The sequence below is a fragment of the Homalodisca vitripennis genome, chromosome 4, assembly GCF_021130785.1.
Source record: "Homalodisca vitripennis isolate AUS2020 chromosome 4, UT_GWSS_2.1, whole genome shotgun sequence".
Lineage (NCBI taxonomy): Eukaryota > Metazoa > Arthropoda > Insecta > Hemiptera > Cicadellidae > Homalodisca > Homalodisca vitripennis.
In genome coordinates, this window is record NC_060210.1 from 186,663,703 (window position 1) to 186,735,791 (window position 72,089).

The following is a 72,089-nucleotide window of genomic DNA, read 5'->3' on the forward strand; positions in this document are numbered from 1 at the left end:
ACCATATGGTGAACGGCCACTTTAAAACTTTAGAACATTCATAACACCCTTATTTGTGAATCTACAGATAAACGTGTACTGAATGCTGACAAAACTAGATACAAATTTTGTAAATTTCATTTTTTTTATTTTAAACTATTTTGTAAAATTGATTCGTGGAAGTCCCATGCGATTTTTTTTGTAACACCAACAGCTGATTGAAATTCTAAGAAAAATTCAAAATTTAAGTGCTAAAACAAAACTCAAACTTTGTACACAAATCAATCTTATAAATATCATGTCTAGTTAATTGACCAGTTTGGCATTTTAATGCTATTATGGCGACTGTTCAAATAAAATTAAATATTTTGAAATACAATTTTGGTTATTAAAAACGCTTTTGTATCTCGAATGGTTTTTGAGATATTCAGGGCATGAAATGACGATGCGAATAACTTAATAATATTTTGGTTGTTCCAAAATCTAACTTTTTCTTCTGACTGACATGAAACATATATATAGATTAAAAACTTTTGATAAATCACAGACATATAAGAAGATTATAAATGATTACTTAAGGTTAGTGATTAAGGTTAAATTATATAGCTCCTCACTTACCATGATGACAAGTTGTAAAGTTGGTTTGGCTCTGTTTCCTGGTGTAGATGTCTGTTTTATTTCGTCGACATTGTCTTCATCCACTGCAGCAGACACGTCTGTTGGGCTATAAGAAATTACCAACATGCCCACTACCATAGTAGAAACCCAGAATAACCGTTTAGACATTTTCTTTTTTGTAAGGCCAAGTGCAGAAGAATTCAAACACACGTCCAGAAATGTATAAAGCACACAAGACAATTAAATACTACTGTCGCTTGTCACTAGAACGTATAATACCTAATGAAAACGTATCAGACTTATCCTGTTACGTATTTTTCATTGGTGATAAATTAGTAGCCTGCTTGCACGTGTTGCGGATTCTAATATAATAATCCTTTCCTTGGCTGATAAGGGTTAAACTAGCTGGTAAGTAAATTGTAATCCTTATCAGCACAGATATTCATGTCTCATGATTACAATCTGATGAAACACATACTATGAGCTTATGGTCACACCAGGCTGTAATGGATTTTCTATGGATATGTCCTCGTGTTTTGAACCCCAGTTTGTTCACGTTCTCGGATACTTTGTTTGAAGTTATTTATTGACGATAGAAAGTTGAAAGAGATAATAGGACTACGGACATTCGCCGTACATATTTTACAACATGTGAAACGTCAACGGGGAAATGTTCGAAATCCTCTTATCCTTTCATTCTCGAATATATATTACACATTTTGTTTCTCTAATATAGACTGAGATTACATGGAATTTATTAATTTAAATCTAATTTACACTCTGAAATCCGAATTGTGTGTCACAAAACAAATTATGAAACTTAGGAGTAAAAGTGTGCAAATTGAGCTCTAGGGCAAAGCAAAATTGGCTTATTTAGCTTAAATCCAAAGAAGGAGCTGAGAAGTAGGAAGATTAATATGAAAATACAAACTATAATAGTTTAAACCAGTACATTTGAAAGGCAGATGTTTTGTATCTGACCTCATTTTTATCTACAGGCTTCAAAAAGCTGAAAATTTGTTATTTCCGCATTATTGATAGTTATTTTTCTTAAAAAGCTGCTTCTTAAAATAATCAATTGATACATAAGCTTTTTTGTAATTTTCAATGTTTCTAAAAGCTTTACATTCAGTAATGATAAAAATTAATCGTTTATGAACAATAATTTTAAGGAGTTGCAAACAAAAATATATTTAAAATTATTATTCAACCTTTTGTTTAAGGTATTTTTAAATCTTATATCTTTTTGTGACAAGAATTAACCTATATTTTTATGTTTGAAGGGTTAGTTACAAAATAAAAAAGACTTTTAGATTCGGAAAGAAAAAAATCAATTTTATTGCTCTCACAAATACGCGTACATTAGGTAAATAATAACATTTTGCTGTTTGAAAACTATTTATTTTTAAACCTCAAAACTCAAATTAGGAATACTGAAAATCCTTTAACAAATATATTTTACCCTTATGTGAAGTCCAGTAGAGCATTTGTAAAAATGATATCTTAATATTTTTTGAGATGGATTAAAACTGTATATTTTTCGTCGTTTTCCATAAATAGGATCGGAGCCCTTCGAATTTCTTGTTTCTAGAACAGTTAGATTACCCTATACTTGTCCCTGGAATCAGCATTGAGATGTACATTATAGTACAAAAACCACTTTAAAGAGTGGATGGCGATCTCTATCCTAAGAACATAATGGAAATAATGTTCTTAAAGCTGAGGACGTTCACCAGTGGCACATTACGTTCAGGTAATTGTGACGTGATCGCGTTTCAAAAATTGGTTTGAGCTTTTGCACTAAGTGAATCCCTTATAAATGTGCCTTGAAAGCAACAGAGATAATTAGTGAAATGCACGAAGAAGTTCTGTCGTTTAACAGGAGTCTTGTACTATAATTAAGTGCTTTGATGTATTTTACACTTAAATCCTTAACCATCATTTTAGCCTCCGTACAATACTAATTTATAGCGATCAAAGCTTTCCATTTTTTAATGTTCTCTAAATGGAAATAAAATCTTAATCCATTTATTTTTAGCTGTTTAAGATATTGTAGGTCCTAAATGGCACTCTTCTTTCCAGTTTGAAATATTATAATATTTCTCTGTTATTTCCAACATTTTGTGAAAGTCACATGGTGATTCACAGCCTACGATGTCGATATCTTGAGGATTCAAGTCTGGAGATTTTCCATCAATGTACAACACCTGCAACAGACAAAATATTTAAAATTTCCTAAAGAATAATCAACATAGGTTTTGGGCAATAAAATTTAAAAAATTTCGTGACTAATATGCTCCTCATTTCAAGAGAAGTGGCTAGCAATCTATAAATTATGGAGAATATTATGTACTTTTTAAGAGAATGTTGGTACAATTTTTAATGTTACATCATTTAGCTCACATGAATATGTCTAAACATATGAGTGGCATACAAGTAATAATATATTTCGGCTATTCCAACTAATTACACAATCTTAAAAATTGCTACAATTATCAAATTAAAGAAGGCAGTTTTGCCACAAATATTATCCCCAATTATGTGTTTACAGTATCTAATTCTTATCGGACGAGAAAGACCTAGTTTTTAAGCCTTATTCTGCCCTTTCTCATGGGCCACTGGCCTGTGTGAGGATCTTATTAAACGAAATAAGGGGAGTCGATACAGTACGAGGTCGATGGTACTCATAAAAAGTGCAAGGGTCAAAGATCGGATCGAACCTGCGCTAACATATAACTCTGACTCAAAGTCCAACGTCTTAGACCGCTCGGCGCTGATAAGTTAGAATAAAGCAGCCAGTAATATCGAATTACAAACTACTCTGCTTGATAAGAAAAGGAGTAGCAATTTCTTTAAATTAGTATAGAATGAGAGTCTTTCAGCCAAAATTAAATATCTTAATATATTTATGGTATCTTCAAGTAACGGCCTACTACACCGAAAATATCCGAATTTTAAACATGTAATATTTAAATATTAATATTAAATAAATTAATATCTCCAACAAATTTTAGTAAGGGAGAATGTAAATTTGTTGAAATGTAGCAAACTATTATATTATAGAAGAAAATCTTGACCTTTAGTCTGTAATCTGATTACTTTTAAGACATAACATACTGGAAAATGTCCGTTCCATATCGTAAAGTACGTCACCTGAACTGTGAATTGGCCGGTACTTGGATTTTGGTGGAGCTCGTAGATCAAAGCAGATCCTGGGTTGACGTAGGCTTCTCGTTGCGGATTCAGCATCGCCAGTAGGCCCATTATCGTGTAGTCATGGCCGGAGTAGTAGTACATGCGTCTGTCCGGGCTCAGCGTGTTGTTAGCCTTGGCCTGCATCAGGCCTACCAACTCTTGAAACAATTCACCTGGACATAACATCAATCATTGGAATGTGGTAAGTGATAAATTGATGTAACTAAATGATTAATTAAGATATCAGCCAAATTCGAAATGGTCTTCTGCATTGCTGCCCAAACATACAAAGAAGGATGTAACCCTAAATGTTACACAGAAAAAGTTATAAATACTCCGTAACTTTTACAGTTTTTAAGAAATATTTAGATATGGACTGGGGGAGTGGTTTAACATTTTACGATGTACAATGGATTCTATATAAAACTTATAAAACTATCAGTTAGAAGATTTTACCTTCTAAATACTTAATCTGGTCGGTAGAGCCTGCAACGATCGCTTTGAAGATCTTCGAAAATAGATTGTTCAAAGGCTCAGGATATATCTTAGTGGCCCAGTCGGGTAGAGGAAGTTCATTATCTGCCTATAGGGACAAAGATATTATTAGATTGACACAATTTATTTTATTAACATCTATATTGCATTTATAGTGAGCAGAAAGAACAGAATACAAGATGAAAAAAAGAACAACGACAGAAAATGAAAAGAACGTGTATAATTCTTCCAAGTTCTTTTTGTGGGCGTGGCGGATGGTTACTTGTTCCCATACAGTTCCTATAGTTTGAGATAAATTTATTTCCTCTCCTGGATTTAATTTTTATATCTCAGAAAGCACTGATTTTGATTCTAGTAAGCATGTGATGCATTAGTCACAATTCCATTTATTCACAATTGATGCATAATCACTCTGTGGCCCCAAATCTCTTACCAACTGATTTTTCTCTACGAGAAGACGGGTTTTATTACATCTACAGTATACTTACAAGACAAAGCTTGGCTTAGAGACTATTTACTATACCTTTCCAACTTTACATCACAAAATCAAATAACAAATAACACCGGAATCAGTCACCTCTTTTGCAGACCTTAGTTGGATTATATCAGCCTTGCCCAAGAAGCATTTTCTTGGACCTGAACCGCAAAGTCAACTGTCTAGGAAATAAATATTTCCTACTAAAGAGTAATTGAAATGTCTCTGGGCAATCATTTTGCCTGAAAATCTTTGACTCACTAACATATAGTTCACAAACTGACTGATGAAGATAAACGAAGGGCTTATAACACAGGTCATATCTCTTATTATTGGACACGGTCAATTTAGGGATACTTTCGAGTCACTATTGAATATCCTATGTTTATACTACTGTCGAACGATGTAAAGAATTCGTTTTGAGCTTTACGTCACCGACTGTTCTAGATCTATTCAGACGAGGCGGATGTTGATTTCAGATTCCAGGAGTCAATTTTGTCAAAGCGTTAGACTTCAAACGCTGCACTAAATGGAAGGTGAACTGGAGCTGAACGTAATGTTCGTATTGCATCAACCCATCCCATAATTGCTCTTCGTTAACTGTAGTTCGTTGTTAAGAAAATAAATATATTTGTTTCAATTTAGTTACATCTTGTATGGATGAATTTACTCTTTAATTACTATGTCAGTAATATTAGACATCCTTCAATACTTATATTTTAAATGAAAATTTCAAAAACTTTCAATGCAGTTGACACTTAAATGTATGTATGCACTAATACATTATATGAACGATACAAAAACTATTAATGCTGGTTCCGAGTTTACTTACTGTGTGGTAGAATAAAACTATTCAATAAATATATTATATGATTACTTGCATCACTTACCACATATTTTAAGGTTTCCCACACAATTGCGACAACTCGCAATTTATATAAACTGCCAATTTTCTGCATGACGTCCATGACATCGATGCCTGTGTGAGGAATGACGTAATCAACAAAGCTGGTCAGGGAAGACTGGTACAGTCTATTGATTTCCTGTAATGAGTCTTTTTGTGGTTCAGAAAATCTAGGGCAGGAGGTTTCTGCAGCGTAATCTAAAATCTGAATACCAGCATAAATAAATTAAAACACATTATTAACAGATCACCTGAATTAATAAAACAGAATTCTCACCATAAAAATGTTTTCTATGTCCAGTAATAGCTTTTATGAACTCAATTTCATGGAGTCCGAAATCCAAAAAATTGAGTTGACAGTAAATTAGGAAAAATATATTTTATAACACAACAGATTATTAGTCATATTACTTGAAATTGTATAATAGATGCTAATGGTCAATACGTATTACAATGAATCTTACTTCATAATGATCCAAGGAACTGGGATATATCGGTATAGGTTGCCAGCACATGTCCTGATTCCACACCTGGAATCCTGTGGGAGGAAACAATCCAGCCAAGAACAGTTCAGCACTTTGAAGGGTGCGTGTTGAGGGTGAACTCAATGCCTGAAAGTCTCTTGGTCTGTATGTAGAGTCCAGAAAACCATTGTACATGGAACGGACTTTCTCCCCCAACTTGTACATCTGGACACGACCGATCTATAAACAGATATACGAGTATTGTATACTTCCCGTGCAGAATAAGTCGGAGAAGGCCTAGCATGTCATGACAACTATGTCTTTATTGCTGACACTTATTCAATCAATCTCATTAGTTTTTTAAATTCATTAATTCAATTTTCCCCTTTTCAGCAATTCAATTCCCTTCCAATGAGAACTTGATAAAGAGAACCTTTAAAGATTTTACATAAAGTAAAAGTAAAGTAAAGTGATGTCCTGTATTACCAGGCGAAATTTACATAACTTAGAAAGTGGTAGAAAGGGTTGATTCAATGGGATTGTTAAGTTTAGCCCTCAGTTCACCTTCTATTTAATGAAGCGTCTAGCATCTGACGATGTCTCAGAATTGACTCGTTCGACTGAAGAGATTAAAAAAGGCTGCGACATCAATTATGTACGTGATGTAAAAAAATTAGAATACCTCTTTACCTATATCACATTACATTTTGTAGTCTAGATGTCTCTGATGTGGAAAGGAAAAAGACTTAATTTTTAACGTCTTCGTGCCGACGTTTTGTGAATCTTTCAGACGAACATGTCTCCTGATTCCAGGAGTCAAATCTGTGACAGATCAGACTACAGACGCTTCCAGTTTTATCGAAGGTAAACTGGATAAATTTAACTTTCACGTTTCATACACTGGAGGAACAATCGATCTGGGGTCGGCAGGTCGCTTGCCTCCGTGAATTTGATTTATAAATTGTTTGTACTTACTGGGATATCTTTCTTATTGCCTCTAAGCTAATGCATATTGCACAAATGCTTTTATCATCAGCAATGTAATAAGAGCACAAATTACTGTAAAGTTCCAAACCATGTGAATAAAAAGGTTTAATTTAATAGTATGACATATTAGTATAGCAGGTGAGAACCATTACTGCGTGAAAAGATGTCGAACTCTTTTCTTCTGTAGAAAAGATACGCCAGCTGTACTTACCAAAAATCTACCAATTAGTAAACCAGATGGCTTCCTTACCACGAAGCTCTCATATTGGCTGTCCTCCGGCATGAAGCCAAATAAAATTTTAAACTTTTAATAGGATCACACTTATACAAACCCTGTTATGGATTATTCATCGAGTGTTTAGAGTGAGGCACCGCCCACCACTGTTGTTACGTAGTGACTGGCTGGAACGCAAACGGAAAAAAACAACTGTCAGTGGTGTTGGAAAACACGGTCCTCATGGTCTTTCTTGGAGGTTTTCCAAGCGATCAAAACCTCAGAGGCTTGTCGTGCTGTGGGCGGAGCGTTCCTCTAAACTCTCGATGAATTGTAGTATAGAGCCCTTACCTGAGTAAGTTCGCCCACACCGTATGGCCACACACTTGTGTCATTGCTCTGGTATGGAATTGTGGTAAAGGTAGACAAAGGACCTCTGTTACCATGGCGGGCCACCTATAACATCTAAACAATTCAGTTGCCCCTCTTATAATATTGCTATATTGTTTACATCCACAAGGATATCCCAAAGTCTAATTAGCTTTTACTTGCTTTATACCTTAAATTACCTCTTCTAATTGCGTTTAATTGCACTTAGCAAACATCGTTCAAGGTTTGCGTTATATGTAGGGAAACACCTTTTTTATTGAAACATACTGTACATATATGACCATAGTTCCAATATTTGAGCAGCACAGAATTGCAGAATGTAGCACTTTAGGGTTTTTCAACCTAGGGTTCAACCCCCACGGGGGTCACGAAGGGCCACGTCAGAGTCACGGAAGAAAAAATGTTACGGTTTTGTTCCTGAAAGCTTACCGGATTAGTCTTGTGTCCATAATGTTTGGTTCCCAGATGAAGAAACATCTTCGATGGTTTCATTAATTCAGCGCACAGAACTTCACCACACATGACACTGTGGCTTATTTCCAAGGGACGTGAACCCAACCTTCAAATAAGATGCGGTGTATTTCCTGCGTTTTTGGTTTAATGGAAGTGGTCATACATTAGTGGAAGAATAAATTTTGTTTTTATCAAATATTTAATGAGGGAATACCATAAAATAAACCTCAGCAGTTTTACAGGATAGGGGCCCTTAAATTTAGTAGTGTTGAACTTCTACCCCATCCCCCCCAATTGCAATGTATAGTCAAGAATCGTCAAAATTTCAGACACAAAAAGGGGTCGTAAGTTCAAAAAGTTTTAGAACTTTAGCTCTAGGTCTTTTTATTAGCAGAATACTGTTTTTTATTTGGTGATTTAGGATTAATATTAGTAATATGTATTAATAGTACTCCAACGCTGACCTGGTTGGAGCAAAAATGCACTTTATTAGTATATATACTCTTATCGGGTCTCAGGCTTCTTTTTGGCCATGCAACAGAATCAGTTATTCGGTACTGAATTCAATTCATTACTTTTTTGGTTTCAAAATATACAATGTTTTAGAAGTTTTGAATTTTCTTAAAAAATATTTAGGAACTAAACCTATAAATTCATATTTTCAATATTTTGTTTTATTTAGGAAAAAGTTTGCTCATACTTCAAAACAAATATCATTTGCGTATATATAAATTCCTTTCTTAACTACGATTTCCTCAGAAAATGAACTTATCAAAAATTTTTGAACGTAAACATGTGTGCTACTAAATTTATTATGTCAAAATGCTTTGTAACACCCTATAGTGTAAATATGATTAAAAGTGCAGTATATTTAAAAAGTTATTTTGAAAAATTACAACGTCATGTCAATATAATAATAAAACTAATTGAAGGTTAAACTTTATCTAAGTAGGACAGCCCTGGTCCATTAGGTTAAAGGTTCTTTTAGAAGCATATCGAATATACCATTAAAACATGTAGAAGAAACATCCAAAGTTAAAACATGTAACATATTAAAAGTTTAAATGTATTATTTAAAAATAAATTAAAAAATACGTAGTAATAAAACGTAGAATATCCAAGAAAAACTTTTACAGGGACAGCAATTCTTGAAGGTAATTTTATAAAACTAAATTTCTACAATTGTTATATAGATTGAATTTATTAAACCCTATATCTAATCCTCTTTTAAACTTAACAATTTTAATTGGTATTCTATCTAGTTGGGAATATAAAAATAACAGAAGAAAATGCGTGACGGTTTTCACTTAATAGCTAGATTTTTTAAAATTATTTTTGCCAATTAATCAATAAGCACCGAACTAAAGACAATTCAAGTTAGTATCTAAGACCGTCACCAGATTTCGCTAATGCTCTTGAAACCAGTAAATGCAGCATGGGAACTAGCCAATATAAAGCTCTTAAATATTACATCAGTGTGATTCCACTATTTTCTCTTTTCCTTACCTAGTACATTTCCTACAACGAACCCTACTTCTATTAGACGTCCAAAAATAAAGACACACCTACCACAATGACAAACTGTAGCGTAGATACTGATCTGGTCCCTCTTGTGTTTGCGTCAACACACTCACGTCTACCATCAGTAGATCCTTTGGATTGGCAGTACACAAGTGTTAACACCACCACCACCACTATCACAATTGAAGAGAGAAGCAAGCGTTTTGTCATATGTTTGCCAAGTGATGTAGAATTTTCGCACACATCCCAACAATGATAAAAGTTCACAAGGAAATTTAGTGCCATGGTTGGCTAAATTTAAAGCCAAATAGTTTATCAACACCTTAGATAGCAGTAACTACCTATCAAAGTTTGGTGATGGTAATAAAAATGCCTCTTAAGGTAACTCACTCTATAGTCAAAATACAGTTACGCCTCTGAAGAGCGTTTACAACTATCATCTCATTGGTTTGCCTCATTAAATAGTAGATTAAAAAGGCCACTGACCTGATCTCCGAGGGTCAAAAGTTTAACTCTGTGCATTGTATCTCGATCAGCATCCAGTAGTATAGTGTATCGCAAGTAATTAAAAAATACACATTCCATTTGCAATGGCGCAGTGTAGCGGGCACAATAGTGATCGCTATACAACCGAATCAAGTAACGTCGAGCGTCGAGTGTGGCTGCTGTGGCTGAATTTTTATAAATACAAAGAGAATAACCCATTTATAGAAGAACAAAACATAAGACAAGACCAACTTTTTGACGCAATAAAAGTTAAAAATCTAATTTCCCCCCCTAATACCAAAAGAAAAGAAGAAGCCAGAAATTGAAATTATGAACCCCCCTCACCTGCATATCAAAAGAGAAAGTGGCTTACTCTGGAGATCGACCCGACAAAAGCAAAAAATAGCAATTCTCAGCATTATGCAACTCGGGAATGGATGTAACCAGAAGTCATAAAATTGCTCAAAAAGTTCATAGGCCGACTTGATAAGCCATTTTGTTACCATATGGTGAACGGCCACTTTAAAACTTTAGAACATTCATAACACCGTTATTTGTGAATCTACAGATAAACGTGTACTGAATGCTGACAAAACTAGATACAAATTTTGTAAATTTTATTTTTTTTTTGTATTTTAAACTATTTTGTAAAATTAATTCGTGGAAGTCCCATGCGATTTTTTTGTAACACCAACTGCTGATTGAAATTCTAAGAAAAATTCAAAATTTAAATGCTAAAACAAACTCAAACTTTGTACACAAACCAATCTTATAAATATCTTGTCTAGTTAATTGACCAGTTTGGAATTTTAATGCTATTATGGCGACTGTTCAAATAAAATTAAATGTTTTGAAATGCTATAAAAATTAATACAATTTTGGTTATTAAAAACGCTTTTGTATCTCGAATGGTTTTCGAGATATTCAGTGCATGAAATGACGATGCGAATAACTTAATAATATTTTGGTTGTTCCAAAATCTAACTTCTTCTTCTGACTGACATGAAACATATATATAGATTAAAAACTTTTGATAAATCACAGACATATAAGAAGATTATAAATGATTACTTAAGGTTAGTGATTGAGGTTAAATTATATAGCTCCTCACTTACCATGATGACAAGTTGTAAAGTTGGTTTGGCTCTGTTACCTGGTGTGTATGTCTGTTTTATTTCGTCGACATTGTCTTCATCCACTGCAGCAGACACGTCTGTTTGGCTATAAGAAATTACCAACATGACCACTACCGTAGTAGAAACCCAAAATAACCGTTTAGACATTTTCTTTTTTGTAAGGCCAAGTGCAGAAGAATTCAAACACACGTCCAGAAATGTATAAAGCACACAAGACAATTAAATCTACTGTCGCTTGTCACTAGAACGTATAATACCTAATGAAAACATATCAGACTTATCCTGTTACGTATTTTTCATTGGTGATAAATTAGTAGCCTGCTTGCACGTGTTGCGGATTCTAATCTAATAATCCTTTCCTTGGCTGATAAGGGTTAAACTAGCTGGTATGTAAATTGTAATCCTTATCAGCACAGGCATTCAAGGCAAATGATTATAATCTGTTGAAACATATACTATTGTGCGCTTATGGTCACACCAGGCTGTAATGGATTTTCTATGGATACGTCCTCGTGTTTTGAACCCCAGTTTGTTCACGTTCTCGGATACTTTGTTTGAAGTTCTTTATTGACGACAGAAAGTTTGAAGGGATAATATGACTTCAGACATTCGCCATCGTGGTACATATTTTACAACATACAACGTTGGGAAATGTTCGAAATCCTCTTATCTTTTATTCTCGAATATATATTACACATTTTGTTTCTCTAATATAGACTGAGATTACATGGAATTTAGTCATTTAAATCTAATTTACACTCTGAAATCCGAATTGTGCGTCACAAAACAAATTATAAAAATTAGGAGTAAAAATGTGCAAATTGAGCTTTAGAGCAAAACGAAATTGGCTGATTTAAATTAAATCCAAAGAATGGCTTAGTAGTAGGAATATTAATATGAAAATACAAACTATAATAGTTTAAACCAGTACATTATTTTGAAAGGCAGATGTTTTGTATCTGACCTCATTTTAATCTACAGGCTTAAAAAATCTGAAAATTTGTTATTTCCGCATTATTGATAGTTCTTTTTCTTAAAAAGCTGCAACTTAAAATAATCAATTGATACAGAAGCTTTTTTGTAATTTTCAATGTTTCTAAAAGCTTTACATACAGTAATGATAAAAATTAATCGTTTATGAACAATAATTTTAAGGAGTTGCAAACAAAAATGTATTTAAAATTATTATTCATCTTTTTTGAAAAGAATTAACCTATATTTTTATGTTTAAGGGTTAGTTACAAAATAAAAAAGACTTTTAGATTCGGAAAGAAAAAAATCAATTTTATTGCTCTCACAAATACGCGTACATTAGGTAAATAATAACATTTTGATGTTTGAAAACTATTTATTTTTAAACCTCAAAACTCAAATTAGGAATACTGATAATCCTTTAACAAATATATTTTACCCTTATGTGAAGTCCAGTAGAGCATTTGTAAAAATGATATCTTAATACTTTTTGGATGGATTAAAACTGTATATTTTTCGTCGTTTTCCATAAATAGGATCTATATTTGTACCTGAATCAGCATTGAGAGGTACATTATAGTACAAAAACCACTTTAAAGAGTGGTTGGCGATCTCTATCCTAAGAACATAATGGAAATAATGTTCTTAAAGCTGAGGACGTTCACCAGTGGCACATTACGTTCAGGTAATTGTGACGTGATCGCGTTTCAAAAATTGGTTTGAGCTTTTGCACTAAGTGGATCCCTTACAAATGTGCCGTGAAAGGCAACAGAGATAATTAGTGAAATGCACGAAGAAGTTCTGTCGTTTAACAGGAGTCTTGTACTATAATTAAGTGCTTTGATGTATTTTACACTTAAATCCTTAACCATCATTTTAGCCTCCGTACAATACTAATTTATAGCGATCAAAGCTTTCCATTTTTAATGTTCTCTAAATGGAAATAAAATCTTAATCCATTTATTTTTAGCTGTTTAAGATATTGTAGGTCCTAAATGGCACTCTTCTTTCCAGTTTGAAATATTATAATATTTCTCTGTTATTTTCAACATTTTGTGAAAGTCACATGGTGATTCACAGCCTACGATGTCGATATCTTGAGGATTCAAGTCTGGAGATTTTCCATCAATGTACAACACCTGCAACAGACAAAATATTTAAAATTTCCTAAATAATAATCTACATAGGTTTTGGGCAATAAATTTTAAAAAATTTCGTGACTAATATGCTCCTCATTTCAAGAGAAGTGGCTAGCAATCTATAAATTATGGAGAATATTATGTACTTTTTAAGAGAATGTTGGTACAATTTTTAATGTTACATCATTTAGCTCACATGAATATGTCTAAACATATGAGTGGCATACAAGTAATAATATATTTCGCCTATTCCAACTAATTACACAATCTTAAAAATTGCTACAATTATCAAATTAAAGAAGGCAGTTTCGCCTCAAATATTATCCCCAATTATGTGTTTACAGTATCTAATTCTTATCGGACAAGAAAGACCTAGTTTTTAAGCCTTATTCTGCCCTTTCTCATGGGCCACTGGCCTGTGTGAGGATCTTATTAAACAGAATAAGGGGAGTCGATACAGTACGAGGTCGATGGTACTCATAAAAAGTGCAAAGGTCAAAGACCGGATCGAACCTGCGCTATCTATAACTCAGACTCAAAGTCCAACGTCTTAGACCGCTCGGCGCTAAGTTAGAATAAAGCAGCCGGTAATATCGAATTAAAAACTACTCTGCTTGATAAGAAAAGGAGTAGGAATTTCTTTAAATTAGTATAGAATAAGAGTCTTTAGCCAAAATCAAATATCTTAATATATTTATGGTATCTTCAAGTAACGGCCTACTACACCGAAAATATCCGAATTTTAAACATGTAATATTAGTAAAGGAGAATGTAAATTCGCTAAAAGGTAGCAGACTATTATATTACAGAAGAAAATCTTGACCTTTAGTTTGCAATATTATTACTTTTAAGACATAACATACTGGAAAATGTCCGTTCCATATCGTAAAGTACGTCACCTGAACTGTGAATTGGCCGGTACTTGGATTTTGGTGGAGCTCGTAGATCAAAGCAGATCCTGGGTTGACGTAGGCTTCTCGTTGCGGATTCAGCATCGCCAGTAGGCCCATTATCGTGTAGTCATGGCCGGAGTAGTAGTACATGCGTCTGTCCGGGCTCAGCGTGTTGTTAGCCTTGGCCTGCATCAGGCCTACCAACTCTTGAAACAATTCACCTGGACATAACATCAATCATTGGAATGTGGTAAGTGATAAATTGATGTAACTAAATGATTAATTAAGATATCAGCCAAATTCGAAATGGTCTTCTGCATTGCTGCCCAAACATACAAAGAAGGATGTAACCCTAAATGTTACACAGAAAAAGTTATAAATACTCCGTAACTTTTACAGTTTTTAAGAAATATTTAGATATGGACTGGGGGAGTGGTTTAACATTTTACGATGTACAATGGATTCTATATAAAACTTATAAAACTATCAGTTAGAAGATTTTACCTTCTAAATACTTAATCTGGTCGGTAGAGCCTGCAACGATCGCTTTGAAGATCTTCGAAAATAGATTGTTCAAAGGCTCAGGATATATCTTAGTGGCCCAGTCGGGTAGAGGAAGTTCATTATCTGCCTATAGGGACAAAGATATTATTAGATTGACACAATTTATTTTATTAACATCTATATTGCATTTATAGTGAGCAGAAAGAACAGAATACAAGATGAAAAAAAGAACAACGACAGAAAATGAAAAGAACGTGTATAATTCTTCCAAGTTCTTTTTGTGGGCGTGGCGGATGGTTACTTGTTCCCATACAGTTCCTATAGTTTGAGATAAATTTATTTCCTCTCCTGGATTTAATTTTTATATCTCAGAAAGCACTGATTGTGATTCTAGTAAGCATGTGATGCATTAGTCACAATTCCATTTATTCACAATTGATGCATAATCACTCTGTGGCGCCAAATCTCTTACCAACTGATTTTTCTCTACGAGAAGACGGGTTTTATTACATCTACAGTGTACTTACAAGACAAAGCTTGGCTTAGAGACTATTTACTATACCTTTCCAACTTTACATCACAAAATCAAATAACAAAAAACACCGGAATCAGTCACCTCTTTTGCAGACCTTAGTTGGATTATATCAGCCTTGCCCAAGAAGCATTTTCTTGGACCTGAACCGGAAAGTCAACTGTCTAGGAAATAAATATTTCCTACTAAAGAGTAATTGAAATGTCTCTGGGCAATCATTTTGCCTGAAAATCTTTGACTCACTAACATATAGTTCACAAACTGACTGATGAAGATAAACGAAGGGCTTATAACACAGGTCATATCTCTTATTATTGGACACGGTCAATTTAGGGATACTTTCGAGTCACTATTGAATATCCTATGTTTATACTACTGTCGAACGATGTAAAGAATTCGTTTTGAGCTTTACGTCACCGACTGTTCTAGATCTATTCAGACGAGGCGGATGTTGATTTCAGATTCCAGGAGTCAATTTTGTCAAAGCTTTAGACTTCAGACGCTGCACTAAATGGAAGGTGAACTGGAGCTGAACTTAATGTTCGTATTGCATCAACCCATCCCATAATTGCTCTTCGTTAACAGTAGTTCGTTGTTAAGAAAAGAAATATATTTTTTTCAATTTAGTTCCATCTTGTATGGATGAATTTACTCTTTAATTACTATGTCAGTAATATTAGACATCCTTCAATACTTATATTTTAAATGAAAATTTCAAGAACTTTCAATGCAGTTGACACTTAAATATATGTATGCACTAATACATTATATGAACGATACAAAAACTATTAATGCTGGTTCCGAGTTTACTTACTGTGTGGTAGAATAAAACTATTCAATAAATATATTATATGATTACTTGCATCACTTACCACATATTTTAAGGTTTCCCACACAATTGCAACAACTCGCAATTTATATAAACTGCCAATTTTCTGCATGACGTCCATGACATCGATGCCTGTGTGAGGAATGACATAATCAACAAAGCTGGTCAGGGAAGACTGGTACAGTCTATTGATTTCCTGTAATGAGTCTTTTTGTGGTTCAGAAAATCTAGGGCAGGAGGTTTCTGCAGCGTAATCTAAAATCTGAATACCAACATAAATAAATTAAAACAATTTATTAACAGATCACCTGAATTAATAAAACAGAATTCTCACCATAAAAATGTGTTCTATGTCCAGTAATAGCTTTTATGAACTCAATTTCATGGAGTCCGAAATCCAAAAAATTGAGTTGACAGTAAATTAGGAAAAATATATTTTATAACACAAAAGATTATTAGTCATATTACTTGAAATTGTATAATAGATGCTAATGGTCAATACGTATTACAATGAATCTTACTTCATAATGATCCAAGGAACTGGGATATATCGGTATAGGTTGCCAGCATATGTCCTGATTCCACACCTGGAATCCTGTGGGAGGAAACAATCCAGCCAAGAACAGTTCAGCACTTTGAAGGGTGCGTGTTGAGGGTGAACTCAAGGCCTGAAAGTCTCTTGGTCTGTATGTAGAGTCCAGAAAACCATTGTACATGGAACGGACTTTCTCCCCCAACTTGTACATCTGGACACGACCGATCTATAAACAGATATACGAGTATTGTATACTTCCCGTGCAGAATAAGTCGGAGAAGGCCTAGCATGTCATGACAACTATGTCTTTATTGCTGACACTTATTCAATCAATCTCATTAGTTTTTTAAATTCATTAATTCAATTTTCCCCTTTTCAGCAATTCAATTCCCTTCCAATGAGAACTTGATGAAGAGAACCTTTAAAGATTTTACATAAAGTAAAAGTAAAGTAAAGTGATGTCCTGTATTACCAGGCGAAATTTACATAACTTAGAAAGTTGTAGAAAGGTCTGATTCAATGTGGTTGTTAAGATTAGCCTCAGTTCACCTTCTATTTAGTGAAGCGTCTAGCATCTGACGATGTCTCAGGCTTGAATCGTTCGTCTGAAGAGATTAAAAAAGGCTGCGACATCAATTATGTACCTGATGTAAAAATAAGAACCTCTTTACCTATATCACATTACATTTTGTAGTCTAGATGTCTCTGATGTGGAAAGGAAAAAAGACTTCATTTTTAACGTCTTCGTGCCGACGTTTTGTGAATCTTTCAGACGAACATGTCTCCAGATTCCAGGAGTCAAATCTGTGACAGATCAGACTACAGACGCTTCCAGTTTTATCGAAGGTAAACTGGATAAATTTAACTTTCACGTTTCATACACTGGAGGAACAATCGATCTGGGGTCGGCAGGTCGCTTGCCTCCGTGAATTTGATTTATAAATTGTTTGTACTTACTGGGATATCTTTCTTATTGCCTCTAAGCTAATGCATATTGCACAAATGCTTTTATCATCAGCAATGTAAAGATGTAAGATGTAAGATTTGTTGCACAAATTACTGTAAAGTTCCAAACCATGTGAATAAAAAAGGTTTAATTTAATAGTATGACATATTAGTATAGCAGGTGAGAACCATTACTGCGTGAAAAGATGTCGAACTCTTTTCTTCTGTAGAAAAGATACGCCAGCTGTACTTACCAAAAATCTACCAATTAGTAAACCAGATGGCTTCCTTACCACGAAGCTCTCATATTGGCTGTCCTCCGGCATGAAGCCAAATAAAATTTTAAACTTTTAATAGGATCACACTTATACAAACCCTGTTATGGATTATTCATCGAGTGTTTAGAGTGAGGCACCGCCCACCACTGTTGTTACGTAGTGACTGGCTGGAACGCAAACGGAAAAACAACTGTCAGTGGTGTTGGAAAACACGGTCCTCATGGTCTTTCTTGGAGGTTTTCCAAGCGATCAAAACCTCAGAGGCTTGTCGTGCTGTGGGCGGAGCGTCCCTCTAAACTCTCGATGAATTGTAGTATAGAGCCCTTACCTGAGTAAGTTCGCCCACACCGTATGGCCACACACTTGTGTCATTGCTCTGGTATGGAATTGTGGTAAAGGTAGACAAAGGACCTCTGTTACCATGGCGGGCCACCTATAACATCTAAACAATTCAGTTGCCCCTCTTATAATATTGCTATATTGTTTACATCCACAAGGATATCCCAAAGTCTAATTAGCTTTTACTTGCTTTATACCTTAAATTACCTCTTCTAATTGCGTTTAATTGCACTTAGCAAACATCGTTCAAGGTTTGCGTTATATGTAGGGAAACACGTTTTTTATTGAAACATACTGTACATATATGACCATAGTTCCAATATTTGAGCAGCACAGAATTGCAGAATGTAGCACTTTAGGGTTTTTCAACCTAGGGTTCAACCCCCACGGGGGTCACGAAGGGCCACGTCAGAGTCACGGAAGAAAAAATGTTACGGTTTTGTTCCTGAAAGCTTACCGGATTAGTCTTGTGTCCATAATGTTTGGTTCCCAGATGAAGAAACATCTTCGATGGTTTCATTAATTCAGCGCACAGTACTTCACCACACATGACACTGCGGCTTATTTCCAAGGGACGTGAACCCAACCTTCAAATAAGATGCGGTGTATTTCCTGCGTTTTTGGTTTAATGGAAGTGGTCATACATTAGTGGAAGAATAAATTTTGTTTTTATCAAATATTTAATGAGGGAATACCATAAAATAAACCTCGGCAGTTTTACAGGATAGGGGCCCTTAAATTTAGTAGTGTTGAACTTCTACACCATCCCCCCCAATTGCAATGTATAGTCAAGAATCGTCAAAATTTCAGACACAAAAAGGGGTCGTAAGTTCAAAAAGTTTTAGAACCATTGCTCTAGGTCTTTATATTAGTAAGCAGAATACTGTTTTTTATTTGGTGATTTAGGATTAATATTAGTAATATGTATTAATAGTACTCCAACGCTGACCTGGTTGGAGCAAAAATGCACTTTATTAGTATATATACTCTTATCGGGTCTCAGGCTTCTTTTTGGCCATGCAACAGAATCAGTTATTCGCTACTGAATTCTGAATGGTTTGCGTTAGTAAATTTTAATCAAAAAGCTCATCAGTGTATTTTTTACATTAACCTAAGTTGCAAACTCAAGCCATCTTTGAGCAGCTGTCATTTTTGACCCGGTTGTCCGTTTGAGGTCGGGTTTGCGGCTCTGTACTCTACTTATAAAGAACTTTTATTTGATATGCATATCAACCTATGCTTACATTTAAGATTTTCTTCTGACTCCTAGCGGGCCACCTCCCTGAGGAAGTAGCGGATCACTGAATATTTGATAAAATAGATTTTTATGTCCAGTAACTTTGTGAAAGGTTTTTTAGCTCTATTTTAAATATTTAACAAAATATTTAACCGACCCGGGACTTTTTGGACACCCTGTATAAGAAATAACATATAAGAAAGCGAGAAACATTTTTTAACGTAAAAATGTATGCTACAAAATTTAATTTATGTCAAAATGCTTTGTAACATGCCCTATAGTGTAAATATGATTAAAAGTTACAGTATATTTATAAACGTTATTTTGAAAAATTAACAACGTCATGTCAATATAATAATAAAAGTAATTGAAGGTTAAACTTTATCTAAGTAGGACAGCCCGGTCCATTAGGTTAAAGGTTCTTTTAGAAGCATATCGAATATACCATTAAAACATGTAGAAGAAACATCCAAAGTTAAAACATGTAACATATTAAAAGTTTAAATGTATTATTTAAAAAATTAAAAAAATACGTAGTAATAAAACGTAGAATATCCAAGAAAAACTTTTACAGGGACAGCAATTCTTGAAGGTAATTTTATAAAACTAAATTTCTACAATTGTTATATAGATTGAATTTATTAAACCCTATATCTAATCCTCTTTTAAACTTAACAATTTTAATTGGTATTCTATCTAGTTGGGAATATAAAAATAACAGAAGAAAAAGCGTGACGGTTTTCACTTAATAGCTAGATTTTTTAAAATTATTTTTGCCAATTAATCAATAAGCACCGAAACTAAAGACAATTCAAGTTAGTATCTAAGACCGTCACCAGATTTCGCTAATGCTCTTGAAACCAGTAAATGCAGCATGGGAACTAGCCAATATAAAGCTCTTAAATATTGCGTCAGTGTGATTCCACTATTTTCTCTTTTCCTTACCTAGTACATTTCCTACAACGAACCCTACTTCTATTAGACGTCCAAAAATAAAGACACACCTACCACAATGACAAACTGTAGCGTAGATACTGATCTGGTCCCTCTTGTGTTTGTGTCAACACACTCACGTCCAGTAGATCCTTTGGATTGGCAGTACACAAGTGTTAACACCACCACCACCACTATCACAATCGAAGAGAGAAGCAAGCGTTTTGTCATATGTTTGCCAAGTGATGTAGAATTTTCGCACACATCCCAACAATGATAAAAGTTCACAAGGAAATTTAGTGCCATGGTTGGCTAAATTTAAAGCCAGACGGTTTATCAACACCTTAGATAAGTAACTACCTATCAAATAATGGTGACTAACTCACTCGATAGTCAAAATACTGTTACGCCTTTAACGAGCATTTGTAACTATCGTCTCTTTGGTTTGCCTTATTAAATAGTAGATTAAAAAGGCCACTGACCTGATCTCTCGAGGGTCAAAAGTTTAACTGTGCATTATATCTCGATCAGCATCCAGTAGTATAGTGTATCGCAAGTAATTAAAAAATACACATTCCATTTGCAATGGCGCAGTGTAGCGGGCACAATAGTGATCGCTATACAACCGAATCAAGTAACGTCGAGCGTCGAGTGTGGCCGCTGTTTTGATTGGTGACCGCTGAGCAAATTATCCTTGCAAGATGCCTCGCCTGCCCGACCGTTAGTGGTGGTGGTTCGCAAGTCACCTTTAAGCCGTTGTTTCCCAACTAATCCTAATTGCCCGACTATTCGAGAATTTGTTTCGCATGCTCTAAAAAGAAAATAACAGGCTTAACGTTACGAAATATGCTGAAGGAAATAAATATGACAACTAACTTCATAATTTGTTTTTCTAAAAGTTCTTGTAAACTAGTGTTCTTGAAATTCAGTAGAAACACAAGTTACATCTAAACATGTATATATCTATAGCCTCTTAGAACAGTTTCAAAAGAAAACTACAATTTTTGAATGTACAATATTTCGTTATAATTAACAACTTTGTCAAGTACACTTTTAAAATATACACAGAATAAAATAAACAAACAAAAGAAGAAACACCGTCCTGATAATAAACATTCTAAATGTAAATACAATTTTGAAATGTAAACAAGATTTGATTAGTTGTTAATTTAACAATAATAACATAATATAATATAATTTTGAATGTAGGTACATTTGTATATCAGATTGTAATTATTCAAGTGAAAAACAATAATTTTGCGAATGATAAGTCCATTTGGTTGTTTCGATTTTATTATAAGTTGGTGTGCCAATATATATATAATTTACATGTGAAAAGTCTTCGGAAATAACAACTGCCACTTCCGTGATTATCATTGGAAACAAAAAAAGAGCGAATGTGCTTACCAAAATAACAAATTGTAACGTGGTCAATGCTCTAGTTCCTGTTGTGTTGGTAGCATTGATCTCTGTCAGACTGAGACTATCATTGAATGCGCCAGTTGGCCCGTAAGTTTGACCTTGAACAATGACCAAAATTTCGACAACAATAAAGCACAAGAACAAGACACGTGGCATCTTAAACTTTAACTAAAGTTAGTTGAAATATTGAAATATTTTATGACACCTGAGACCCTCCAACACCACAGTAAAATATTTAGAACTAATTTAGAACTACTAAACGACCGACCTAATTTAGTCGTGTAAAAACAAAACTAGGATAAGATAATCCAAACCGTGATACGTGATAGGAAGTACGCAACAAACTAACAAAGAAGCTATTGTTTTTCCTCTAACGATAACTGAAATATAACTGATACTTGTTTTAATTAATTGTCTTAAAAGGAAGCAATAACTTCAGATTTCAAAAATTAAATAAGATTATAAGCACAACTTACGTCGTTCTGCTGATTAGATGTTTGAACTTCTAGTTAATAATAAGGGAAATGCCACAATACAACTGCACATGCTCTAGGTTTTAGTATCACGTCAAATAGCAGTATTTGCTCTTACATAGATGCTGATATCGTATATGCAGTAAATATTTCATTCCATTACCATTGGCGCAGTGTAGTGGGTACGGTGGTTATCGCTATACAACCGCATCAAACAATGTCGAGCGTCGAGTGTGGCTGCTGTTTTGATGGGTGACCGCTGAGCAAATTATCCTTGCAAGCTGCCCGCCTGCCCGACCGTTAGTGGTGGTGGTTCGCAAGTCACTTTTAAGCCGTTGATTCCCAGTTTAAGTGTTAGAAAGACCGCTTTTTCTACCTAACTTTCCCTGATAAAATCAGATTTTCTGTAATGTTTACATTTTATATTTTCATTTCGGTGCAAGTATGTTTTTAACCCGCATCTGGCTGATTAAAGTGCTCGCTTACAAAAACAAAAAATATTCCATTTGTGCATAGTTAAGCTTATTAATATACATGTCTTACCCCTAGATTGCAATAAATGCTGATTATTAAATAGGATTTTACATAACTTTAGTCAGCAATCCAAAAACAATATTACGCTTTCGCGTTTAGATGTTTCAACATAATTGTCAAAGCAGTACTAAAACTGATTAAATTTTTCGGCACTGGGCGTCATTATACATCAAAAACTGTAACACGGACACGGAATAAAAACATTCGATAACGTTTGGTAGGCCTAGCGGTAGAGCTAGACAGTGGCCAGGTACTGAACAGCAACAGAAGAACATAATGGCCGATATTATCACTGTCGTTATCAGCTGGGCAAGGAAAATTCCCTGCTACTAAAGCGTTTTACGTGGAGTGTGACTTGAAGCTCAACTTTCACACTCACCGAAGCACATCACTTGAGGGACTGGACAACCAACGTTCATTCCTGCCTGGCTGTTTGCATGATATAGTAAGAACACCCTATAAACTTGAAACTTTGCATGAAGCTTCATTTGCATGTAGGTGATATCGAGTTCGATTGTTGATACATGTAGCCATACTTGAAATTTTGCATGCAACCCCAGAGAATCTTGTTACACGTCGCGTGGTATGGTGTACTCCGACATTGCTTTTATTAAATAACAATAGTAGAAGAGTAATTTTATCTAGCGTTATTAAGCTTCATGTTACACATGTTAACTCATGTTACACATGGGATATGTTAACTCAATTCAGATCACAAAAAGAATTATTTAAAACTGTACTTTTATAAATTACTTTTTAATAATTTCAATTAACAAATTAGGTAACGTAGGATGAAAAAAGTAAAAATGATGTGTTGACTCTGAAAAATATTGTTTAAAAGTGGCTGATGAAAAATGGGCACTGAAATAAGCAGAGCCAAACAGAAATTAACATTTATTTAATGGTTGCAAACTGGCTCTAAAATACTTTAAAATGAAAAAAATGTTTATACTCTTATTTAGTATGGAAATAACATAAAAGGTATACATGTGAGCCAAATTTCATAGAAATTCACACAGAAAGATGTAGTCTTTAGGTTCAATTGGACAAATGCTGATAGATCTTTTTTTTTAAATAAAAATGCTTAACACAATTTATTGTTATAAAATTCGCAATATCTTTGTGTCTATCACACATGGGAAACAAATTTAAAAAGTACTAACATTTATTACCTAATCGTTCCGGAAACAGGACACGATTAGAAACACAGATGATCACTTCTTGGACTTGGCCGTGCTCACGCGTGTACTCAACAATTTTCTGTCATATGAACAACATGACGTTGTAAACACGCGATGTATGCAAGGTCATCATTTTCCCAAACGTAACTAGGACGCAGGGTCGACAATTGTCCCCGCACTGTCATTAACAGTGATGACTGATGACGCATTAGAGTGATATCGTATATTTGATCATTCGAAATCTTTGAATTTTGTACAGTTTAGAAGTACTCTGTTTAGAAGTATTGATTGTGTGTGTTAAAATTCGTTCAAACACCAAACACATTATAAGAATAAGGAAAGAATTGCCAACACAATTAGTACTAGGGACAGATTGATGAAGGGACTCGTGTCTCCCCCTCCCCCCCCCCACCGGTGTAATTGTGGTTTTATAATGCATCATGTGCTATTACATCTCGAGAAAGATTTCATCTGTACACGCGAAGTTTTGCACAAAACTTCATTTCTAAATATACAAGAATGCATAATGGTGTATGTTCAACAATGGAATTTAGCTGAGCGTTCTAATTTGTTTGCCGGGGGATGTTAAATTTTCTTTCCCATATTTTGTCCTACCATCTATCAGTAAAAGCCATGAAATCTCAACCAAGCCTGTTACGTGGCAAGTGGTGTGGCACATATCTACCATGATAATATTATTATGGTTATTAATTAATGCTAACTAATAGTTATGAACCAGTTGACCTTAGGAATTACATGAGCTACACTTGATTCTTCACTCTGACAAAAATCTTTTTCAATCCTATTTATCTCAAAATGCGTACGTTAAAATTATAAGTTAGTAAATGATAGTTACTAGTAATTATGACTATGGAGATGGTTATTTATCATCCTTTGAATAAGATATACCGGTAAATGGAGTAGTAAATGGCCTGACAGAAAGGAACAAAAGAGTCATCACACAAAAGGACTGCACTTAGACCTTTTGACCTAAAAGTCAATAAGGTTCTTCCTTGGATCAAGAGGAACATATGCACAAAGTTTCAAGTCTCTAGGTTCTTTCTTTCAAAAGTTATCGCACAAACAGACGAGGATACGATTGAAGAAGACCCTGACGGGTCGTTTATAATACTCTGTTGCCCTATTAATAGGAATGTAACACATAGTACCTGAAATTACTGGAGTATCTTACACAGTACGGTGCGCTGCTGTTGTAGTATTCTGAAATAGAAGGCGCTCCACTGATCAAAGAAATAGCCAAGATAAAGACAGATGTCTGTATCGGATTCTACTAGCCACAAGCAGATACCACGTCAATTCCTGCACACCTATTATTATAACGCAACTCATATAATATTTGTTTGGCTTTTTAACTTTTTCACTGCTTTATGTAACTTTTCCCCATTATTTCTTAATTTTAAATATAATCTTATATTGACCACTGATTACCTTGGACCTCGTGTTTATTTTAGACCAATATTTACATTTATTTCTTGTAACCACTTTTCTTGTAGTTAACTTCTTATATAATACATTTTACATATAATATAAATTTTGTGATACAAATAAGATACGGATACAAATAAAATATGCAAATAAGAATTGAAATTCTTGTTTTTTGTTACATGTCCGCAAAAAACGTATTTATAGAATTGCACAAAGAAACACATTTTAACTACATAATTACTAATTCTGAAATAACCGAAGGTAGCACCCAAACCCATTAAATTATGATACTATTGTGGCCAATCTGTTAAAAACAAAAATGTTATATAAAAGAAAATTTTTAACATTATAACCAACGTTTTATGATATTTATTATATTCCAAAAGCCAAAGTACAAAATTGAAATTAAATTTTAATTTATTTTGTGCATTTTACGACCAAGTAAAGATGAGCAGTAAACAAATTTAATGCCAAGGTTCCTGTAAATAAGTTATACACTTTTATATAATTAATTATAAAGCCTGTTTATTTAACCGGACTATTGTAAAATGTTACAAATTTAAATTAAAATTCATTTATTAATTACTAATCTTTTATTATGCTGGTAATACTCGTAAGAGCTGGCTTTAATGGTGGCTATCTTGATTTCCACCTTGTAACAACTGTGTTAAACCTCAACCACTTTCGCACGCTATTTATAGTATTTCTTATAGGCTAATAGATACTAGGAGATACTTCCCAAAAATTCTAGAAAATTCTAAAGTGTGGAAGCGTATATTTTTTAATAAGACATTTGTAATTCGATGTCTGAAAAGAAAGGCTAAAAATACAAGGTTTAACACTATGGAGTTTACAAGTTCATTCCCTTATATAGTTGACTTTTAAGATAGTGGTAGATACGACGGGGTTTGTTGTTTTTATTGGGTTGGTTACTAATAAACATATATAGAATTATACATAATACGTGTTAACTTATTTTTATAGTAAAGAATATTTTTATATTATTTTTTTATTAAATTAATTGAAATGTGATGGTTTGCTGGCAAAAAACACATTTTTTACAACTGGTACACATGTTTATAAAAAGTAAGAACTACCTACTTGAATTTACAAAAAAACAAATTTTCTGACAATTTTTGTAAAAATATTTATTGCTGAACCTAAAAGCAAATCTAAAAAACATTTTAATTGTTAAGATTTTTCATTTTGCTTGTTCTTTTAAAAAAATCAGTCTTTAAATTCAAATATGGTACAATAACTTTGTAAATATTAAGCTGTTAAATCAAGTTGACATTCCTTTTGATAATCTGTGATGTTGTAATATTTTTCAGTGATGTTCAAGAACAGGTGGAAGTCACAGGGATACTCGCACCTTGGGATGTTGACGTTTTTGGGCTCCGAATCCGGGGAGCTTCCGTCTATATGCAGCACCTGAAATATATAGACATGTTACTTGTAGACAGGATTGATTATCTGAAAAATAAGTGAGTAAAAAATATATTATTTGAAGAATTTTCGTTATATTGTTTGATGTTATAACGTATTTCCTTGGAACAAAGGATATAATCAGGACGTAAGTCAAATGTCATTTAGTCAAGATAATTTTAATTGGTTGTATATGATCTTTTTGGCTAATATGACATTAGATAAGAAGTAATGGATTTCAGTGCCTATTATGTCAATTTCTAATATGTCAAGGCCTGATAAGTCATGGTCTGGTGGTTAATCACAGTTAGTCATGCTTGGTATGTCATGCTCTGGTTTATCACAGTTAGTCATGCTTGGTATGTCAAAGATTGTTGTGTGAATGTAACGTCGGTTTGTCGAGGTTTGTTTTGTGTGAAGTTTTCGCTTGTCAATATATGGAAAATCGGATATGGTATGTCAAGGCGTTTGTTAAGATCTGGAAAGACAGATCTGGTACGTTAATAATTTATATGTGGGTTTCCCGTGTATCAACATCTGGTTTGTCAAGGTCTCTTGTGAGAAGATCAGGTATGAACGGGTTTACTGTGAGAAGTTCTCGTGTATAAAAGTCTGATTTTTCAAGGTCTGTTGTTCAAAAATTTAGTTTGACAAAATCTGGAGTGTAAATTTTTTGTATATAAAATTCTGGTATATTGAAGTTTGGCGTGTGACGTTCTCGTATGTTAACGTCTTATTTCTTGAAATGTGATAAAATCTTTAAAAAATTGTTGATCACAACACTTTTTAAATATTCGATGATGTTAGACACGGACTATTTAATAGTTAGATAACAAATATAAACTTGTCATCTTAAATTTTATTTCTTCATTGAAATGATTAGAAACTCAAAAACAAACCTATTCAATGTCGTAAATGTTTACCTGGACATAAAATTGTCCGTCAGCATCCGGATTCTGATGGAGTTCAAAGATCAAGGCGGAAGCAGGTTCCACGAGGCCCAAGGCCTCTGTGTCAAAACCCAGGATGGCCTGAAGGCCTACGATGGTATGGTCGTGGCCAGAGTAGTAAAACATCCGCTCGGATGATTCCTTTGTATTTTTCTCCTTGGCTCGCATGTGCTCTACCATTTCTTTGAACATTTCTCCTAGAAATAGTCAGTTTTAAGGATAATTGTAAAACATGGGTTGTGACATATAGCTATTCGTTTTAGATGAAAGAATGTCCGTGTACAAAACATAATATAAGTGATACTAAAGACTAAAATGATCGATGATGAATTACGTTTATATTAGCGTACGTAATTAGCGGTAATGATTCTAACAACACGTTCCAAATTTTCACGCTATATATCTGTAGCGTTAAGTGGTTTATACTTTTTGGTCAAAGCAGTATTGAACCGATTAAGCAAAAATGTGATATTTCAGGTAAATCTTATTGAATTAAATTTGTGATATACCTTTATTGTGATAATTTTTGCAACCTTAACTCGTCATATAAAAGTATTAATTGCGTTTTCAGACATACGTACCAAAAGAACTTTTTTGATGCCCTTAAACGATTCACAATATTGTTCTACCGTTTTGGAACACTCTGTATTGTAATATTTGAGAACGGAAGAGTTTTGGAAATTTCACGATGGAAATACGCAATTCGTCACTATATTACTTCCCTAGTGACCATGAAGCATGACATCATCAAATTCTTTGCTTACCGTCCATTGGTGACCAAACAAGTGATGACCAACCAGGATAGCACAATTAAATACATTTACCAGTGGATATGTGTTACAAAAACACCAAAATTACTTTCCAAGAACTTGCATCCATTCCCATCTTCAGGAATGAATCCTGAATCACAAATGAATCATGCAAGAAAGATTCAATATAACATGAAAAAAGACAAATTCAAAGTAAGCAACAAAAAAGAAAGTAAAAAAAATAGAAACGTATGCAAAGTTCTCGTATTAAAATATAGAAATTATTGGAGAAATGTGAGTTTTCTTTTATAAAATAATAGAAAATTGATATTTCCAATAAGAAGAGCTCCTCCTCCTTCATAGAAACGTATAGGCCGTTTGAACCAGCATTAAAAAAGCACAGGCGGAAACATATGAGATATACTGGTATACTGCGGAAACATGTATGTGCACGCACCACGAAATATAATTTGTGCCAGAATAGGAAAGTCCTCCTTGCTTTGGTGTTGGCCCACAAGTACACATTTGTCATTTTGACGTGCAACTATTTAGTTGACAACTTGAATTTGATTCGTTAATCACCAGTTACCAGTTTTACTGTTTACTTTTATGCACACTTGACCATATGATTTAGAATGAATACCAAAGGAGTAAGTGAGAACGGGACAGACAGGTATGGTTCTCGAAAAAGCAACTTTATGTTGGAAAAAGTTATAAAGTCCTTAGATTTAGAGTAATTTGTATTACCTTCCAAGTATCTAATCTGGAGGTCAGTACCGATCGATGTTGCCAGAAATGCCTTTTTGATCAAGAATGTGAGAGGCTCTGGAAATATCTTCTTGGACCAGTCGGGCAGGGGCAGCCCATCTCCTTGCTGCAAATTATTATACAACTTCAGTTCTGTAATGATGTATCTGCAATACAACAAATAGTGTATATGGGGCTAATAACTGCTTTATAGCTCTTACAACCAACTACGAAGAGTTTAATGGGAGTTAGATTAAAAAATATACTACATTTTTATTACAAGATTACAAAGTTGGTACCTACTATAAGTGTCTCCCGCTTTGCTTTACAACATTGCTTTTAACATTAAGGTAATATTATATTTCAAGAAGAGAAATCTTAGTACAATATTAGTATAAATTTATGATTTGAATAAAGACAGAGAACAACTTATCATAATAATTATTAAAATAATATTTTGTTCTTGATATAGGTCTATATTGTCATTTATATGTATATAAAACAATTAAAAATTTGTTTCTAAATATGATATTCAGTTTTGAAATTAAAATTAAATACGAACACAACAGGATTTTTTTAAAGAATTCCGATGAATTTCATTGTCAAATGGAACGAAATCAGTAACGCGTTTCGGCATCTTAAATCTGATTTCTTCTTCAGGTGGATAACTAACCTACATAAAATACAACGTAGATTAAATTGAACGCATAACACCAATACGTTGCAACAAGTTTAAGTTAGAAATCACAACTAAAACGTGCACACTATTATTTGTAAAACGCACTTAACAAAGTAAACTCTACTTATATAACAAGAAGTAAAGAACACGCATTAAGTATTCTCGTAGGAACCAATCCCTGACTACCAACCAGTGGCCAATAGTAACAGGATCTATGCACTAGATAGAACATGTTGACAAATCCAAAACCGATGATTACCATTTTCATTTGTTTATTCCGGTATTAGTATTTATTAATTTTTCTGTTTGTAATATTCTGTTTTCTAGTGAAATGTGTTGCTTGGAACATTAAAGCAGCCTAACTTTAGCTAACGATTGACTGAGGAGTTGGTCCGGAAATTTAATTTATTATTTAGCTCATAAAATGTATCTAATGACTAAGTAATTTTACTATCTGAAGGAAAGCAGTGACATAGATTAAAGTTATTCATACCTAAAAATTAATTTCATTAACCTACCATTCAAATATATAGCAATTTTATGACATACCGGGTATATGAAAGACTCCCAGAGTACGAACAATATGGAAACTCTTAGGAAACCTCCCATTTTTTGTGACTTTAGATCATCTGTATTATATCCCGTGTAGGGCAAAGCATACTCAACAAGCTTGTCCAGTTCAGATTTATACTCTTCTAAATACTCTTTCATAGGTTTCTTCTGAACTTCTCGATACTTGGGACAGAAGTTCGGTCCTGATGGTGGCACCATCTGAAAATTAAGAATTAAAAGTATTTTATTCAGCTTAATGAATGATTTATCTACCGTTAAATTCTACATTCTCATCTAAGTTGTTTAGACTTATCAAAGATTAGTAGAAACTGTAGTATATATCTTAATTTACTTGTTCACTACAAAAAGAATATCTTCAAACTTGAATGAATCTAGTTTGTAAAACTGTCTCGGCGGATGGTGAAAAAGTTGAATATGAATAATCTGTATGACTTACTTAGGCGTGCTTTTGTTTACCAAGAATTTGTACAAAGTAGTACAAAAGAAGGGCAGGCAGTAGTAATGCTGTAGCATAAAGAACAAAATCTGAAAATAATGGACAAACCGAGTGCGTGAATTCTACTGCCAAGATATTAGTAAAGTGTTGATATATCTCCTCTGTTTTATTTAAAAGAGAGCTCTCGCGTTTTTGCTCCAGGGGTTATCTTAAACTTTTTACTGGTTAAGAATGGCTAACGAGTTCACCCAAGCTATGTACAAATACTTCCTCTGTTTTAAATTTTGCTCTAAATCTATTAAGAACTAAGGTAGTTATCTTGTTCTTAATTATCCTCATTATATTGTATACTAATTAGATTTGTACACCCGCTATCTATCAACCATACGTTGTATAGGGACATATGTTGGAAGAAAAAACATTTTAAATTACCTAAGAATTGTAAAACTAATTTCTTTTGCGATATAATGCATAGTAACTTATATATAACCATTTATTTTCAAGTTTTGAATGACTACCACCTTCAATCCTGAATATATAACATTTATGAATGAAAGTTGATTATAGTTACATAACGTGTTAAAAATGTATTGGTTTGGGTCTAGTTGGGAATTAGTCGTTTTGCTCAAACGCGATTGGCCGCCATTTCAAAACTTTTCATTGGTAAAGCCTGAATAAACGAACTCATCCAAGCTATTTGCAAGTGCTTATCTTTTTACCAATTCTGGACATTTAACAAACTGCAACAGTTATTATGTTCAAAAGCCCGCTTCATTTTGTATAAGCCCATGCATTTTGTATAAGCAGCTTCATACATGCACATACAGGGTGTTCCGTAATACTAACTGCCCAACATTTTACCATGCTATTCAATAAACCAAAACAATATAATTTTTGTCATAGAATGTATATCCCTAGCTTGCTTAGTTGTCTGTCTGTCTGAATTTTTGGCGTTTTTATAAAATATTTTTATTTATATAACGGTTTGAGATATTAAGTAAAACAATTTGAAGTTTGTTTATCTTATCAGTGTACATCTTAAATAAATGTCCCAAATCATTGCCTTTTCATAAAACAAAATAGCAGCTACTTAAAAATTTCAGACCTAAAGAACTTTCAAAAAGGACGGGTTTAGTGAAAAATGATAAGGTACATAAAGAAAGAGCGCTTTTAATAAAAACTGTTTGGTACTTTATTCAAAGAAATCTGTTAACGCATAGACGAGCACGACCACTTTAAACATACGCTTGCCCGACCCAGGGGAAACAAAAAGAATTTAAGAAATGGAAACTATTTTTCGATATTTATAGCAATTCCAAATCTACTTTTTCAATGAAATCCGACAACTCATAAGCGAGCACGACCAAGCCTCAGGGAGCAACAAGCATGTCACAGTTGAGCATGTCAGCTGATTGTTTCCATTTTGTAAATTCTTCATAACTGATGGTAAACAGCTGACACCTTTCAACTGTCAAACTCTTGTTTCCTATCTTTATATAATATCTTTCTTCACTAATATTTTATGCTTCGATATACGTTGAACAGAAAAACTATCTAAATCAGTAAAACTAACTCGGTTGGTATGAAGCATAAAAATACAATTCAATAGTTTAAATCTATACCGTAACTACAAGAGTATAAAGTTATACAAAGACACTCACATCATTACGATCCAGGAGGTTAGGAAAGACAGGTATAGGCTGCCACTGCAGGTCTTTGTTCCACATTTGGAAAGCCTGTGGGAGGAAACAGGCCTGCCAGGAACAGTTCGGCGCTCTGCAGAGTACGTCCCATGGGAGTGCTGAGACCTTTGAACTCTCCCGGCCTGTAGATTTGTCCCAGAAATCCATTGTACAGAGAGCGGATCTTCTTTCCTAGGTTAAACATTTGCATGCGACCTTTCTGTAATAAGTAAAAGTTTAATATTAAAAATGTTTGTTTAGGACGACATTCGCAAGTATATTGTTCAATTTTGGTTACTAAATCAACTAATAAAATGTGTCTGAAGAAGATTCCTGACAATATACGAGTCATGATTGTCAGGAATCAATATCATTATATGATTATGGCACTTATTATTGAAGATTTACTTTACAAAATATATACTCCTGAATTAGGGCCTAGGATTTTTAAGAAGTTGAAATAATACATTTTTTAAGATTATTTTGTCTTAGATATTTTAAGCGATTTAAGAAACTAAGGAGATTAAAAATAAAAATCGATCATTAGTTTTTGGAAATTTACTAAATATACATTGCTATTTTTGTCTTCTGATATTTTGTAAAATCCACTTCAAATTGTAATCTCAATATTGCACCATCAAAAGTTGTTGAGGTCATTTAAATGCAGTATGGCCAGAAAAGTTATATGCTAGGCATATTAATATTTGTAATTTTCAACAGTTAGCTACACTTATTAAAAAGCATCTCAACAAAAAACGTAAAGTGATCCAAGTCGGATAAGTATATTATTTCTTCTTTAACCTTTCAGAAAACATACACTGATTTGAGAAAAATTGTTTGTTAAAACCAGTGGTAGATTGTTTTGTTGTAATCAGAATTAATAATAACCATAATCTATCTTCATTTTTCTTAAACTCATTTCAGATATCTTTCGCATTCCAGAGTCTTAGCATGAGAGGAGATGCTCGAAAGTTAAGCGCAAAGATAACTATGATAAAGGGGCATATTTTTGAGAGTATGTAGTATTAGGAGCCGATCCTTTTAAAATCCGATATAGATTATAAGAGTTTCATTGCATCGAAAATATTTTTTGGCCTGCGGCGCTGGACCTTTTATTTCAACACAGCTAATGATAAACTATTGGTTAGGTACTGACCTAAATATTCACCTTTCCTATCACACTAGACCGTCTATTTAAAATAATATTAAATTCCATCTTTATCAAATGGTGACTGAATGTACTATATGGCGGATATACAAAGCTGTATCATGACGTTTTTATCAGTTTATGGTGGAGCCCCTCTAATCATGTACAACCTAAAATTGAATTGTCCTCTTTAATCAAAACAACGTAATTAGTTGGGAGTATACATGTGTCAGTGTGAAACTGTAATTTGTTAATTTGAGCAATTGACAGCCTAAAGCAATATAGCTGTTTGTGCAAATCGGACTCGCGTGCTCTTAGCATACTCCTACATAACCAATGTGGGGAAAGTGAGAATCAATTAGCACTGTAAAAAATCAACTTTTTTGTAAAATCAACTGTTCAAAATCAAGTAGAATCAGGTTATATTTAATGAGAACATGTAAATTTTAAAACTTGTTCTCAGGTCATAGTTATTAGCTTGACAATTAAAAACAACAATAACACCTACAAATAACACTAACTTATCAGCATCGGCTAACTAGAGACTGTAGTAGGAGCCAACGTACACGTAAGCCATGAAATTGCGTGTGGAAACTTGCTCTTCCTGGACAAGTGTGACAGGGAATTTCTATGTCCCGAAATTATTTGCTTATTTAAAAGTTCTTTAAAATGTAATTGATAATAAGATTTTCAAATAAATAAAAACTTTTACCTGCGTCAGCTCTCCCACCCCAAAAGGCCATATTTTGGTATCATTGTGTCGATAAGGACTTTTGGGGTAAGTAAATGATGGCCCTCGGTTGCCATGCCGGGATACCTGAAATGTATCACAGAGCAATGTGAGTTGCAACTTCCACTGTACTTCTGTGCTCTATATTGATTGGTAATTTGCCAGCAAGCACAAATACCCTGTATATATAAGATACATAAATTATTATACACTTAATCTGATTCTTTGTTTAACGTTTGTTAATGACGATAGACGATTTGAAAGGATAATTTAATCGGACGTTGGCCATCGTTATATGTTACAAAATGTAAATGTAAATAACGTATCGAGGATTGGAGTCCATTCTCTTCGTCAGGGAAGGTTTATTTAGTTCATGAGAAAGAAAAATAAAAGAGAAAGAAAAGGAGCCAATACCTGAAAACTGCTTGGAATCCAGACAACAGAAAATGAACCCAGGCGTTGGCACCGAACAGGATGAAAGTTACGAGAAGTAGAAAGCACTAAAATAAGTCACACCAGTAAAGGCGTATTTCACATCTTTAAGTATCCCAGATTCCCCTTTTCCTTCTATTCTTTTTTTCTTATGAAGTAATTTTGTCCTTACCTGGTGAAGAGGATAGGTTCCAATCCACAAACGTTGTGTTAACCATTTTGTAACATATAACCATGACAAATGTCCATCATTCTATTATCCTTGCTATTTATCCAATATGAACATGAAAGTACAAATATTTTTCGTTTTATGTTCAAAAGGAAATATAGCCATAAAATATAAGCTATGTTTTACGTGAAATACAATGGCAGTGATAAAAATTTCAAATTTGTAATTATACTTATAGATGAAAAATGGCAATTGTTAATAATAAAAGTTGGAGCTGATCCGTCCATAAGGTTTATGACTCTTACCACAGAACAATAATGAAATTTAACTAACGTAAATACAAAATAACGAGTTTCGATGCTAGAAGATGGTTTGTAATTAGTTATTCATACTCAAGTTCGTTTGCCAGTGTGTAAATCATCCTGCCGTACTAATAAAACAAACTCTACCAGTATTATTAAGAAGTATAGCATTATTCCCCCTCAAAATTAAGTTCTAGGTACACTACTGAGTTTTCATACCATTAGAAAATTGCAGAAATGCTGTTTAAATATGAATTGTGAGTTTATTAACCCTCCAACTGTTGTTCATCAAAATTTTGATGAACAAGGTCCATTCTGGAGAACAAACATTCCTTTGCATAATCACTCATTACAGTATATTCCGGCAACGTATCGATTCGATTCATGCACCATTGGATTCGGGAAAAAAAAGCCTAAGGAATACTATAGTTTTATTCCTCTTTGTATTGTAGTTGCAACGTACCAAGTTCGTAGTTTGGAACGTAAAAGAAGATGATGCAATTCATTGTGACCGCCATGTTTTCGATGCCGTCTGATTTGTTTATGTGACGAGTCGTGTTTATTAGTAAGTTTTATTTGTGTTTTAGTGTTGTGTTTAGTGTGTGGTGAGTTGTTAGATATTGCAGTAGTGCAAATAAATATATTTTAGAATAAATAAATTTCTTTTTACTGAAATATGTTTGATGAATTATCGAATCTGTGTAGGCTATGGCAAAATGACTTGGCTAAAATTCATTTCACGTAGTTTGTTATTGTTTTTCACTCACTAAACGTTATTTTAGGCACTCTTTTAGTTCTGAAATAACAATTTTCACAACCAAATATATATTTACCGTAATTTCTTTGGTTATGTATGATAACTGTTTGGACCATTCCAGGGTCACTGTTAGTCGCGTAGGCTATATACTGTTATTTTAGTAATACATGTAGTTGTAGAATCAAAATATATGTAATATATTTAGACACAGTTTATGGTTTTCTAAAACTTCATAAAATTTCCCATCATATGTAAACCATAGATTTATAAATTTGGATATAATACAAGCTTTGAAACACATTTTATACTTTGCTGTTTGAAAATTTTTCGCAAAAGTTTTGAGTAATGACAAAATGAAACTTTTTTCGACTCTTCAAAAAAAAGTTATGGAATTTATTTTACTACTGCTGTATAGTTTACTTCATTCTGAGTAATAAAATATGCAATATAACATGTATTGAAGTAAAACTGTATTAGTAAAACTTTTATTAGCAAACTCTTACATATACACCCTATTTTCACAATTTATGCGCATCGCTGCTTTTTGTTATATAGTGTTATTATAGTTTCATAAATTTGTATAATGCTTATGTGTTTCTGAAACTAGAATAAATTTGACACAAAATGGCAATCTCACTTTTATAGTTTTCTTACTATAACTTGGTTTGCTAGGTATCATCCCCCCCAAATTAAAAAAAAATTTAAATTTTGAATTTCATGGAAAAAATTTTTAGTAAACATTTTTTAAGGCCAAATTTAAATACTAATCTTATTATATGTTTAATTCTGAACACAAAAATATATACTTCTATATATATATATATTACTTTTAATTTATATTTTTAATAAATTTTTTAAAAAACCCTTGCACGAGGCTCGAAAACATGCCGCCACTACAGGAAAAAATGACCGCCACTTGGAGGGTTAACTAAATAGTTCTCGGTGTTTCTAAGAACTGCATAATATATCAGTTTATTACAACCATACTTAATTAATTAATATTTGCATTTTTTTCGCTTAATTGTTTTTACATAAACAGTAATGTTATAATTTTACGAGTTGATAATTTATATCTACAATTACACAAATTTATTATACACACTGCCTAGGGAGAAAATGAAGATTGTTGTTCGTGAACTAACAAATAAACCTCTTTTAATTTGCTACTACCACTTCTGAGAAATGTATAAATAACATAATAATTATATAATTAAACGTATTGTGAAATTACTTACTGCAACGACAAATCTAAGTGTTGGAACAACTCTGGAGCCTGTCAATTTTTCTGCGATTAATTCACTGGGATTGGCAACACTGGGCTGATGAGCTGGTAACGACTCGTCAGTTAGATTATATACAACACCCAACACTGCCACTGTTACAGCACATAGCAGGAACAGTCCTGTTGACATTATCAAGATTAATGAGCTTCCTGGATGTTATTCCTTTTATGTGACCTAGTGAGATCTTTTGGGTTAAAGGAACAAGTTTTCAACCCAAATTAAAAAAAAAACTTATATTACCGTACATTCATTTTTACTTAAACGACATACTCGACATCCTACCTGAAAATGACTAAAATAAACTCAATGCCAACAAGTAAGATAACTTAAAGATAAGATAAGACAATCTTATCTTCGTATTATAACAAGAACAAATGCTTATTTTTTACCTAATAACGTAAATTAATGTTCCTTAGATTATCCTTTATCGGCATTCTATAAAGAAAGGTATTGCATTTTAATAATCAAAATTAGATAACTCTTAGTAAATTATAGAAAAATTATAGGAAGCATATATTATTTGTAAATTTCAAACTATTTGATCCATGTAATCTTTATGTGGAAATATTTTTTACTAAGAATTGTATGAAATCTTTAAAAAAATGTATTAAACAAATATGCCTTCCTTATGTAAATTTTAAAAATACAGGATTTTTAAAGGATAATAGGTTTTCGGACATTCACTATTGTTGTGTTAGAAAAACGAAACACTACTTTTCGAGGATTAACATATACCTTTTTCCCACCTGTTAAAAACATAATCTTATCATAACAAACTTCAAACAAATAGTAGGATGTTGATTAGATTTGATATTAATTTTCAAGATATAGGTATACAAAATATATTAATTAAACCTCCAATTAATTAATCAAAAATAATTTAAACTGCTGCTCAAATAATTTAATTGCTTCGTTTTTTTAATTGGTAAATCTAAACAATTTAGAATGCCTTTTTTATTGTAAATGGGAAGAAAACAGACTGTTCTTTCCAAACTTTTGCCATAGTTTAGTAATACAAGAATAAATAACACTACGGTTCGAGATCTGCAATTTAAAGTATTCCTCGTTTTCAAATGATCAAATCATACCTTGTTATATACGGGAAAAAATACACTAAGCACGCCTTTATTAAGATTACTTGTTAACACTTCAAACTATCCTGGTAATCACTAAATAGTCATGTAAAACATCAATAATAAGGCTAAGTAATTACCAACGAGACAATGGTGAGCCATAAGGGTCAAATGGCCAGAACCAATACCCAGTACTGAACGGGCTTATCCTAATACTCAAGTCAGCTGAAGGTTATAACTTAAATCATACATAACCTTGAGAAATAATGACTTGGAACGGAAATGAATTAAGCCAATACGACACTTATAATTTATTTTAGCATATCTACACAATAATTTATTCTAACTAACTAATTAACGTCAGTTTTGAATTCGCTTTAAAAGTATACTAAGTAACTTTCATTAATTATGGTACGTGGAGAGAGAACATATTTTAAAGAGAAAAACCTATCAGAAGTTAAGTACTTTTTTACCTCGATAGAATAAAGACTTGAAATACGAGGACCATTCAATAAGTAAGGAAACAAACTACTATTGCTCCAAAACGTTTGAATTAATCCATATGAAACTTTCAGGGCATAAATTTGGCAACATCGTGATGACATCTTATCAGCTATTCAGTCATATTTTGTAAACATAAGAGTTACTTAGTTAACAATGGCGAGTCCGATCCAGAATCGCACCGTGGAAGAGCAACATCAGATTTTTAGTCGCGAAAAGTTTTAAAATCCACGAGTGAATGTTAAAAGTGTACGGAGACAATTGCTTGAATGGACCAAGCGTTTATAAAAGAATAGAACAGTTTCAAAGTGGCCGTACAAAAGTTTCTGACAAACAACGCAGTGGACAGATCTTTTGACAACGTCATGGTTGTCAAAAACTTCGTGACCTGTCGAAGTTGGACCTCTTCACTCGAATCTCTGGTTGACGCGTATTTGGAACAATAGGCATATGAAAGTTGAACTGATAAATGTAAAAATAAACATGGGTGTTGGAACTGGCCATACATAATGAAGTGCAGTACAAGAAAACTTGTGTGATATGGGTACCCAAACAACTCACAGACGCTCATAAAGAAACCCGGCTGCAAATAAGTCAACAGTTGAAAAATCGATATGCGACTGAAGGAGAACGTTTTTTTAAAGAATTTGAATGTGTGATAAAACTTGGATTCACCACTATCAGCTACAGTCAAAACAACAGAGCCTTGAGTGGAAGCATACAACTCGAATAAAATTCAGGACCCAGCCATCTGCCGGTAAAGTAGTTCTTACTGTAATTTGGAGTGATTTGTGATTTTTTAAAAGCCAAAGAACAATTAACGACCAGTATTAAAGTGACATTCTGGAAATCAATATAAAGACTTTCATTCGAACGAAACGCCGTAGGATCTTGAGTGAGGGTGTGATTTTGCTTCATAATAACGCCCGTCCATCAAAGCTGAAGACAGAGACAGTTAAGAAACTGGGATGGAAAATCCTTCCACATCTCCCTTTCTTGACCTCGCTCCATCAGATTTTCATCTGTTAGAACCACTTAAAGAGGGGCTGAGAAGAAGATTATAAGTTATCAGAAATATGGGACAAGTGCTTAAGTGTTGCTGGGGGCTATGTTAAAGGGTAACCAAAGTTTTGTCTTGATTCAACAAACAATTTTTGAACAGTAGTAATTTGTCTCGTTACTCATTGAATGATCCTCGTATTTGAGCCTCGTGGCTAAATGCCAAAAATAACGTTTTGAGATAATTGAAGTCTTATGTTGTTATACATAGGTCTATTATAGTATAGTTATAATAATATCATTATTCATGCAAACTACAACGTATATAAGATTCTATAAAATTATACATGTATCTATATGTATTGAGCAAAACACAAACACACACACACACACACACACACACACACACACACACACACACACACACACACACACACACACACACATTTCATAGATTTCAGTAACATTTTATTTTAATATTTGCTTCTTTGCATAAAAAGGATAGTAATCAAATTGTTGTGTCACTGTTATTTTCCACATACTTTTGTCAGTCTGTAATATTTGCAGGATGTATTTGAAACCAATTTATGAGAATGGAATCATTAAAATAATTGCATGGCAACATTGTTTTCTACCTTAATGGAAAGACGGATATATACTACATTCATTATACGAGTACTTATACAGCCAGGCCAACCTGTTTGTGAGTTAACCCACACTTTTATGTTTTTATATGACGGCATCATATGTGTAGAACTCCGGAACGTTTGATTGGTCCTTGACACCTCACTTCGGGTTCACCTAAAGGCATATCGAACACTACAATTTACACATTACAGTTATTTACAAAAACACATTTTTACAGAGGAACACTTTTAGCAGACTACACATTTAATTCCTATTTAGTAATAAGAAGGTTAAAATGCGTTATTATGTACTGTGCAAAAATATATTTTCATACAGAAAGACGAAATAATACATATCATAAACACTGACCCACGCTGGAGACCTCATAACATGGGTTAGGATCTTCTAACATGTCAACACAAGTTACAGGGCAAATATAATTTATAGTACTTTTTAACACGGTAATTAATACATAAAGAGTGTAAAATAATGTCGTAATAATACTCTTAAGACAACTATACTCTCGTTGAAGAGGTTTTTATTATTTTCTCAATGGGTTGGGCTCCGCTTGGAACCACAGGACCTCCTCCCTGATAACGTGGCATTCTTCAATAATTATCATATCATTATAAAACTAATGCTATACTTTTGCAATGATTTAATCTCACTTGCAGAGTATTATAGATCCAGCTACTTAATGTGGTGCGATCAATAGAAACATATTTTTGATCTCTCCGAAATTAAAAGCATTTACAGTAGAACATTTGGAAATTTTTTATTCAGTTCCAAAAATATTGCTTAACATAACATAACCATTTAATTATATCTTCAGGATTCGACATTCTTTTACTTTTATGAATAGGAACATTTTATGAATAAAATATAATAATAAATTACATGTTTTAAATATATGTTTTCTTAATAGAAATTATTTCTTTATCAATAAAAAACATGACACTCCTTGAAACTATAACTTATGCATATACTGTATAAATTAAAATATTTTGGTCAGCCGTTTTTATTTGGGCCTGATTCAAAAGTTACCTAAATTTCAAGATTGTATATCCTTTAAATTTCACGTTTAGTGATAAAAATATCTTACTTTTCTGTATCCATTGAAGTTGTGTTAAAGAGCTCAAAGCCATATTGTGAAATAAACACTTTTTTATGCAACCTTAAGATCGATGTAGGCACTGGAATACATATATTTAAACTATTTAACGTTGCATACAATTTTTTTTTTTTTTCAGAATACTGTTTGACCTAAACTGAATTATGTGAAAGGAAGGACCATACGGCAATCAAATTCCTGGACTTTCCGTTTTCTATTGTACAGTTTGTACATAATTTATCAGATAAAGAGTGTAGATTTATTGAGGTATAAACAATTAATGTACAACTAATCAAATCATAAAAGTAAGCCATTACAATTAATACTACATACATTCTATCATCTAGGTAATATTCATTTTCATGTAGAAGAAAAATTGCCACTATTGAATCGAAAATAGTAAATTGTATGTAGTAGAGTTTCTCCATTTTTACTTAGCAAAAGTATACACTTTTGTAAATTTACTGCTTTTAAATTTTTAGTCAACGTTTTGTTTGGACGTGATAGTTTACATATTTCTTAAAAGTTTTTTAGATAGAAGTCATCATAAATGTTTGAAGCTAAATATCTCAAAACCCTTACATTTTAGTAAATATCTGTGAAAGACAAAAATGTTGAAGAATTTTGTCCAACAAATTATGGGATACAGATTTGTAAGATATGGCAACCACTAAGTGAGCAATTTAAATTGTTATAATTAAAAAATTGCTTTATTGAAAAACGATTAAAACTTTGAAAAAAACTAAAACTAAAAAAACTTCAATTTTAAAACGCCCTGGCAATAGGATAAATAATTAAGAAGTGACTTTCTTTAGATAAGTAGGTTTGGGTTTTGATTATGAATCCTTCTAAGGATCCCTTTCATTCATAATCAAGGGTTTGAGCCTGCAACAATGTGTCATAAGCAAAACTGTACAATCGGTATCACCAGCTGACTGTAATATTGACGGTCCCTTGTTGCAACACACGTTTTTATTTGTTATTGATTAAAGTTAATTACAAAACAAAAACAGTGATGTAATTATATTTTTCTGACAGTTGTTTTTCTGGTTCCTCTGGAATTTTTACAAAACTTGTTACGTGAACTAAGTCAATGTCACCTATTTATAAAAATTTCATAGATAAATGTATTGGTTTAAAAATGCTACATCGTAAAGAAAGGTGCAACGTGCAGAGACATGCCTATAAACGAAATTAACTCAAAGTTGTTTATGCCGGATGGTTCCTGTACCTCTGCAGAATTAATTTAGTTGTAAGGCTGCACTTAGGAAGTATTTTTTGAAAAAAAAAAAAAATTAATAGCCCGTATAACGTCACCTGCCAAGTCTCCTGATCTAAACCCCCTTGACATTTTTGTTTAGTTACCTTAAACCTTTGGTATACGAAACACCTGTGGAAGGTATTGAAATTTTAAGGGAAAGAATAGTGAATTTCTGTAATAATAAGATTACACAAAACTGGGAGTGTTAGAATGAATCAAATTTTCTCTGGCAAATTGATTTAAACCATGCATAGACAGTCCGTTATTTCTTCAGGCGTGAGCAACTCGATTCTGCGCACAGGCATCATAGCCCATGCAGGCTCATTTCCCGAGGACAATGTTTTATACATGATGTTATTTTTATGATGTTTATTTTATGATGATTATTTCTTATGATATTTATTCTTTGTTCTCATTTCAAACTCCGTTCGGTAATGTAATAAAAATTTTTTAGAAGTTAATTGTACAGTTTGGATTGTAATATTGTACATATATTTGGGAAATAAAATCAATTCATTCATTCATTCATTCATTCATTCATTTACATGAATGGTTGACACATTGAATCGCTAGTACATTTTTGTTCATCTAACTAAATTTTATACTTTTTACATCTTTTAGTTACAAAAGGCACTAGGCTATTCAGGTCATAGAGCGAGATAGACCAATGTTCACATGATATTTCTGGTTTGTTTTGACTTTTGGATTAACCTCCTGAAGTTTGGCTTCGTACGAACAGGAGACCCTTGGGTACATAATATGATCCCAAGGATTTGGACAAAAATCTCACAATTTTTTTAATTATAAAAATTCTATTTTGTTGTTTCAACAAATTTTAATGCTTTAAATATTATTCACTATCACTTTAAGGTTGCATTTGAGATAAAACAGTGATTTTTTCGTATATTACATTATTTTTGGGATTTTAAAATCTTAAAAACTATGATTCTAATCATGGTTATGTTTGATATTGTTTTCCTTAAAAACAAAATTAAATATTCTCTGAATATTTTTAATTTGCATTTATAATTAAAATTAAAAAACTCAAACATTTAAACACATTTTGGTCTCTCCTAGGTTTGCATTGTAACTAATATTAAATGTTATGTAATATTTGATTTAGACTCGATGTAGATATGCATTTTGAACCATTTTGTAATCAATTAGGAGGTATAAAGTATTTTAAATTAATAAACCTATATTGCTAGAACAGCTTTTTAGTATATAGTATATAGTTTGAATAAAAGTAGAAACTAACCCGGTTATATAGACTAAGCAAGACATTTGTCTTTATATTTATTTTACCAAACTTTTTAACCTGCATTTGACCTGTTATCGAACTCCAAACATAAGCACAAGTTTTTTCAGCCAATAGTTAAACGTAATTAATTATAATGGAATGAAAATGGTGATTACTTATCACTACCGATAATCTTGTCATAACTTAGCCCTTTGATTAGGTCAGGGATACAACTGAACAATGTGAGGTTTACTTACATCAAGTTGTGTAGCTGCAGACACGGTTGGGTTGGTATCAGTGGAAACAGTCAGACTGGCAACACTGCCAATCATGTGTGAGATTGCCTCCGGTTCAAAGAAGACACTGATACAGATTACGAAGTATAGTAAACATCGAGTGTCAAATATTTATCTTTCTAGATAGAGAACTAAATTTACTCGGCATAGTACACAAGATAGGTAAATTTAGATTGTTGACCATTAATTTATGTGACTAAGCTCTTTTACAATTCTGGAGGACATTGTAAAACCTTGTCCGCTCTGACAGATAACCTAATACAGTGGCGTATCTTGATTTGAAGTTTTGGGGTTAGAGTCCATCTATTTAAATTTAAGGGGGCTTTCTATTGTCATGTGTGTGTTTGTGTGTATGTTTTGCAACAATTAATTGCAACCCCAGTGAAGTCTGTTACACGACACGTGGTGTGGCATACTCCTACCTTGAAATATTCTTTTTATAACGAATTTAATTTTACTCATGAATTACTTTAAATTACTTTAAACATCTCTTTTATCTACAGCAGCTAAAAGAAGATTTCCTTCGTACATTATCTCGTCAGAGGCAAGGATGAACATGATGGTCTGGAAAATCAAACATAAGAACCAATTTTTTTTGAAAAGTTGCATCAATGATACACTTATGATATTTATTTATAGAAACAGATACGTAAAACTTATTGCAATCTCACTAAACACTTTCTGCAGCCTATTATAAATCAATATGGGCTTTTTCTAACAAAGGTTATCTCGTAAACGTTTTCGATAACCAATAAGAAATAAATAATAAAATCATTTGGAGTACCATGAGGTCTGATTTCTTAGTTATGTTTACAGAAATAAATTTCTAAATCACAATTTCAACAAGAAATACGTTTCAAATTACTTTTCTGCGTTAGAGACAATGTTTCTACATTTGTAAATTTCCACTTACTAGCCTAATTAGCCTCTAATTTCTATAATAGGACGAATTTTAAATTTCAACATGCTTAATCGTCCTTTCCTGAGGTCGGAATCCTTCCAATAAGTTAGTACGATTTGATAGGAACTAATCCCGGAGTTTCAGAAAGCTTTTAAAAGCCGAGAGTTCACAGGCTGGGAACCTAAAGTCAAAAACTTATAAGCCAAAAATCTCACAGATTGGGAGTTCCTCGACATTAGAAGGTACTTGATAGCCCTAAGGTCGTACTTCATTTCGACATACCCTTGAATGAATAGTATGATGGTGCATGTTCAGCCATGGAATTCGGATGAGCGTCGTGGAAGACTGTCACTCACAAGGAAGACGCAATTTCTAATTTGTTTACAGAGGATGTAAAACTTAATTTCCCATATTATAGTTTGTCTTTCTATCTTTCAGTAATCATACTATCTATCAACTTAAAAATTAGCAATGAACCCAGTGAGTTCTGTTACAGAAGAAGAGATGTGACGTACTCCTACCATATATATTATTATCGTTATTAATGCTAATAGTTATGAACCAGTTGATCTTAGGAAGTGCATAAGTTACAGTTTATTATTCTTTTACTTTGAAAACAATCTTTACCTATCTTATTCCTCTCAAAATATGTTCGTCAGAATTACAGTCCAATCTTGATAATCCGACATTTGCCAGTCCGACACGCTCGAAAAAGGCTATCGGCAGTCGGCGCTGGCCGCTCAGGCCACTGTAGTATTGTACAAGTGTACAGAATCTTTAAGTAAGAAGAAGCAAAAATCTGTTTTTGATTGTTTTTTTTTTTAGTGTAAAGATGGTATGTTAAGAGTTTTCACTTATGTATTATGTATGTACAATTTGTTCATTCTACTATAATTAGGTACGTACAAAAAAGTTTGTTCTTACAGTATAGTGTTTGCTTATTTTTACGCTTATAACTGATTATATGGTATTTATGCATTGTGTAAATGGCATCCTTGGTAATCCAACAGTGTGCTGGTCTATATCTGACGGATCATCAAGATTGGACTGTATAAGTTAATAGATGCTAAGTACTTGTAATTATGACTATGAAGATGATTTTTGGCTTTCTTGGGAGTAAATTAATCGATAAAGCGGAGTAATGAAGTACCTGACAGAAATAACAAAAGAGTCACCTCACCAACAGACTGCACTTTGACCTTTTAACCTAAAAGTCAATAAGGTTCTTCCTTGGACCAAGAGGTGCATATACATAAAGTTTCAAGTCTCTAGGATCTTTTTATTAAGAGTTTTCGCGCAAATAGAAGGACGAAGATGTGATTTCAAGAAGGCCCTCACGGGTCTTTTACAATATTTGGTTCCCCTTTCTGTAGGAATGTAATAAATTGTACGTGAAACTTACTGGAGTAACTTATACCTGTACAATACAGTGCGCTGCTGATGCAGTATTCTGAACTAGAAGGCGGTCAAACAACTCGATCAATTGATCAAAGAAGTAGCCTACTCTGTCTATACCGGACGCCTACTGTCAGTTCCTGCATATTTATTACAACGCAACTTATAAAATATTTATTCATGCCATTTAATCTTTTTACTGCTTTATGTAACTGTATTGCATTTATTATTTTCTGTATTTTTAAATATTTAGTTTGGAACTCATGTATTACGTAATCGCTGTTCTTGCAGTTTATATATATATATATATATATATATATATATATATATATATAATACGAGTATTTTAGATCTAATTTTGTGATGCAAATAAAACCCAATTTAAATTTTTGTTTGTGCCATAAAACAAATAAAATTAGGTTTTGGGAGGTATTTACAGCTGTACAAAGAACTAAATAATTACTAACTCTAAAATAATCGAAGGGTTCAGCCAAACCATAAAAATATGATATTATTAGCCTAATAATAATCTGTTTAAAAATTATACTTTTATATTAAATTATTTTTCTACAATGAAAATAACGTTTCGTGATGATATGTTCCAAAAGGCTAGTATCAAGATTGAAATTAAAACTTAGTTCCGTGTATTTTAGGTCCAAGTAAGGATAAATATCACACAGCTTTACTGAGGTTTCTGTAAATAAGTTATACACATTTTAATAAATAATTATAAAATATATTTATTTTTATGGACTACTATAAAATGTTATACAAATGTACAATAATTACAAATTTATCACATAAGTTGTAGGTCATGGGTCATAGTTTGATGGTATTTCAAATTAAAATTCATCTAATTATTATTAGCAATTTTTATTTTTAACTTTAATAATTACTTAAGAGCCGGCTATACTGATGGCTATCTCGATTTCCACTCAATAACAACTGTGTTAGACCTCAACCACTTTTACACTCTTGTTTTTTTCGTAGACTTAAGAGGTGTCATTTAAATGATATAATCGATACTAAATGTGGAAGCGTAATAATTACATTGTTAAAATTAGACATCTCCCATATTTCTATATAAAAAAGTAAGCCGTAAAATCGTTTAAGGTTTAACTTTTTAGGTTTTACAATGTCGTTCTTTATAGCTGACTCTTAAGGTAGTATAGCTATGATGAGGTTTGTAGATTTTATGAGATTGGTTACTAAAAAATAAGTCAAAGTGTGACATCTTCACTGAATAGCACATTGTACAATATTTAATCGTTGTGCTTATAATAAAAAAATATTTTCTTATGTATTACTTTGCTTTTTAAATTATAATTAATGAAATCCGATTACTTACTAAGCTATAAACATTGTTTACAAGTAGTAAATTTTTTAATATAAAAACCGTAAAAACTATTATAATGAAGAACAAGTAACATCTTTTTGTATAACTTTTAAAAATACTTAGTGTTGTACCTAAATATTCATTTAAGGAAATATTTTATTTACTAACATTTTTCACATTGTTTTGTGCTTAAAAAATCAGTCTTTTTAAGTCAGATACGTTACAATCGTTTTGTAAAAATTAAGCTATTAAATCAAGTTGACATTCCTTTTTGTAATCTGTGATGTTATAGTATTTTTCAGTGATGTTCAAAAACAGTTGGAAGTCACAGGGAGACTCGCACCTTGGGATGTTGACTTTTTTGGGCTCCGAATCCGGGGAGCTTCCGTCTATTTGCAGAACCTGAAATATATCGACATATTACTTGTAGACAGAATTAAGTAAATGCATGAGGAGTGAACAACGAATTTATAGTTTCAAGTTTTTTCGTTCCCTCAGGTGAAGTTATAACTCGGAGTCATTGATAAAATCAAGGATTAAGGAACAATCCGGTATTTTGAAACGGTATTTGGTATTTAATTCCGGATTTTTTAATTGGACATGATTATTATGATTAACTAACAAGTCTGGTATTTTAGGGATCTTAAAATCATAATAATGCCACTTTCAATTATGTCAAAGCTAGGTATGTCATGGTCTGGTTTGTCAAGGTTAGTCCAGCTTGGTATATCAAGGTTTTCTGCGCAAAGTTCTCGTTTGTCAATATCTGAAGAATCAGATCTGGTATGTGAAGACTTGATGAGAGTATATAACCTCTGGTTTGGTATTTGAAGTTCTCGTTTGTCAAGATTTGGTAGACTACAGTATATTTGGGTTTGATATCCAACATTCTCAATTACCAAGATCTGGTGAGCCTAGTTTTGTATGTGAACTTCTTCTTTGTCAATTACTGCTCAACCAAGATCTGGTATGTTGGGGTTTGGTGTGTGAATCTTAATCTCTGATTTATTAAAGTACCTTCGTAAGTAAATGTTGAATACAACGATTTCTAAATATTTATTGACGTTAGAAATTGACTTTATAATATTTAGGTACGACATATAAACATTTCATCACAAAATTGTCATAATAAATTTGACTTGTCAATCAAATGTCTTTAAACTTTGTTTTAAAAAACCTATTCAACATCGTATATTATTTACCTGGACATAAAATCGTCCATCCTGATTCTGATGGAGTTCAAAAACCAAGGCAGACCCAGGTAGTACGTGGCCCAAGACCTCTCTGTCCAAACCCAGGATGGCCTGGAGGCCTAGAATGGTGTTGTCATGCCCAGAGTAGTACAACATCTGCTTGGCCGTTTTGAGTGTATTTTTCTCTTTGGATCGCATGTGCTCCACCATTTCTTTGAACATTTCTCCTGGAAATATTCAATTTCAAGTACAATTATAAAAGACTTATTGCTACATATATAATTTAGTTTTAGATAAAAGAATTACTATGTACAAAAAAGAGTAAAAACCAAAGAGTAAAGTGATCGATGATGATTTCCAACAATATTAAAGAACTCAATGATTATCTATGAATTTATTTCAACTAATCAATTCGTATTTCGATATATCTCGTATATTAAACCATTCAAATATTTATTTTCTGTCAAATACTTACATTAACTAATAAAAACAGTAGAAAAAAAACTCACCAGCATATACACATTTCCATTTTACACATAATTTTCAATTTATTAACTAATTTACAAAATATTTGAAGTACAAGTGATAATAAAAGTTACTAAATATATTCCAACAATCAATTTGTTACAAACTTATATTTGTACTAAATTACTCAATTCATAAGAAACGTTGATATTTCAAATTTACCAATCTCTTTTTAGAAGGTGCAATATTTCTATTTAAGTGAAGAGAGGATGTTTGATTTAGTTTTATTACTCATGCCTTCCCTAGTGGCCTTTATGAAGTACAACATTAAATTTTTTGAGTACCGTACATTGCTAAAAAGTGATAGCAGAATTAAATTTATCATTAATAGGCCTATGTGTTACAGCAACAACAAAATTAAGTTTCAAGAATTGAATCCATCCTCATCTTCAGGAATCAAATCCTGAGTCACAAAGGAATCATGCAAGAAAGATCCAAATATATGTCAATGAAAAAACCAAGTGCAAATCCATCAACAGAAAAGGTCTAGTAAAAAATGTAAACGTAAACTTGTGAGCCAGCATTAAAAAAGAAGAATCAAAAGTAGAGATCTACGAGCTCCTTACTTTGTTACTTTGGAGCTGGTTCACAGGTACACGTTTGTACTTTTCATGTGCAACTGTTTATTTGTCAACTTGAATTTGATGCGTTATTCACAAGTTGTCATTTTTACTGTTAACTATTATGAATACTAACTATGTGATTTTGAATTTTATACCAAACTAATAAGTAAGAATAGGAATGACTGGTTCTCAAAGAGGTCAGTCCTAATGTATAACGATAGGAAATGTATGTAATTATCATTAATTATTGAAACAGATTTAGGCTTTATATTACCTTCCAAGTATCTAATCTGCGTGTCAGAACCCATTGTTGCTGCTTGGAACACCTTGGCGATCAGGAATGTGAGAGGCTCTGGAAATATCTTCTTGGACCAGTCGGGCAGAGGTAGTCCCTCTCCTTGCTGAAAAAATATTATATTGTTTGCTATTTGGTAATGCAGTATGTAAAATATAACCAATAGTGTACATGGGGTACCCGGGCCTCCTCATGACTGCGTGAGTTGTATTAAAAAAATAATATACTCAGATTTGAATTCTAAATACCACTCGCAATAAATTTCTACTGACTTTAAAAAAATATACTTATCGCATTTTATTAGCATTCTTACTTACTTACTTACTGCCGTGGCTCTTGGTACCCAAGGTGGTACTTTGCCTCGCCAACACACTGCCTCCAGATCTCTCTATCCATTGCCTCTTCTTCCCTTCTTCCCAGTTTTCTTATGTCTCTTCTGATCTGGTCTCGCCATCTCAACTTGGGCCTTCCTGGTGGTCTTCTGCCCTCCGGATTGTTTACAAGGACGTTCTTGACTAAGGAGTTGTCCTCCTTCCTTAGTAAATGGCCAGCCCATCTCATTCTCCTACTTCTCACCTCGGCCACTATGTCTGGGTCCATATATAGTTGCCTCAACTCTACATTATGTTTTATCCTCCACTCTCCATCTTCTAGGGTTGGCCCATAGATTTTTCTCAATAATTTGTTCTCAAATACTATCAAACGTTTTTCTGTTTTTTTACTTAACACCCAGTTTTCTGAGCCATATAACAGAACTGGTCTTATAATGGTTTTATATATACGGAGTTTGGTTTTGTGTGATAGTAGTCGAGAGCTTAATAGCTTGTGGCATGCTGATAAACTTCTGTGTGCTGCATTTATCCTTTGTTGTATTTCCATGTCTTCTTCATTATTATTCGTCAGCATTACTCCCAAATAAGTGAAGTTGTTTACTTTTTCAAATTTGTGCCCTTCTCTTTCTATATTATTTCCTTGTTTATTTGGGTTGTTCTCCCACACTCCATTATTTTGGTTTTCTCTTCATTTATGCTTAAACCAACTTTTTGCATTATTATTATTGCATGCATTATTAGCATTCTTAGTAAAATTAATTGACTTTGTTATTCCTTTACAACATTGCATTTGACAGTATGATGGTATCACATTTCAGGACTTGAAATCTTAGTACAAGATCAGTATAATTTTTTTATTTAAGCAAAGTCAATGTAAAACCCCACACAAATATAAAATATTATTTTGTTGCTGATATAGTTCTAGAAATGGACTTATAACCAACTGTTTTACAGGTTGAAAACAAATCCTGCTAAACAATTCTGAGTAGGCTTTATAAACAAAGAACTCGTCAAAGTACAGTATACAATTATTCAAATCCCATTTATAGCATAAAGGCCTTATCACTATCAAAATTCAAATATATATTATTTCCATAGAGGTTGTATTATACCGAGGATCATAAACCGTCATATGTACAAAAATCAGTTCGCCTTAGGGGCCAGCATCGCGCTGGATGTCTCGTACAATAGAGGGTTTCTTTAGTTTGGTAGGTAATTTTGATGGACTAAAAATATCTGAAATGAAAAGAAATGAAGAGTTTGAAACTTATCAAATATTGATTTCATTATTATCTTTAATCAAGTAATATGAGTGTATTAACAAGAACAAATATTTTAGTGAAATTAATATGATTTTTAAACCTCAAAAGTCTAACTTCGAATGACTGACTGATAAGCTGGTCCACTAATTCAATGTATATTGCTCTGCATTTAAAATTTAATGCTTAAGTAATTTTAGAATATAAAGGGAGCAGTGGCATAAATTTAAGTTCCAAAATTACATACCTCAAAGCTAATTTAATTTGCATACCAATCACTTATACAGATATTTAATGAAAATTATATAGATTATGACATACCGGATACGTGAAAGACTCCCAAAGTAGGAACAAAATGGATATATTTGCGATTTCTTTGATCTTTTCTGACTTTTGATTATCTGTATTATATCCCGTGTATGGCAGAGCATACTCAACAAGTTTATCCAGTTCAGATTTGTACTCTTCTAAATAGTTTTTCAAAGAGCTTTTCTGAACTTCTCGGAACTTGGGACAGAGGTTTGGTCCCGTTGGAGGCACCATCTGAAAAGTAAGAATTGTATGTTAATCCAGTTTAATTAATGATTAATCTACATCTAATTCTATATTATACATTATTAGTATAATTAAAGAAAATTAGAAACTGTTGTATATATTATTTTAATTGTATATAGAGAACACAGCTTTAATAATTCACCGGCAAACTTGAACGACTCTAGTTTGTAATAAACGTCTTGTCGGATGCTAAAAAGATGAATAAGTTATATGACCTAGTTAGGAGTGCTTTTTTTACCCACAGCCAAGACTTTGTACAAAGAAGTAACGCAGAAGAGCTGGTAGCAGCAATGCTATACCACAAAGCACTAAGTCAAAAAATAATTCTAATTAGTTCTACTGCCAAGATATTAACAAAGAAATCTAACTAGTATTGATGTTCTGCTTAAATCTTTCAATTAGTAAATCTAAAATTATTGTCAATTTCTTAATAGCAATATCATTAATGAGGTCTATCATTATAAATAGATAATGCTCCAGGTAAACTAGATCAGTTCTTATGTAGCGTAGCAAATCTATACCATAATTACAAGAGTATAACGTTATACAAAGACACTCACTAAATTACGATCCAGGAAGTTAGGAAAGACGGGTATAGGCTGCCACTGCAGGTCTTTGTTCCACATTTGGAAACCTGTGGGAGGAAACAGGCCTGCCAGGAACAGTTCGGCGCTCTGCAGAGTACGTCCCATGGGAGTGCTGAGACCTTTGAACTCTCCCGGCCTGTAGATTTGTCCCAGAAAGCCATTGTACAAAGAGCGGAACTTCTTTCCTAAGTTAAACATTTGCATGCGACCTTTCTGTAAAAAGGTAGGGTTTAATATTAGCACTGTTTGTTTCAGACGACATTTCGGATGGATATTGTTAAATCTGTATTACTAAATAAACAATAATATGTCTGAAAAACGATTACCTGACAATATTTTATGTAGGGCACTCATTGTTAAAGATAAAGTCCTGAATTTATGCCTAGGATGTTTAAGTAGGTTTATTATAATTTAATAAATATTTTGAAAATTATTGTTTCTTGGATCTTTTAAACGTTTTTTAAAAACTAAGAAATTTACAATTAAGTGGATCATGGGATTTTACCGACTACATTTTCTTTCCTATTTCTCGTATGGTCGTAGTGGTCTCAAAATTTTAATCTGAACATTGTTTTTACAAAGATTGTTTAGTTCATTTAAGTGCAATATGGCCAGAATAGTTAAGCATTGGACATATAAAAGCAACATATAAAATTGTAAATTCCTGTAAGTGGATTAATTCTGTTTTTAATGTTCAGTAATGTGGCAATTTGAAACATTTTCAGCCTAAAGAAGTAGAGCTAATTATGCAAATCGGATTCTAGGCAAATGTTTCATTAAATATCTACACCCCGATATTCAACTGCTAATCTCAAAGGTATTCAACTTTAATTGATAATACGACTTTCATTAATAAAACTGAATTCTTACCTGTGTCAGCTCTCCCACTCCATAAGGCCATATTTTGGTGTCATTATGTTGATAAGGACTTTTGGGGTAAGTAAATGACGGCCCTCGGTTGCCATGCCGGGATACCTGAAACATATCACAGAGGAATGTGAGTTGAATGAAACTTTCACTGTACTTGTGCTCTATACTGAGTGGTAAGTCGCCAGCGAGCACAAAACCGTCAGTCTACAAGATACATAAATTATTATACACTCAATCTGATAGTTTAAAGTTTCTTAATGGCAATGGAATGTTTAAAAAGATACTACGATTTCGGATACTTGCCGTTGTTATATGTTACAAAATGTATAACACAACGTTTAGAGGATTGGAATCTACCCTCTTCGTCAGGTAAGGATTATTATTATTTCATGAGAAAATAAAAAAGAAGAGAAAGAAAAGGGCTCAAACATACCCGAAAAGCACTTACAGCCCAGACAAGAGAAAAAACCCAAACGTTGTCTCAGCACTTTTCCCTTTTCATTCTTTTTTTCTTTTCCTAAGAAATATTTATATTCTTACCTTGCGAAGAGGATAGATTTCAATCCTAGAAATGTTGTGTTATAATTTTGTAACATGTAACCATTGAAAATTTTCGACGCCCTATTATCCTCTTAATCTGATTATGACAGTACTATAATTTCCGTAATTTCAAGTTTTTTAAATAAGATTTTATGACTAGAAGGAAATATAATCAAAATTTTGCATTATACTGTAAGTATGAAATATTACAATAAATTGTTAGAATTTCAAGTTGGAGCTAATTTGTCACAGCCACAGAAGAATATTTAAATTCAACTAATGTAAATTGAAAAATTAAAATTTTTTGTCTTAAAAGACAGTTTCTACTTAGTTATTCATAATCAATATCGTTTGCCAGTATGTATATCATCCTGCAGTAGTAATACAACAAAATACACTAGTATTCTTCAGAAACATAGTATTATTTCTCTTAAAAATGAAATTCTGCTTACACTTCTGAGTTGAATTACTATTAAACAATGTAGGATTTATTTTTAATCATGAATAGTCCGTTTATCAACTAAATAATTCTGAATGTGTCTAAGAATAGCATAGAAGATCAGTTAATTACAACCGTATGTATGAATATAACAATTTTTTTTATATTTTAGGCTTCATTGTCTAGGCTATACACTAATGTTACACTATTAACAGTTGTTAATTGATTCATACACACACAAATTATTTTACATACTTTGTGGGTTGAAAATAAAAATTTACGTACTAGCATGTACACATTTTTTATTTGTTACTATCTCCTCTGTAGAATATATAAATAAACTGTATAGTTACAAAAATTGTGAAATTTCTTACTGCAGTGACAAATCTAAGTGTTGGAACAACTCTGGAGCCTGTTAGGTTGGCAGCGATTAATTCGCTGTGAGTGGCAACACTGGGCTGATCAGCTGGTAACGACTCGTCAGTAAAATTGTACACAACAGCCAATACTGCCACTGTTAAAGCACACAGCAGAAGGAGTCCTGTTGACATTATGAATATTAATGAGCTTCCTGGATGCTATACGTTTGTGGTTCTTTATGAGTATATTATTATTAGTGTAAAAAAACATGTTTAAAGCACAATTTACAAAAAGTAAAATGTAATAATCTTTTACTAAATGACAGTCTCCACATTAAAAATGAAAAAGGCTAAAATAAACTAAATGCAATTATGTAAGATAACTCAAGATAAGATAATTTTATCTTTGTATAATCACAAAGCCAAAGAAAAACAATGATGCTTTGTTGAGCGCACTGGGTTTAAACAATGCATTAGACCAAGTTAATTCGTGTTCCTTAGATTAGTGTGCCTTTTCAGTGGCATTATATTTTGAAACATATCATACTATTTTTGCCATAAATTCTTAGTAATTGATAAAAAATTGGAACATATTTTGACAAGGTCGAATTCCAGTGGCATATGTTAATATATACATTTTAAATTAGTTGATCAATGTGGTGTCTATGTGGAAATTTTTATTAAGAAGTATTTAAAATATTTGAAACCATTTACTGAAAAAAAACCTTAAGTAAATGTAAAAAATATTGGATACGGAAAAGATAATAGTTTTCGTAAATTTGGTATAGTTATATGTTACACAAAAATATAGTACTACGTTTCGAGAATTAGTATATTACTTCTTTTTTATGCGTCAAAAATCTTATACTATACATAACAAACGTTAAACAAATTATAGAATGTTGATTAGAAATCTTATTATTTTCAAAATATACGTATACTGAAAAATATTGTATTAAATCTCCAGTTGTTAAACAAAATATGAAATATCCATTTATATCTTACATAAATGATATTGAGACTAATAAAATTGTCCAGGTTATCTAAAATTATTAACTTACTTGTTTGTTTTAATCAATAATTTAAAGCAATTTATAATGCCTTCGACTTTGTTACTGTGCACGCAAAGAAAAAAATTATTATTTCCGAGCGCTTATAATTGTTTAGTAATACAAGAAATCAGTTGCAGAAAACACTACGGTTCTAGATCTGCAATTTAATTTATTTATCTCACTGACACCTAACGTAGCAACACTTACAAAGTAGGAATAAACCAATCATGTCAGAGTATACGCGGCACACTATACATTATACACACTTTTATTATTTGTCTAAATTTTAAAACTATACATTTTACGAACTAGCCATGCAAAAACACCAATAATTAGGCTAAGTATTTACCAACGAGCCAATGGCGAGCCATAAGGATCAAAACGACCAGAACCAATATCCAGTACTGAATGAATTCATTATAATATTCAGGTCAGTTGGAGGTCACAATTTTAATAATCTACATAACCTTGAGCACTAATGACTGGAAGGGGGTAAATTAAGCCTGTTACTACTAATTAACTTCAGCATATCTACATAATAATTTACCTCAATTAACGATTGACAAAGTAACTTTAGAACACCTTTGTTGTGTGGTAAATAAATGTTTTGAAAAGTTAATTTATATTGCAAAAAGTATTAATAAATAAAAGCTGGGTTGAATGAAGATTTGAAATATATAATGGCCTAAGTGCCAAAGGTAACATTTTGAGATAATCGAAATTGCATTTGTTATACACAGGTAAATTCAGTACAGTTATAACAATTTCACCATTAATATAAAACTAAGGTTATCTATGAATAAACAAATTATACATTTATCTATTACCAATTAAAATAATTAAAGTAATAAAAGTGTTACATGTAAGTGTTACGTTAATTATGTAATTAAGGTGGTGCAATAAGTTATGGGTTTAAAAAATACGGTTTTATATTAAATTCATTCCACTTCAAAATAACTTATATAAATGTATAAAAAGTAAAAATAATCGATTTAGTAAAATTACAGTCATTTAAATTAGGAAATGTTTTAATCAGGCCCAAATTAAAATCACAGGAGATAAAAAATGTGAAATTTGTACAGCATGTATGGAAAATATTGCCTTAGGAAGTAACATATATTTAATTAAAAAAAAAAACTATATCCTTACAAAATATTATAATAAGTCCTTTTATTGCATTGTTTTTAATTTAAAATAATTTCTTTAAGCCATAAAAGAATTTAAACACGTCACTCCCTAAATATGTTACGCTTGCACACATTGTAAACATCTCACATTTATTTTTCAGCCATTTTTATTAGAGTCTGATTTCAAAATATACAAAGTGGCCTACTGTCAATATCTTTATTATGTGGATTAAATAAATAACGTTTTCCTTTTTTCCCCTATTCAGGAAAGTTATTTAAAAACTATCAATTTAACATGAAATTATTATCCAAACTTAAAATCGATTTCTCAACAGTGGTCTGTGTGGCTTGTCATAAATATATAGTAATAAGGTATTTAGTATTAATTTAAGTTTTTTTTTTTTTACGATAGGAAAATGCATTATGCACCGTCAGGGACAGATGTTCGCCCTGGTGTGTGGGACTCTCACCCACTAAAAACCTACCGGTCCAGGCATTGGAAACCCTCTCGGGAACGCATCTCTGCAACTACTTCAAGAGGGTGCCATCGTTCGCCCAATGGGCATTACTTCATTCTAAAATCCACCAGCATGAGCTATTCTGGTGCTTTATAGCTGCTCTCTTCTTTTTTGCCTTAGCACTCTCTTGCAGAACGCAGCGACAGCGCTCCACGATTCGGGACTGGACAACATCTCTTCTATAAGAGTCTCCGGCGAAACACGCCCGATAGCTGCTTCCAGCTCCCTTCTCTCCGTTTACCACCTTCTACATTTGAAGAAGGTGTGGAGGGCATCGTCCGCATCCGAATCCCCGTACTGGCATTCCGTATTAATTTAAGTTAAAATGTATAACTTCCGTCTTAGTAATATATAATATATGATTGAGTTTTAGCAGTGGTACCTAGTCCATGTTGCAATCTGTTGTAATTTGTTACTACTTTCCGTCTATTTGTCACCTATCCCATATAGGTGTATAGATACGACCTTTTCAAGTCTTCGTTTGTGAAATGGTAATACAGTTGATAAAAATGACGATGTTGCAAATAACGAAGTAACTTTAAATGACGACGTAAATATTTGAAACGTCAACTTTCGTGTACCAAAAAAAATGGTTTCATGGCGTTTTATAAATAAAAATAAATGCATATATACATGCATACATTCATATATATATATATATATATATATATATATATATATATATATATATATCTTCATAAAAAATCTCGTGTCATTATGTTCGTTTACGCTAATCTCCGAATCCATTGAACCGATTTCAATGACATTTTGTAGATATATATTGTTTGGTTCAACTAAAAGATAAGATAGTTTTTATCTCGATTAATTTGCGCAAATTTAATTATTGTGAATTTAAGGTTTCTTATAGATAAAGGGTTGAATTCACTTCTAGAGATTATTAAAAGTAATTAACTATTCTGTGTAAACATAGTTTTGTGGCAGACCAACCATATATTTCATGAATTTAACCACAATTTTCAATTTTTTTACATATATAGTCTTGAAAGCATAGTAAAAGCTAAACAGTGACTTCACTTCCTATACCAACCTTTTCTACAACCGCTGTAGCGTAGAGTAAGAAAATATCCAGAAAAGAAATGTAAAAATTAAAATTAACTACTTGTAACTGTACATTTTAGCAAATATTAAGGATGCAGTGCTTGTTTAGTACTGTGTGTTGATATAAAAGACAAAGTTACTATCTAACTTTTACTATACACTTAAAGTCTATTCTAAAAATCCATCTTAGTTTTATATATATATATATATATATATATATATATATACAACAGAAGTAGGATCGTTTGTTGTGTGTATCTATATATGTATTTTCTTGATCGGGAAACCAGGCAAAATCAACTTTGGCGTCGGAAATATATTTCACTCTAAACAGAAATATATACTCGCTAAAACTAAAAAACAAAAGATTTTATAGTAGTAGAAATTCCAAATAGGGCTAAAATATGTTGTAGGCATTTTGCATCATCAGTCAGAAAATTTACAAAATCTACCAACAGTCAGGGCCTTAGATTGTTTGGTCATTATTGCTTATTTTTATTATGGATGCAATTAAATTATTTACGCAAAAATTATATTTTCAAAGACTGCAATTTCAAACGCATCTTAATTTACTACCTTTAGTTTTCCAGTTTGGTAACTAGCTCAAATACCATTAACGTCTGTCGGACGCTAATGGCATAGCAAAAGGACGCAATATTTATTTATAAGTAGAAAAAATGTTTTCATATCTGCATAGTTTTTAAAATGTATATTAGGTAAGATATTTATTTTAAATATACCACTATGAAAATTTCACTAACATAATTGAACCCATTATTGAATTATCGAAAACTGTGTAACAGAAATGACAAAGTCGATATTTTATTTGCATCTAGAAACTTAAAAACTCTAAGAAATATATACACTCGATTTTTGACTAGGTTGAAGGAAAAGAAAAATCTTTATAGATAAAATACCTTTAGTGCTCCATTTACTTGGAAAAAGTTTTTATCGAAATCTTTACAATACCTGTAATAGTCTATTATCCGGGAGCCAATTTGGGGTTGCTTGAAAACAATACAGATATTTTCCTAAGAAGAAAATGTAACGTCCGAATCTCTGGTTTTGCTGGAGGACTGAACAGTCATGGGCAGACGGAAAAGGGTTAAAATTACAAAACAGATAATATTTCTCAGTACCTTAACACATGTAAAACACAACCGTAAGATGCGTTAATAAATGTTTTATCATCGTCAGTTGATTCGTATACAGACCATAATATTTTCAATCTCTTTGTCTATTTGATTGATTTCTATTACTTATAAGTCATTCTGTAGGATTTAATTCTGTCAAGCTACAACAATATGGGTTGTGAAGAATTCAAAGTTTTGTATTTATTTCTTGCGAAAGCTCCCTTTAACCCTCAATCGACGTCCATCATTACTAGCATGACTGAGGATCGATTTGTTTAATAGGAAAATTTCATATTACCGAACATTTAAATAATGCAAATTAGACCTACTCTCCTAAAACATATGCCTAAACGAAGGGCATATGCTCTTCTTATTCTCGAGGATTTTATCTTGGAATGAATTGTATTATATCATAATTATCTATATCTTTTTTCTAATACGAGTCACTTTGAATTCCAGGGAATAATACGAGGCATGTTTTTAAAGTAAGTACCGTTTTTAAATTACGCCGCCGCAGCGCTGCAGTTGCCGTTTAGCGCATGCGCGTAGTGTAGCTACATCAGTTGGGAAGCCACAGACGCCATTACGACGCCGTTTGATCGAGTCTTTGTTTGTTTACGTGATTTTAAAATGCCGCCGACTATCGAGAATCCCGACGACTGTGAAGTGCGTGCTGTGATTCGTTTTCTCTGTGCTAAAGGATTAAAATCAATTGACATTCATCGTCAAATCAGTGAAGTTTGTGGTGAAAACATTATATGAGTGAAGGAATGGTGCGGAAATGGGTTAGGGCGTTCAAAGATGGCCGCACAAACGTTCATGATGAGGAACGAAGTGGGCGACCCTCAGTCATTACCGATGATCTCATTCAAAAAGTGGACTATAAAGTGAAAGAGAACAGACGGTTCACAATTTCGTCCTTAGCTGAAAAATTTCCTGCTGTATCAAGAAGTGTTTAATTTAAAGTCTTCTTATTTCAAGTTATTGTATTATTTTCCTACAAAAATATAATTTAATTCAATACATTTCTGTAAAAATATAACTAAATAAATTAAATTAAATAATTTTTTCTTTGCATATGAATAGTAGTCTAAAATTACTAAGTATGAAATATTTCCAAAATGTATTTGAAATCAATTTACGATAATGGATTCATTGAAATAGTTCAACAGCAACATTTGTTTCTACCTTGACGGAAAACGGTTATAAACTACATACATTATACTCATATACAGCCAGGCCAACCTGATTGTGAGTTGGCCCACATTCTGAAGTTTCCATATGATGGCATCATTTGTGTAGAACTCCGGAAAGTTTGATGGCTCCTTGACACCTCACTTCGGGTTTACCTAAAACCGTATCGAACACTACAATCATTTACTGGTTAAAGTTATTTACAAAAACAAATTTTTACAGAAGAATACTTTAAACACAGTACATCTCAAGTCACTATTTAGTAACGGAAAAGTGAAAATGTATTATTCTGAACTGTTCAAAAACTTATTTTAATGCTGAAAGACGAAATACATTTCATAAACATTGACCCGCGCTAGAGAACTCACGTCACGGCCTTGGGTGTACTAACATGTCAACACAAGTTACAGGGCAAATCTATTTTTATTACTTTTTAAAACGGTAATACATAAAAAATGTAAAATAATTTAGTAGTAAAATCTTGTTACACAATTATATTATTTTTCAATGGGTTTGCGGAACCACTAGACCCCTCCTTGATAACGCGGTGGTCTTCAATAGTTATCAAACTTTTATTAAATTAGTGTTATACTTTTGAAATAATTTAATCTCACTGGCGTATTATTATAGAGCCAGCTACTTTGGGGGACCAATCGATAGAAGTATACTTTTAGATCACACCACTGGAAGTATCAAGTATTTAAAGTAGGAACTTTGGGCAATTTTGAAATCATACTGAAATGAAAACTGCTGTAGATAACAATGTGACATTTTTACAGTATGTATAATGAGTTTTAGATTAAGGAATTGACATGTTTTAAGTCGTTTTTGAATCAAGGAAATTATATATTTCTAATGAAATACAATTTTTAAATTGCATGTTCTAAATGTTGTTTTTCAATTTAATTAATTTCTTTTACAAGTAAAAAAAAACATGTCACTCCTTGAAGATATATTTCATAGAAATACTGTAAAAAATTCAAATGTTTTTCTTCAGCTGTTTCTGTTTGGACCTATCGGGTTTATTCCTGTCAGGTAATATTTATTATAATACAGAAACAATTCCTAGTCTTTTACTCACAATAGTAAATAGTAACCCTTTATTTAAAGTGATCCTTCATTTTTACATGGAAAAGAAATATACTTTTGTAAATTTGCAGTTTTTACATTATTTTCAAAGTTATTACCTACACATGTTTTAGAATGCATTTTTAAATGTTGCATATGTCTTTATGCCATTAATTGTGGGATAGGATGACATTACATCAATGAGTTATTATGTTGTGAAAGGAAATACTCCCATGTACCCAAAAAATGTGATATAAAACATCTTTATTGACTTTTACAACAAAAAGAGTCACATTTCCCTTCTCAAGAATGATTATAGATTCATGTAAATTCAAAATACCACGAACGTTAATCATAATAATATTACTGTCACAGAATTATTATTAGGATAGTTTAAAGCAGAAAGTATGTATTTTCTGTTCCAAATTTGACACGGAAAAAATATTATTTATCATGTCAAGATGGACATTTATTTTATTTGAATATAAGGTATCAAAATGTGTACATGTTTTAGGATGGTCAGTTGAGATACATTTAAGGTACTGCTAATACCATAATGTCTGTTAGTGCTTTGTTAGCGGTTATTTATTTACAGAATAGGACAACCCGGTTTATCCTTTAGATTTTCAGACATAAAATATTTTGGATAGATATTATGGCACGGAGATATTGATACCCTTTGTTAGATTGACTTGTCAGCGAAGTCAGGAGGCCAATTAGCCCTTTCTAGAAACACAGCCTAGCTTATAGTGAAATGTGTAGAGGAATTTCCCCTCTTAAGAAGTCCATCGTCATTCATGCTAGGTCTGATGGAGCGCAATTCGAAATGGGAAGGTAAAAAAGGGATTAGCATAAAAATTGTACATGTGAAATTTTTAGCTTTGCAAAAAATTACAACCAGCTATCATACACGTAAATAAATGCTGTACCAGCGTTAGCCAGCAAGATCAGCTTTTTAAAAATAAATGTTACTTTCAGGCCATCTCAAGTTTCTTTTTTAATTGACATAAATATACAAGATAGAAGTACGCCCTAATACATGTCGATTAACAGGGCTCGCTGTGGTTGCATGCAAAATTACGTGAGTATAGCTCACTTATTTGTTATTAGATAGAACGACAGTAAATCATACGGCAAAGATTTATTTATATCTTTCGGCAAACAAAATATAAATTGTGTTACCCTACTGAGTAATAGGCTAAGATGACGCTCAGACAACTACCATATTTGGACATGCACCATCACAGAACACAATTTTGTCTATGTTGAAATAAAGTTTCATGTAAAATTAAAGTCTAAATATGGAATCTTTCCTAAGTAATCTAGCTACAAGATATATTTAAAATTTTTATTCAGTTAGGTTTAATTGCAATGTTCAAATAATAAAAGTTTCTTTCACCTAGGGAAGTTACTACAACGCAAGGGTGCACTGATGTCAAATGTTGTCACATTCGTATACTAAAGGTAAAATTATGTTTTAAGTGTTGAGGTAGTTGGGCTACATGTTTAATACACCACATTTTAATTCACTTATGTGTTTACTCAGCTTGTTTACAAATTGATTTATTCTAATATTTTCTCATTATCAGGCGGATATATAGAAGGCCATAAAAGAAGTTTTTCTAGCCCCTCGAGTGATAAGCCTCGTTAACACTCAGCCAACAAGCTGTTCAGATATCACGTCAAAATATGAGTTAATTAAATTCTCTGTTCATGAAACTTTTAGTAACTCACAGTTATTAGGATTAGAGGACCTTGATAGTAACATTTATATTTAATCAATATCATTCAGAGGGTTTGGACAAAAATCTCAGACTCTTTTTAAATAATAAAAATTCTATTTTGCTATTTCCATAAGGCAAGAAAGGTATCATTTTTACAAAACCAAGGTTGTAATAATTTAAAAGCGATTTTTACGGTATTTCAATTCTTAAATGAGATTTTAGTGCTGTGAATGTATCCACTATCACTTAAGACTGCCTTTGAGACAAGGTTAGGATTAATTTTGTTATTTTAATGAAAATTAATTTTTATAAGGATATTTATAATCTTATAGATCATATTCTAAATTTGAAATTTAGAAACTTTCGTCGTTGGTCTGTCCTAGTTTTAAATCCATTGTAACTAACATTAAATTAACTATTTTTGTGTTTTAGTCGATAAGTAATAGATATGGAGGCCCTAAAATTTCAAGGGTCTGTTACGTTTTAGGTTATGTTAGTAGTTTTATAGAAACTGGCTACTAACCCGGTTTTATTGAACAAGTACAAAAATCAGTCTACATTTATTTTACCAAGTCAAATTTGACCTGTTAATGAACTTCTAGAAGATAAGCACAGGTTTATGAATCCGTAAATAACTGTGATGTGTAAATAATTATAATGACATGAAACTTGTGTGGTGATTACTAATCACTACAGAAAAATATATCATTGCTACGTCATTATCTAGCCTTCTGATTACGTCAGGAAAACAACTGAACAATATGAGGTTTACTTACATCAAGTTTTCTAGCTGCAGACACGGTTGGGTTGGTATCAGTGGAAACAGTCAGGCTGGCAACACTGCCAATCATGTGTGAGATTGCCTCCGGTTCAAAGCAGACACTGATATAGATTACGAAGTCTTGTAAACAACGATGTCTCATATTTATCTTTCTGGATAAAGAACCAAATTAGCCTGTCATAGTGCACGAGATAGGTAAACTTATAGATATTATTGGTCATTAATTGGTGACCTAGATCTTCTAAAATTCAGAAGGATAGTGACAAACATTTTTCGCTTTGACAGATAACCTAAGACAGTGGCGTATCCAGGTTTTGAGTTTGGTGGGGAGTGACTATCATAAAATTAAAGGGGAGGGGGCGAGGATCTTTTTTTAATATTATGTATATTATGTGAAAGGTCTGCTAAATATTGAAACCTAGAACCTGAAAAATGAATAATTTTATATTAAAAAAAGGTTTTCCTTTAATATGGCCTCCACTTAATCTACTTAGTGAGGTGCGGACTTCCAATTTTTGTTTTTTCCGCGAATACCTCCTACCTATAATAACAGTTCCTAACCTAAAACGCATCCTATGTGTACCTATTAACGAAACAAAAATAAACTTAAATTCACGTTTAAATACATTTTTACCTATTTAAATATTATTAATATCGTGTTTATAGTCAAAAGATAGACTGTTCAAACAGTTAAATGCTCGTTTGAAGTATTTTGCTTTGACGCAACCTGGCCCACCTCATGGCCTGAGCGGATCAAAACTTAACGAGTTGTCTCGTTAAAGGAGTTTTAGTTTTAGTGTTTATAGTCATAAAACTGATCGAACATTGAAATGCTCGTTTTAAGTATTTTGCTTTGCCGCAACCTGGCCCACTCCATGGCTTGATCGGATCAAAACTTGACGAGTTGTCTCGTTAAAGGAGTTTGTTTTAATTTGAGTAGGACAACAAATGCAAAATTTAATTTTAATAATATCATTAATGATAAAAAAGGTCCCCTTTCTTAGTTAGTAATTATTTTCTTTAAACGGTTTTATTCGGTTGGAGCACGATAGTTAATATAACGTTACTTGTGAATAACAAAATTTATCTTCCAAATATGGTAGATAGAATAATATAATACAGATTATATATATATATATATATATATATAATATATATATATATATAATATATATAAATATAAAAACTTTCCACTGACAGACAGACTCATTTCTAAAAAGTATTCCACGTATTGTTTTTTAAAAAGACCTCTATTTTAAAGGACATTATATCGAAACCAAAAATTACCAGCTGATTCTGATGTGGAAAACAAAATTTAAAGGAGCACATCCATGTAATAAATCAAGATGCATGGTGTGCAATCAAATACAAGAGTCCATCAAAATTTGAAAGCAGTTCAACTAAAAAAGTATACAAAATTATTGGAAATTTGACATGTGATACAAAAGATGTAGTATATCAAATTCAGTGTAAAACAATGTCCTAAAGACTACATCGGCTCTACAACAAATAATTTAAGAATAAGAATGACAGGTCACCGTTATGATTTTAAGCATAATGATGAATCAAAAACCATTAGTTATTCATAGTAAAATACACAAAGAATCTTTTTAAAATTTATATACAGTAAAACCAATACGATCAATACAAAATTCTAATACATCAAAATTAAGAAATTTTAGAACAAGCATGTCAAATTGTCACAAAATCTAAATTCCCCTATGGATTAAATCTTCGATAAATTTGAATCATCTGGACACTCATCACATCTTTACACCCACAGTATGAACATATGTTTATCATTTCAAGAATATTATGCTTATTAATTTATTTATCTGTTTACATGTATGTTTTTGATTATTGTATGTGTTTTGTTATGTTGTTTTGACCTGAAGAAGCGTAATGCGAAAATATAGTTAAACAATATTATTATGTTGGCCTTTTTCTACATATATATATATATATATATTCATATTTATATATATCGACTCCTCCGAATAAGAACATCGTAACTCAAATTTTATGTTTTTTTATATTTTTACTATAAAACAATGGAGAAGAAAATCTTCTATTTTATGTATAAATTCTGTGTTAAAACTGATTTTGTGTCTTTAAATTAATCAATGCAAATAAAACATCGTATCTTTTCTAACAATTCTATGTTTCCCAATAATAACATCGTATCTTGAGATACGATGATTTTTGGGATGTTTTGTAGTTCATGGTAAGTTTAGAACATTTCAAAACAATGTGATGTTATGTTTATAACATTTTCAAGGCATTAGTTTAAAAACATTATGTTTTCGTTGTTCTATAAAATGAGCTATTCTTATAAAAGTTACTTTGGAACTCATGAGTTGCCTCACTGATTATTTAAATCAGCTGTTCAATGTCAGAAAATAGTAATATTAGCATCTTGGTGTAGTAGTCAGCTGCTTATTGTTGTATTGGTGTTTCAGCTTTGTTCTATAGGTTATGTTTTTCCTTTTGGATAATTCAATGTAATCAGAAGTAATATAACATTTAAAAAAAATGACTTTAAGAGGTGGACTAATGGTAGACATGATAACAAAGCCTTCTACAATCTTCAATAAAAGGTAAGTTTATTATTTCATGTGATCGAGATAGATCTCCGCTCATCGCCTCTAAATCCAGAGCAAGCTGCAACTGCAGAAATTGTTGAAAAATTTTTATAGAAGATATATAAATGACTACGAAGAGGAATTTTGGGATGATTCAGATTGGGAGCCGTTTTGGTGAAGAAAGTGATGAATCAGAGAATGAGTTTAGCAGCATTAAAAGAAGTAATAAAAGAAAAGCTACTAGACAATTATTTGCTCCAAGTAGCAAAAAAAGTTACTATTCTAATAGGCCAATCAAACAATCCCCTGCCACTGGCTTATCAAAGCAACACTCAAGATTCCTCCTCCAGTGGTAGGAAAGAAAATCAGAACACAAATATTACTGATTTACCAGAAGTCGATTGTACCAATACTAATAAAAAAAAGGAAGCAAAGTGTATGTGTGCTAAAAACTTGTCCTGGCAAAAAAAGGAGTGTTTTCTGTTGAAAATTGGCAAAGTGTGAAAGCCAAAAGATTGAAAAACCTTGGCTTGGAATATGTTAGCCCTACTACCAAAAAAAATTGTTTCGGCTAAAACAATGGGTGGTGGTTGCAATTGAAAAATGCCGATTGAAATGCCAAACGAGGGTAAACCAAGAACAACGCCTTGTTATCTTTGAAAACTTTTGGAAATTAGGCAATCATACGAGGCATTGGGATTTCATAGTGAAAACTGCTACCAAGACAGACAAAACAAACTGCAACCACCAAAGAAAATAGAGATTCGGAAGAAATTAATTCAATTAAATATACTATTCCAGTTCAAAACACCTCTATTCAAGTATGCAAAAATATGTACTTGGATACATTAAGCATAACTGATATGTGGGTTAGGACAGCGTTCAATAAACTGGAAAGGTCTGATGAAGTAACAGTAACCCCAGATAAAAGGGGGAAACACACTGAGCGTGGTAAGTGGATTTTAAGCCATTCTATTAAACAAAGTGTAAGAAATCACATTAAATCTTCTAAAAGTGTCGAATCCCACTGTATAAGAAAGGAAAGTAAGCGACAGTATCTTGAGCAAGGATTGAGCATCGCAAAAAATGTATCGGCTATACCAGGAATGCCAAAAGACAAAGGTGGAGAAAGTGCAACAATCAGGCAATATACTGATATATTTAATTCAGAATTCAATCTGGGCTTTTTTGTTCCCAAGAAAAAGACCATTGTGAGTTATGGAAAAACAAAAAATGCTGTAAGAGAAATGAAAGATAGAGATAAGAAAAGAGCACAAAGTGACAAGTCAGTAAGTGTAGCTGTCTTCGACTTGCAGAAGACCTTGAACATCCCTCAATCCGATGTAAGTATATTTTATTACAAGAGAAAGTACGCTTGTTTACAATTTTTTTATATTGGCAATAACAAAGGATACAGCTACTTCTGGCATTGAAGAAATAAGGGAAAAAAGGTTCCAATGAACTTGCTAGCTTCGTTATGGATTTTATCTTGTCTAGAGTAAAAGATGGTGTCAAGGGAATTTATTTTTACTCCGATAACTGCCCTGGCCAAAACAGAAATCGTATCATGTACAGTATGTATTCAGCTATGGCGGAAAAAAACTGAGTGTAACGATCACTCATCGCTTTTTAGAAAAAGGGTACACACAGGAATGAAGGTGATTCTATGCATGCACTAATTGAGAGGAGGAGCAAGAACCAAACCATTTATGTTCCTGAACAATGGGTCATGCTCATACGGATGGCTAAGTCAAGTGGAGAAAAATATATTGTTAAAGAGGTATGTCAAAAAGACATTGTAAAATGTAAAGATCTGGTAACATTTGATAACAGGAAACTGGCCAGATTGATATAAATGGAGAAAAGATTAAGTGGAACTGTATAAAGGAAGTTCATATATGGAAAAGGATAACCCTACAGCACTGACTTTAAAATATAACCATACTAAAGAGACATGCTTTGTACTTGATCTGTACCATAAGCACACTGGAAGCAGAAGAAATATTGAAGAACTTAGTTTTAGGACCTGCTTACAAGTCTAAGTTAGCAATAACAACTTCAAAATATAAAAGATCTTTTATCTTTGTGCAATGGTATGCAAATTCCAGTAATGTACCAACATTTTTTTAGAAAACTAAAACATAGCAAGACCACCACAAGTGTAGAAAGTGTGATTGTGAATAGAGTTGTATTTATGAATAGTAAATATTGTGTATTCAGAATTTTTTGTATTCCAATTTAAAACAGTTTTATGTTTCTATAAGGTTTAATACTGTTTGAAGTAGTAATTTGAGCTGTTTTAAAAGCATAAAAAACTACTGCATTTTGCTGTAGTCCTGCATTTTGTATGTAATATCAATCATAATTTGTTTCTTAATAGTAAAATAATGATAGCTTATATTAGTTTTAAATCATGAAAATGCTTCTTTAATAAATAAAATTAACTGTTCCTTTCTAAAACAATAACTTTTACTCATTAAATTACCCGAGTCAAAACGGTGAAGATGAAATTTCTTCCATATAAGAACATCTTAACTGAAGATACGACGTTCTTATTTGGAAAACTGTGAGTAGAAGATAAAATTTTTTCCATATAAGAATATCTTAACTCAAGATACGATGTTCTTATTTGTAAAACTGTGAGTATAAAAAAATCGTAACTCAGTAAACAATCTAAATAATAAAAATTCTTCATGCACAATACTACTAAAAATGTGTGTCAGCATAAGTGTATTTATCAATACAAAATTCATTACTTTAGAGAGAATAGTCTGGGCTCAGGGATTCTATAACTTTCAAACTGCTCTCCTGAAAAATTGCAGATTTTGAGATACGATGTTCTTATTCGGAGGCGTCGATATATACATATATATATACATATATTATATATATATATATATATATATATATATATATATATAAGAGAGAAAATGGATACTTAAAACATTGCAACCTCACTAAACGCTTTCTTCAAACTGTGATTCACTATCAGGTATTTCAAAAAGAGGTAATCTCGTAATCGTTTTAGGCAGTCAATGATTAATAAATTACAAAATCAGTTTTAGGAACATGAGGTCTGGTTGTGATTAGAGAATAACACTGAAGTATCGAGTCTTAGAACCATGGATCAAGCCTATGAGAATCGTTATAAAATTAAACTTTCCAAGTGGATTAAACGTGAGTTATACAGGCTGTACAGCAAAGCTTTTCTTAAAAATTAACGTGTAAGCAATCATAACCAAACTTTTCTCTTTAACTAATTTATTTTTATTTATAATTTCTTTGTTGATGTTTTATTTTATTCTTAAAGCCTATTTTCATATTTCTCTTATTTCCTTATTAAGGCTTATAGAGAAATAAATAAATGTACCACTATCTAATCATATTCCATATTGTGACGATTAATATATTTACACATTACCTACAATATATTAATAATATCAGTTATACTATGGAAATAAAACTCCTATGAACTCTATGAAAAATAAGTGAAAAAAATTTATTTCATAAGAATCAATTGATAAGTTTCACTGAGCTGTTATAGTACTAAAGCGTCATTGAAATGAACTTACTAAGAAATATTTAAAAAAATCAAAAATGATATGGAACTCCTTAGGTTTTAATGTGTTCTTCAGATTTGAATGCCAGAAATGGAATGAGTAGTTAATATTGGAAATTTATTCTGTATTAAATTATGGCAGAGCAATTATTTTACTACAATAAATCCCCTGCACACCTCTTTGAGATGCTTCGGGCGAAGAAAGATCATCAGATCTTCGGAAAATTGCATTACATTTAGGTGAACCACATCCAATACATAATTAACCTTTAAGAGGAAAGGACCTAATAAGGAGTCCTGTGGAACGCTAGGTGGTAGGAAGTGCGCTAAGAATAAGGAGTCCTTTAACAGAAAGTGGGCAATCATATTGTTAGCTAGATACCTTTATCAGTACAGGGTCAACCAACCCATAAAAATTGATTTATCAGTACAGAGTCAACCAACCCATAAAATGTTGATTTATCA

The 72,089-nt window shown here is 32.4% G+C and overlaps 4 protein-coding genes across 7 annotated transcripts; all 4 read right to left on the reverse strand.

Annotated features, from left to right (window-relative positions):
- Positions 1 to 2,152: 2,152 nt before the first annotated feature.
- LOC124360778 (lysosomal acid phosphatase-like) lies at positions 2,153 to 11,547 on the reverse strand. Of its 2 annotated transcripts, none has more exons than XM_046814664.1 (7): positions 11,297 to 11,547; positions 7,683 to 7,787; positions 6,131 to 6,370; positions 5,653 to 5,871; positions 4,249 to 4,375; positions 3,751 to 3,965; positions 2,153 to 2,804 (listed from the first exon to the last, which is right to left on the reverse strand). In XM_046814664.1, the coding sequence occupies exons 1-7, from the start codon at positions 11,462 to 11,464 to the stop codon at positions 2,640 to 2,642; spliced, it is 1,239 nt and encodes a 412-aa protein (XP_046670620.1). In that variant the 5' UTR covers positions 11,465 to 11,547; the 3' UTR covers positions 2,153 to 2,639. The 2 variants fall into 2 exon arrangements, with proteins under 2 accessions (XP_046670620.1, XP_046670619.1); XM_046814663.1 differs by lacking the exon at positions 11,297 to 11,547 and adding an exon at positions 9,744 to 10,701.
- A 1,033-nt stretch (positions 11,548 to 12,580) lies between these two features.
- On the reverse strand, positions 12,581 to 22,109 carry LOC124360780 (lysosomal acid phosphatase-like). Of its 2 annotated transcripts, none has more exons than XM_046814666.1 (7): positions 21,861 to 22,109; positions 18,273 to 18,377; positions 16,708 to 16,947; positions 16,230 to 16,448; positions 14,826 to 14,952; positions 14,328 to 14,542; positions 12,581 to 13,428 (listed from the first exon to the last, which is right to left on the reverse strand). In XM_046814666.1, the coding sequence occupies exons 1-7, from the start codon at positions 22,029 to 22,031 to the stop codon at positions 13,264 to 13,266; spliced, it is 1,242 nt and encodes a 413-aa protein (XP_046670622.1). In that variant the 5' UTR covers positions 22,032 to 22,109; the 3' UTR covers positions 12,581 to 13,263. The 2 variants fall into 2 exon arrangements, with proteins under 2 accessions (XP_046670622.1, XP_046670621.1); XM_046814665.1 differs by lacking the exon at positions 21,861 to 22,109 and adding an exon at positions 20,529 to 21,409.
- A 4,544-nt stretch (positions 22,110 to 26,653) lies between these two features.
- On the reverse strand, positions 26,654 to 34,714 carry LOC124360781 (venom acid phosphatase Acph-1-like). Its single transcript, XM_046814667.1, has 6 exons — positions 34,610 to 34,714; positions 32,730 to 32,970; positions 30,609 to 30,830; positions 29,381 to 29,507; positions 27,858 to 28,081; positions 26,654 to 26,940 (listed from the first exon to the last, which is right to left on the reverse strand). Exons 2-6 carry the CDS (start codon positions 32,916 to 32,918, stop codon positions 26,779 to 26,781), a joined length of 924 nt encoding a protein of 307 aa, XP_046670623.1. The 5' UTR covers positions 32,919 to 32,970; positions 34,610 to 34,714; the 3' UTR covers positions 26,654 to 26,778.
- Positions 34,715 to 48,547: 13,833 nt separating this feature from the next.
- Positions 48,548 to 65,720, reverse strand: LOC124360782 (lysosomal acid phosphatase-like). 2 transcript variants are annotated; one of them, XM_046814668.1, is made up of 9 exons: positions 65,479 to 65,720; positions 61,962 to 62,065; positions 55,843 to 56,009; positions 54,490 to 54,594; positions 53,593 to 53,832; positions 52,799 to 53,020; positions 50,866 to 50,992; positions 49,513 to 49,730; positions 48,548 to 48,712 (listed from the first exon to the last, which is right to left on the reverse strand). In XM_046814668.1, exons 2-9 carry the CDS (start codon positions 62,008 to 62,010, stop codon positions 48,551 to 48,553), a joined length of 1,290 nt encoding a protein of 429 aa, XP_046670624.1. In that variant the 5' UTR covers positions 62,011 to 62,065; positions 65,479 to 65,720; the 3' UTR covers positions 48,548 to 48,550. The 2 variants fall into 2 exon arrangements, with proteins under 2 accessions (XP_046670624.1, XP_046670626.1); XM_046814670.1 differs by lacking the exons at positions 61,962 to 62,065; positions 65,479 to 65,720 and adding an exon at positions 57,229 to 57,312.
- Positions 65,721 to 72,089: the final 6,369 nt, after the last annotated feature.

Coding starts and splice junctions, on each gene's coding strand:
- LOC124360782 (XM_046814668.1), bottom strand. CDS start 62,010: ATGATGCCATCATATGGAAACTTCAGAATGTGGGCCAACTCACAATCA. Junction 54,595..55,842: donor CACTTAGATTTGTCACTGCA/GTAAGAAATTTC, acceptor GATATGTTTCAG/GTATCCCGGCATGGCAACCG. Junction 50,993..52,798: donor GGGAGTCTTTCACGTATCCG/GTATGTCATAAT, acceptor ATATTTTTTCAG/CAAGGAGAGGGACTACCTCT.
- LOC124360778 (XM_046814663.1), bottom strand. CDS start 9,980: ATGGCACTAAATTTCCTTGTGAACTTTTATCATTGTTGGGATGTGTGC. Junction 7,788..9,743: donor CGCTACAGTTTGTCATTGTG/GTAGGTGTGTCT, acceptor TAGATGTTATAG/GTGGCCCGCCATGGTAACAG. Junction 5,872..6,130: donor GTTCCTTGGATCATTATGAA/GTAAGATTCATT, acceptor GCTGGTATTCAG/ATTTTAGATTACGCTGCAGA.
- LOC124360780 (XM_046814665.1), bottom strand. CDS start 20,759: ATGGCACTAAATTTCCTTGTGAACTTTTATCATTGTTGGGATGTGTGC. Junction 16,449..16,707: donor GTTCCTTGGATCATTATGAA/GTAAGATTCATT, acceptor GTTGGTATTCAG/ATTTTAGATTACGCTGCAGA. Junction 13,429..14,327: donor CCGGCCAATTCACAGTTCAG/GTGACGTACTTT, acceptor TGTCTGTTGCAG/GTGTTGTACATTGATGGAAA.
- LOC124360781 (XM_046814667.1), bottom strand. CDS start 32,918: ATGGATTTCTGGGACAAATCTACAGGCCGGGAGAGTTCAAAGGTCTCA. Junction 29,508..30,608: donor GGGAGTCTTTCATATACCCG/GTATGTCATAAA, acceptor AATAATTTGCAG/CAAGGAGATGGGCTGCCCCT. Junction 26,941..27,857: donor ACGGACAATTTTATGTCCAG/GTAAACATTTAC, acceptor TATATATTTCAG/GTGCTGCATATAGACGGAAG.